General features: G+C 43.1%; 2 protein-coding genes and 1 long non-coding RNA gene across 4 annotated transcripts; 2 read left to right on the forward strand and 1 right to left on the reverse strand.

Moving 5' to 3' along the window:
• Window positions 1-18,969: 18,969 nt before the first annotated feature.
• SLC22A16 (solute carrier family 22 member 16) lies at window positions 18,970-43,467 on the forward strand. Its single transcript, XM_036318051.1, has 8 exons — window positions 18,970-19,022; window positions 22,180-22,659; window positions 27,581-27,698; window positions 30,418-30,949; window positions 34,417-34,544; window positions 40,126-40,235; window positions 41,404-41,503; window positions 42,706-43,467. Exons 1-8 carry the CDS (start codon window positions 18,970-18,972, stop codon window positions 42,889-42,891), a joined length of 1,707 nt encoding a protein of 568 aa, XP_036173944.1. The 3' UTR covers window positions 42,892-43,467.
• On the reverse strand, window positions 42,074-46,016 carry LOC118660519. Of its 2 annotated transcripts, none has more exons than XR_004968969.1 (3): window positions 45,879-46,016; window positions 45,164-45,398; window positions 42,074-42,559 (listed from the first exon to the last, which is right to left on the reverse strand). It is a non-coding gene; the product is annotated as an uncharacterized LOC118660519 (long non-coding RNA). The 2 variants fall into 2 exon arrangements; XR_004968968.1 differs by lacking the exon at window positions 42,074-42,559 and adding an exon at window positions 43,684-44,691.
• A 73-nt stretch (window positions 46,017-46,089) lies between these two features.
• DDO (D-aspartate oxidase) lies at window positions 46,090-58,541 on the forward strand. Its single transcript, XM_036318052.1, has 5 exons — window positions 46,090-46,217; window positions 47,897-48,072; window positions 50,513-50,621; window positions 54,212-54,388; window positions 56,870-58,541. The coding sequence occupies exons 2-5, from the start codon at window positions 47,901-47,903 to the stop codon at window positions 57,435-57,437; spliced, it is 1,026 nt and encodes a 341-aa protein (XP_036173945.1). The 5' UTR covers window positions 46,090-46,217; window positions 47,897-47,900; the 3' UTR covers window positions 57,438-58,541.
• Window positions 58,542-60,948: the final 2,407 nt, after the last annotated feature.

Here is a 60,948-nt window from a genome sequence, read left to right on the forward strand (position 1 = left end):
TCCGGTCAAGGGCATGTACCTGGGTTGCGGGCATATCCCCAGTGGGAGATGTGCAGGAGGCAGCTGATCGATGTTCCTCTCTCATCGATGTTTCTAACTCTCTATCTCTCTCCCTTCCTCTCTGTGAAAAATCAATAAAATATATTTAAAAAAAAAATATCTCTGCTTACATTGCAGCAGCCTCACCTAATCTGTGGTGTCTCTCCCTCTCTCATTCTCTAACAGGTGGGCTTGCACACTTTCCCGCAGGCAGACAAGAGATGACGGGAAAGGGGATGAGAAACAGGGGGAATGCCTGCCCAAGATGGAGGCAGAGCTTTTTACTGGAGGAAAGGCTTCGAGAAGCAGCAGGTACTACTCAGGAAGTAGCTCCCGCCAGGAATGGAACCAGGTTCAGCGGCCGGGCGTGAGAACTGGTTGGAGGGGCAGGAACGAAGCCTTGGGAAGAAAGTCGTTCCAGAGACCAAGCTGTCTTCCCTTGAGTTTCTCATATGGTAACTTGTGACTAATGCATTAGTCACACTGAGCACGAGGAAACTGCACAATATAGGAAACTGCACAATATATACTAGGAAAACACTTTAGGGCTCAAGAATAGCCTCAGAGCCAGGCGGCACTTGAAGTAATTGAGAGTGGGAAGCACATTGTGATCCCTGCTCTCTGACATTCTGAAGCACTAATAACTCAATTGTTTCCTGAATTCCCAGAGAGTCAGGAACACCAGAAAACCCCTCTTTGTCAACTCAACTAAGTGATTGTTAACCTCATATTAAAATCTTTTTTTTTCCCACACAAAAATAGGGTTTCTGGTATGATGCCCAGAAGGGAACTTAAGCATGGCACCCTTCATATTGTTCATATATAATAATTATCTGAAGATTCTTTATTTCTCACTCATTCTTTTTTTTTTTTTTAATATATTTTTATTGAATTCAGAGAGGAAGGGAGAGGGAGAGGGAGAGATAGAAACATCAATGATGAGAGAGAATCATGGATCGGCTGCCTCCTGCACGCCCCACACTGGGGATCAGCCCACAACCAGAGCATGTGCCCTTGACCAGAATCAAATCCGGGACCCTTCAGTTCCCAGGCCAATGCTTTATCCATGGAGCCAAACCGACTAGTGCTCTCACTCATTCTTTTTTTTTTTTTAATATAAACACTTTATTTTTATTTATTTATTTTTAGTTAGATACCCTTTTTTTAAAGTATATTTTATTGATTTTAGAGTGGAAGGGAGAGACATATAGAAACATCAATGATGAGAAAGAATCATTGATTGGCTGCCTCCTGCACGTCCCCTACTGGGGATTGAGGCCGAAACCCAGGCATGTGCCCTTGGCCGGAATCGAACCTGGGACCCTTCAGTTTGCAGGTTGACGCTCTATCCATTGAACCAAACCAGGTAGGGCTCACTCATTCTTAAAAAGAGTTTTGTTGCATATGCCAGTCTCAGTTATTTTCTCTGATCACTTTGAAGATGTAGTTCTACAGTTTTCTGGTTGCTCTATAAGGGTGACGACCTAATTGGTTCTTTGTAGGCAATCTGCCTTTTTTTGGCTTGTGGCCTTTAAGATCTTTTTGAGTTTAGCTACACTTATACTACAACTACAGGCCCGGGGCACAAAATTCGTGCACAGGTGTGGTCCCTAGGCCTGGCCGGCAATTGAAGCACGAGAGTCTGGCGTGGAAGGACAGGTTCCAGCTGACCTCTGGGCCCTGGGCAGCACCTGGGCCCCTGCTCACACCCACCTTAACCTGGCACCACCTGCTCACCTGACCACCATCCCACTGCAGTCCCGCTCTCATTGGGGCCTATCTGGGCCGGCAGTGCCTCCACTGCCACCTGCTGCCAGAGCTGTATCACCAACACCTGCCATGTTCCACGCTGCTACCTGGTGGTCAGCGCATGTCATAGCGAGTGGTCGAACTCCCGGTCGAACGACTGCCCAAGAAGACAATTTGCATATTAGGCTTTTATTATATAGGATGTGTCTGACTGTAGATTTTTAAAAATTTATCCTGCATGGTATATATTATGCTTCTTGTAATTGTGGATTCATATTGCCCACCAGCTCTGGGCTTCTCATTCATTATCTCTCTGAATATTGCCTTTTCACCTATTCTCTCTAGTCCAGGGGTGGGCAAACTTTTTGACTCGAGGGCCACAATGGGTTCTTAAACTGGACCAAAGTAAACATCATTACATAAAAGGGTACGGTCTTTTTTTTTTTTAGTTTTATTCATTTCAAACGGACCAGATCTGGTCCTGACCCAGAGTCAGGACACCCAAGTTTGCCCATGGCTGCTCTAATCTCTTCTGGGGCTCCTATGATCAGTCTAGTAAACCTTCTCATTCAGTCCTCCATGACTCACCCCTCTTCCACACTTTCTACCTTCCTGCCTCTCCCTGTGCTGTATTCTGGATGATCAATTCAGACACACTAGTTAACTGATTCTCTTTCAGCTGTGTCTTATTTACTGTTTAATTCAGCCATTGAGTTCTTATTTCCAACAATTATATTTTTCATTTAATATTGTTACTGGGGTCTTTTTCAAATCTGCCTGGTTATATTTCATAGTCTCTTGGTACGTGCACACACAGATGATTCCATCTTGGATTTCTTTAAACATTTCATATACAGTATTTAAAAATTTTCACTTGATAATTCCAGTTCCAAAGATTATAAATGTATTGTTTATTGTTTCTGCTTTCTCTTATATATGGTGGCTTATATTTTTGCTGTTTGGTGATCTTTGATTCTGAACTCACTTTGCTCCATCTGTGGGAATCCTAAGCGCCTAAACTGGAGTTGTTGACTCCGGAAGAGGTTTTTAATTGCTTCCTTCAGGAACCCTTCAAGAGTCAGGGTTTAAAGTGGGAGACTTAGTTTAGCTTTTGCACCTTGCAATGGGCCCAGAACTTAGTGCTCAGTTTTGTCCTGCACTTACCACCTCCCGCTTGGATTTCAGCTCACTGCTCATTTCTTTGGACTCTGGAGAGGTCCTTGGATCTCTGCTAGCCCAGCAGTACACATTAAAAACCACGTGGTGTTCAGGGTCTAACAGACTGTGGCAGGAGCGCCAGTGGGGAGTCAGCTCTGCCATAATGCTCGGAATGACGTCATGTGCCAGAATACCCAGGCCACACAGACACAGCAGCAAGACAGACACGTGCAGGAGACATAGCCTGCTCTTCAAAATTGTAAGGTAAAACAAAGCTATAATAAATAATTAGAGAACATTTCAAAGCTCTTGCTCTCTCTTTATATATAGGGTGTCCCCCCAAAAATGTATACACACCCTTTGAATAACTATAAAGGCAGTGTCTATTAAAATACATTTCATGTTCAGCTGTAAAAGTGTGTATACAGTTTTTTGGAACATCCTATGTATACATACATATATGCACACACACACACATGCATGCACACACACAACACAGCATATATTTATATACATAATAAAGAAGTTACAGATGGGTGAAGTGCTGAAACCCAAAGTAAGTATAAGATTTCCTTTAGGACAGAAGCTGGTATTCAGGGTGGAGTAAACAGCATTAACAGAGGCACCAAGAGGGAATAAGTAAGGTCTTATCTTTGAGTCTCTGTTTATAAAACAGGCCTCACCTCACTGCTATTTTATCCCTCTGGCTTCATAATTATAAGACTTAGCTAGTAATTTTTCACATGAATATCCCTTTGAAAGTCCCCTATAATTTTCTTCCTTACAGTATGGGTGCTCATGAGAGTGCTGGTCTTCTCGGGTGGCTTTTATGTGTGGACACTGAATGGCTGGCCAGGGCATTTACTCTCCTTAATGATTTTCCAGTTACAGGTGCTGCAATCCAGCAGCAGCATCTCAAAAAAGTGCATCTCGTTCCCTACTTCTGCGTGCGAAGTGAACGCGTTCTCCTTTCAACGGTCACTCATTGAGGGGCTTTGGAGAGCACCGGCTCCTGTTTTTTAACGCTACAATCCCCCCCTGACATGATACACCTTCTCCTTGATGCAGCGAAGTCCTCTGGCTCAGCTCCCATCTCCCTCTGTGGGGCCATACTGCACTTTGTATTTCTATCGTCTTCAGAACAAAATGACCCCAAACAGGGCCCACTTCTGGGTTGGCAATTAGTTGTAGAAAATCTGGGCTCTGAACAAAAACCACATTTGAAAGAGTATGTCTTTCCTTTTATTGGCTTTTGCTCTAAAAAGCAAAGGCTGAAAAACAGCTGTTAGCTGTTTATACAGTATTTTTTATGGAAGTGTTAGACAATAGCTGTTTTCTTCTCCAGTTAGAAAGGCACATTTTTTTCTCGGGCCATTAAGTCCTCTCTCCGTGTGGCCTCAAGTATTGGTATGCACCTCCTCTCTCTCCCTAGGTTTCTGGAGGAGATCAAGGTTTTTGTTTTTCCCCCCTCTTTCTTCAGTTTCTGTTTTTTGTCTTGAAGTCAGACTTTGGTTTCCCAGAATAGCTGGCTGAGTTTGGTACCAGGTCAGAACTCTGCGGGTAGTCTTTTGGGCCAACTTGACACAGGTACTCACACAAGACACTCTAAAGGAAGTTTCTCTTGGGGCCCAGGGCCTATAGGTTTGTGGGTAGGTCACATGAACAGAATTAGTGATGGATTTAGCTACTGTCATCTAGTCTGGAGCCCTGAACACTGATGGCTGCTTTCCTTTATTTGGAATTCAGAAGGCAATTCTTGCCAATCCCCGCTTCCTCAGACTTGCTCCAAGGACACTGTTTTTCATCATCACCCTCACGGTCAAGAGCAAAGCAAGATCAGCAGGACTCATGGACAACTTGTAGATGAGTGGGAAACAGTCCTTACCCTAAAAAGGGCACAGCCAATGCTTTTTCTTGTATGCTCATCTCATGTCCATGTTACCATAGCAATTCTTATTACATAAGACAGCGTAACAACAACCAAGTTACATGTTATTTCAGGTTTTCCTGGGATTTTATTTGCCCACAACCGGCTTCCTTCTAATCAAGTTAGCTTCTTTCAGATCATCACCTTGTATTGATGTGTTTGTGGGGGAAATAGTTTAGTTTATGACTTTTATTTTTATTTAGTCTTTAAAAATATATTTTTATTGATTTCAGAGAGGAAGGGAGAGGGAGAGAGAAACATCAATGATGAGAATCATTGATCGGCTGCCTCCTACAAACCCGCTATTGGGGATTGAGCCTGAAAACCCCGCGTGTGCCCGGACTGGGAATTGAACTGTGACCTCCTGGTTCATAGGTTGAAGCTCAACCACTGAGCTATGCCGTTGAGCTGGCCAATTATTCTTTTGAGCAGGGGCCGATGGGACTACTCAGAGGAGGGTGGTTTCTATTTGTTAATGAAATCTGTGTGGGAATGTATCGCTTATGCCACGCATAGCAGAGACTGCATGTTGTGTCTGGCAACAGGTTTATTCGGTTACATTTATGCCCACATAATGTGCACACTCTTTGCAAGGAGAAAATAAGAAGCTGGAAACTTTTTTACTAATGGTTGCATAACAATCATTAGTTTCATAGCTGAGTAAGTTATGCAGAACAGTGCTTTCAGTTATTTGGTTACCAATCGGCCCCCAGGAGCAAGATGATGCTGATAAAATGTTTATGGGCTAGGAAATTTTTTTCTACTAATTTGCAAGGCTATAATAAAACCCATGAACTTGATGGCCTGCAGGAAACATAATAAGAACTAGTAATTTGGAGCAAAAAGGCCGCTGAAGGCCCTTACAGGAAATGACTCCCAGAAAAAGAGATGAATCACAGTCTTTTAAACAGAGGAGAGTGACGCTAAGTTTGTACTTAACCAGTTACAGCCTGAGAAAAGATTTTCCAGAAGGAAATGGTGGACATTTCTGCTTTCAATTATTCTTGCTTTAAGGAATACAATTAATTCAAGTGCATAAAAACAACATGCGAAGGAAAACAATTACTGGAGTACAATGTATTTTGTTGTGTAATATTAACCTTTAGGATCGTTGATTGTTTCGCATGGTATGAACAGTCACACTGCGCCCTCTTGTGGCAGAAATATTGCAATTAAAATTTAGAAGACACCGTGGCGTATTTTATACAGGAATGGATCAGATGTGTTTTGGGAAAGTTTGTTCAAGGGGCAAGATGGTTTGCAGAAGTTGTTTGGCAAAAAGGGTTGTTGTTGGGGCACCTTAGGAGAGCATGTACATCTGGGTGGGGAGCAGCTGTTGAAAGAAACTCTGATATTTTATTAAATGCAAAGACATATCCATCCCAGAAGGCTGGTATTTTAATTTTATGTTGATTGTTAAAATTTACCCATTTTTTCCCCCACAGATACATAAAATCAATATGTATAAATCTTTTGCTTTTCTATACACTTATAATAAAGTATCAGAAAGAGAAATTAAAAAACAATCCCATTTGCAATTGCATCATAAAAAATAAGTACCTGCCGAAACCGGTTTGGCTCAGTGGATAGAGCGTCGGCCTGCGGACTGAGGGGTCCCAGGTTCGATTCCGGTCAAGGGCATGTGCCTGGGTTGCGGGCACATCCCCAGTGGGAGGTGTGCAGGAGGCAGCTGATCGATGTTTCTCTCTCATCGATGTTTCTGACTCTCTATCTCTCTCCCTTCCTCTCTGTAAAAAATCAATAGAATATATTAAAAAAAAAAAATAAGTACCTAGGAATAAAGTGAAACAAGGAGGTGAAAGCCCTGTACTCTGAAAACTAGAAGACACTGATTAAAGAAATTCAAGAGGACATAAATAAATGGAAAGATATTCCTGTTTTTAGATTGGAAGATTGAGAAGCGTTAAAATGTTCATACTACACAAAGCAATCCACAGATTCAATACAATCCCTAGCAAAATTCCAATGGCATTTTTTAAAGAAATAGAAGATTCCTAAAATTTGTATAGAACCCAGATAGCCAAGCAATCTTAAGAAGAACAAAGCTGGAGGTATCATACTCCCTGATTTCAAACTATATTACAAAGTTATAGTAATCAAAATAGTATGGTATTTGGCATAAAAACAGACACATAGATCAATGGGACAAATAGAAAGGCAAGAAATAAACCCATGCATACATGGTCAATTAATTTATGACAAAGGAGCCAAGAATATACAATAGGGAAAGGACAGACTCTTCTATAAATGATGCTGGAAAAACTGGACAGCAGCATGCAACAGAAATAAACTAGACCACTGTGTTACACCATAGACAAAAAGTAACTCAAAATGAATTAAAGTCTCGAATGTAAGACCTGAAACCATAAAACTTCTAAAAGAAAATAGGCAGTAAGCTCTGTGACATTGATTTTGGTGATGATATTTTTTTGGATTCGACACCAAAGCAGCAGCAACAGCAACAACAACAACAACAAAAAACACAAAAGGAAAAATAAATAAGTGGGACTACATCAAACTAAAAAGCTTCTCAACAAAAGAGATCATCAACAAAATGAAAAGGTAACCTACTGAAAAGGAGAAAATATTTGCAAATCATATATCCAATAAAGAGCTAAAATCCAAAATATATAAAGAACTCACACAACCCAATATTAAACAAACAATCTGATTGAAAAATGAGAAGAGGATCCAAATAGACATTTTCCCAAAGAAGACATACAGATGGCTAGCAGGTACATAAAAAGATGCTCAACATCACTAGTCATCAGGGAAATACATATTAAAACAACAATGAGTTCTCACCTCAGACCTATCACAATAGCTCTTATAAAAAAGATGAGAAATAACTGCTGGAGGGGATGTGGAGGAAAGAAAACCCTCATGCATTATCGGGAGGACTGTGAAGTGGTGCCTTTACTGAGCAATTCAGTTTCCTTTCGTGGCACTGCATTCATTCAGCACACATTGGCTGAGAGCCAGAACCAGGCAAGGAGTTCAAGATGTGACAGTTGATGAAATCCCTCACGGATCATATAACCTGTGGAGGAATACTCTTCTGTAAGAATAAGTCTCAATTTTATAATTGAAGTAATTTGGGGAGAAAAGGATGTTCTTGGGTATCTGGTGAGAAGAGGTGAAGGGAAGATACATTTCGAGAACCGATGAATGAATGTGCAGGAGGAGAGGAGGCATAAATTTTATAACTTGGAACAGCCACAAACAATTCCTCCTTAAGTGTAACTCTCCTTTTTACCTAAGTTATGCAAAGTTAGTTGCTACTCTGTTATGGACTTTATGATCTTCCACCAGTGCCTTAATTTATGTGCAGTGCCCTGGATGAGATGCTCTCCAAGGCTCTGCCATGGAACCACAGAACATATCTTTCCATTTTGAGCAGTAACTGGAGAAGTTGTTTTGTCAAATTGTTGCAAAAAAAAAAAAAAAAAAAGAAAAAAAATCCATCCCACATATTAACTGTGTCTGTAAACCTCTACATCACCCTCCCCCTTTCTCCTTCTACCGTTCTAGGTAAATCCAAGGGCACTACAAAATCAACCACAATTGTAAAAGACATGCGAAAATGTACATGCTTTGCCCTCTCTGCTCTTTAGCTAACAGTATTCAAATCATGAACCCCAGCAGGATTCTGTTCAAAATCTTATCTGCCATTATTGTTTTGGCTCACTTCTTTCATTGTTCCAAACAGAGCCACACTGAGCCCACACACTTTGGAAAGGACCGTTTGTTTCCCCGTACTGCAAAAGGCCGACCAGGGTTTTCTGTCTCAGGGCTCTTGTTTTCCCAGGGCGCATGCATGTCTCACAGCTACATTTCCTCATGCTTGCTGCACGCCCATTTGTTTGCTTCTTTCAAATGCCCTTCCTTAATGGATTCCAAGTAAATGCAGTTTTTAGTCAATTAAACTCTCCCCCACTTTCTCTCCCCATTTTTACCCAGATGGACTATTTCTCTATTTCGCAGGAAACAAAGCAATGGTTAAGTCTGAGCAACCACATTAAAGCAGCCGCGTAACCATTTCCCATTAAGGGTTAATTACTAAATACTTGGTAAAAGCAATAATAATCTTTTTGTTTTATTGTTCTGACCTTTACATGTTTTTATTCTCTCACATATACTTGTGTAGTTCAATTATATTTGTCACACAGTTTGAAAAATTAAGTGGTTCTAAGTTCCTTCTACTATTGGAGGGAATTGATATGTGATTGCACAAATCATTCTATATTTTTCAAGTTAGGCTAAATACTCAAGTGCTTTTTTTCATGAACTAGGGCCCATCTAGTCTTAAAGCTTATTACGAGTTTTCCATATATCTTTGTATGAATTAGTATTCCATGTTGCAAATAACTGGAAGTTCCTTAAACAATGAAGAGAAATATTGGCCTCTGTAACAGAAAAGTCCAGAGGTAGTAGGCTTCAGGTAAGGTTTGATCCAGCAAACAATGTCATGGAGGAGAAAAGGATTAAAGAGTATCAGAGCATTTAGTAATAAAACTATTAGGTTGTTTTTTGTGATTTTTTTTTGGTATTTTTCAACTTTTGAAATTTGTAATGCATTATGATTTTTTCTTATTCTAAATAATTTTGTATTCATAATTTTTAATCCACTAAAGTGGTTTCTGTAAATTGTATAAACTTCAAGTTTCACAAAACCTGGATCTGTCCCTGCTGAAGAGAGGATGAGAAAGTTGCTCCCAGAAGAAAAAGTTTCATGAAAATGAAAGTGAAGGGACATCTAATGATAAAAACAAGATATGACCACTAACTCCTGATTTGAACTTCCTTAGTTTTCAATTCTGTGTAGATGAGTCTGATAAATATTTCTATTGGTAATGAAGCAATTTAATGTTGGGGACAAAAAAAAAAAAAAAAAGGTGGGGTCTAAGTGTTAAATTTCTCTGGTTGTACCTCCAGTGATCAACAAAGTATTTTGTATGTAAAAACATATTGCTTTTCTAATGCTTCTTTCCAGAACTGTGATTCCAAAATGATTATACTCTGTTTTTATTTGATTATACACAAAAATTTCATGGAAGAATCCAAGTTCCATGGAGGGGTTAAATCATAAACTCAAAGGACCCTATATAGAAACACCATTACAACAACAGCAAAACATGTTTATAAACAAAACAATGATCTAAACCATGACTACTTGACCCACTTATTTCAAATGATTATGTATTGGCTATGTCCCTGGTATGAGTTGAAATAGAGCTTTAACTAAAGAAATCTTGCCAGATGTAAGATTGTTATTAATTTAAGAATTATCAAATGTAACTCAGTGCTTTCTAGCATCCTTGAAGAGCATATGTTTATTTTAAAGGTTGATGTAGAAAATGCATTTTATCAAAGAATTGATGTGAAATTCCTTGGGAGGAAAATATTTGACTTAGACTACCCACCTTGACCTTTCCAGGAAAGGTTTGAAATTCATCTTGGTTTTTGAATTTAACTGAAATTCATTCTCAGGGAGAAAACTTGTGAGAATGAACTAGGTCAGGTTTGTCTAGAGCAGGGGTGGGCAACCCCTGGCACGCGTGCCAAACATGGCATGCCAGTAACTTGCTGGCACGCGAAACCCTCTCTTATAATCTTCCATTTACAATTTTTCCCTTAATATCGACTTTTTTATTTTTCAGATAAATTCAGTGTAGGTGCATCTTAGATAAATAAATAATTTTACATAACAAGTTATCTTAAAGACCATAGACATGGATTGACGAGAGAGGGGAAGAGCAATTTCAATAGTGTCGAAAACGAACTATTGAGGACTTGGAATGTGCTGGAAGCCGGACCACCCTTGCTGCTTGACACAGTCGCTACAGGAAAGAAACATCTGCACAGCATATGTTTTAAGGGACCTGGCGTATATAGCATACTGTTCTTAATATGTTTGCTCTCCGTAGCGCTATGTGTTTTAACCAAGGTCACCTCTCCTAGAAAGGTTGTTTCCCCAGGTAGGGATTTTTCCCTGAAGTTAGGGAGGGGATAAAAACCCTTAACTAAGTGCCAGGCGGGTAGTTAATCACTTTAACTACAAACAATCACGCTTAAGCTACATAATCTTTACTCCCTGGAATGGAGATAAGAAACGCCCTAACCTTTGCAATAGAAATTGACAGGATTAAAATCAACTGGTATAAATACAGATGTAACAAGACAATAAACAGCAGAACTTGGCTAGAGATCCTGGCTAGGCTGCTGATCAACTGAACGCTGTCTCCGTGTCAGACAGAAAACACTGTAACTTAACCAGTCTACTGAGAACATTTAGCTTTTAAATTGCTTCCTTTTTTGCTTTCATTATAAACTAGAGGCCCGATGCATGAAATTTGTGCAAGAGTAGGCCTTTCTTTCCCTGGCTGCTGGCACCAGCTTCCCTCTGGGACCCGGCACCCGGGCTTCCCTTGCAGCCCTGGCTTCGTCTGGAAGGTTGTCCAGAAGGATGTCTGGTCTAGTTAGCATATTATGCTTTTATTATTATAGATAAGTAAGGGGTTTTCCCCCTATGAATATTCTCTTCCTATCATTATTTATTTCAAGGCTCAAATTGTACCAGTATTGGCTAGTGGGAACCCCTTTTGTATGACTCCTGCTGACCTTTTCACAAGTCTTCATCAGCCTTGAGCACTTTCTTCCTTACTTTCTGCCCTCACAAGATGTTCAATGTTTACTTTGCAATGTCCTTTCTTTCCCCAGCTCTGGACTCAGTTATTTCTCCAAGGAGTTCCAATTCTTTTTAGTTAGATACTAGGGGCCCAGTGCACAAATTCGTGCACCTTGAAAGGAACTATGGGCCTCAAGGCTGCGGTAGGAACAGTGGCGGGTCTTGGCCCATCCTCCACACCCCTGCCTGGTCTCTCCTGCTGCAGCCCCTGGTCCCCTGTCTGCTGGCAGCCCTGTTCCCACTGCCACTGCTCCTAAGTGCTGACGGGGCCAGCCCTGCTCACACCCGCTGATGGCGCGGAGCAATTGGGGCTGGCATCGTCAGTGGAGTGAGCAGTGGCTGCTGTCCCGATCACCCCTCAGGGGCGATTGGGGCTGGCAGCCGCCACTCACACCCACTGATGGTGCTGAGTGATTGGGACCGGCTCCAGGCACTGGCAGCAGGTGCGAGTGGGGCCGGTGCTGGCAGTGGGTGTGAGCGGCAGCTCTGGCGCAGGCAGCAGGTGCGAGTGCCAGGTGGGATCGTGGCTCACGGAAGCAAAGAATTGTCAGTAACCACCAGAGGCTCGCCCCAGTGACAGTGACCAGTGCCCTGCCTTGGTCTGGTGCCCCTGCTCACCTGCTCCACCATCCTGCCGTGGCCAACGCCCACCATGCTCCGCACATGCCCCCTGGTGGTCAGCACACATCATAGCGACTGGTTGTTCAGTTGCTCCTGTTGTTCTGCCGTTTGTTCTATTTGCATATTCGGTCTATTTTATTATATAGGATAATACTGTATTAAAATTTGCATATACACCTTTGTACATTTCTCTGATTATTTTCTCACTTTAATGATATTTTAATATCCGTATGGTATAAGGGTAATGTATGGTTGTCAAATTTAGAAATAATAAACTTATTTTTATCTGAGGCAGTTGAGACAAGTAGATGTTTGATTAAATAAAAAAGTTGGTAAAGCAAGGAAGCATTAAAAAATAAAGAAACTTTATAAAAGACACAAATGACTACAATACCATTTAAACTTCCAGAACAAAGAAAGAGAATTCAAGTATCCAAATTATTTTATATGAAGCTAACATAACAATATGCAACAATTATTGCTCAAGAAAACCATAGCATGATCTCACATATGACAATTCAGAATATCAATCCAACAATCCATTATAAATATTAGCAATCAGACTTCAGTAGCACATTAAGAGAATAATAACATTAACAATTAGAACTTCACGAATGCAGGGGCTATTCCAAATTAGGAAATCTATTATTATGATAGAAAGTTAATATTATCTTTCTAATAGGTAGTAAGAAGGCATTTGATAAAATTCAATATCCGTCCCTGGAAAATATGCAGTAAGCTGGCAATAGATTACTATTTATTTAGTAACTATGTATTTAGTAACTTGTTGCTGGTTACTGCATATTTATCAGGAAAAAATGAATTATTTAGTCAATGGCATTGGATAAACTGAATGACTCTCTGAAAATAAATTATATTGGATCCATACCTCATACCTTATACTAAAATAAATTTCAGATGGGCCCGAGACTTAAATATAAAAAGTAAAGAGAAGTAGGAAAAAGCAAGGAGATATTTTCATCTTGGAGAGGGGAAAAATTTCTAAGTATGTATGAAACCCAGAAGTCTTAAAAGAAAAGTTTGCTAAATTGGGATATATAAAAATAAAAAAGTTCAGTCTGACAAAAATCACCATAAGGAAAGTTGACAGTCAGACAACAAACTGGGGGGAGTTTGCAATTCTTACCACACAAAGGTTTTATTTTTCTGTTAAAATAAAGGGCACCTATGGAACAATAAGAAAAATACTAACAATCAAAAAAGGAGATAAATTATAGAAGAAATACACAAAAGGCTTTTAAATACATGAAAAAATAATCTCACACATAACAAGAAAATGCAAATAAGGAAAGAAAAGAAAGAAAAACTATAAAGAAGCATTTGACCTGCTAATTTGGCAAATCTCACAAGTTTGCTAACATACTGTGTAGGTGAAACTGAGGGAAAACCAAATACTATTACACATACTAAATGGAGTGTAAATTGGCACAATGACTATGCAGGGAAATTTGGCAATATTTAGCAAGATTATAGTTATGAGTATATATTTACCCAGCAATTCCTTTCTAGGAATTTAGCCAACAAATAGTTCTCATATGTGCAAATGGCTTATGTGCAAAGTTATTCTGTGTAGCTTTATATGTAATCACACAAAAATTGGAGCAATCTAAATATTTAGCAATAGAAGTGTGGCTTTAAGTCCAGCCAGTGTGGCTCAGTGGTTGAGCATCAACCTATGAACCAGGAGGTCACAGTTCGATTCCCGGTCAGGGCATATGCCCAGGTTGTGGGCTCGATCCCCAGTGTGGGGTGTGCAGGAAGCAGTTGATTGATGATTTTCTCTCATCATTTAAGTTTCTATTCTCTCTCCCTCTCTGAAATCAATAAAAATATATATTTTTTTAAAAAAGAAGTTTGGCTTAGATAACAGAAATTTATTTTCTCACAGTTCTGGAGGCTGGAAGCCTGAGATTAGGGTGCCAACATAGTCAGGTTCTGGTGAGAGCTCTCTTTCTGGTTTGTAGAGGGTCACCTTCTCACTGTGTCCTCACATGGTGGAGAAAGAGCAAGCTCTCTGGTGTGTCTACTTATAACAGCGCTAGAGGCCTAGTGCACGAATTCTTGCATCAGTGGGGTCCCTCGGCCTGGCCTGTGGGATGGGGCCAAAACTGGCTCTCTGACCCTGAGGGGTCCCAGATTGCGAGAGGGTGCAGGCGAGGCTGAGGGACCCCACTGGTGAATGATCGGGGCCGGGGAGGCACATGGGAGGTTGGCCAGCCGGGGAGGGACCCGGGGAGGGCACCAGGATGTGTCCAGCCCGTCTTGCTCAGTCCCGATTGGCTGGACCCCAGCAGCAAGCTAACCTACCAGTCGAAGCATCTGCCCCCTGGTGGTCAGTGCACGTCATAGTGAGCGGTTGAGCAGCCTTAGCATATCATTAGCATACTATGCTTTGATTGGTCGAACAGATGACCGGACAACTGGACACTTAGCATATTAGGCTTTTATTATATAGGATTAATCCCATTATGAGGGCCCTAGTCTCATGACCTCATTGGAACCTAATTAACTTCCAAGGTTTCCACTTCTAAATACTATTACAGTGGAGATTAGAGGCTTCAACATATGAATTTTGGGTGGGGATACATTCAGTCCATAGCACCAAGTAATTGGAAATAGCAGTTGCTTCTGGACCAGGAAGGAAAACAGGAGTGAGGCAATAGGACTGTAAAGGGGATTTTTCTTTCTTTTTTTTAATTTTCTTTTTTTTTTTATTTCTTATTTTATTTTTTTTAATTAAATCTTTATTGTTCAGATTATTACATTTGTTCCTCTTTTTTCCCCCCATAACTCCCCTCCTTCTAGTTCCCACCTCTGCCCTCACTCCCCACCCACTGTCCTCATCCATAGGTGCACAATTTTTGTCCAATCTCTTCCCACATCCTCCACACCCCTTTCCCCCCCAAGAATAGTCAGTCCATTCCCTTTCTATGTCCCTGATTCTATTATAATCACCAGATTATTTATTCACTTCATTCTTAGATTCACTTGTTGATAGATGCATATTTGTTGTTCATAATTTGTATCTTTACCTTTTCTTCCTCTTCCTCTTCTTAAAGGATACCTTTCAGCATTTCATATAATACTGGTTTGGTGGTGATGAACTCCTTTAGCTTTTCCTTATCTGTGAAGCTCTTTATCTGACCTTCAATTCTGAATGATAGCTTTGCTGGATAAAGTAATCTTGGCATTCATCACTTTGAATATTTCTTGCCACTCCCTTCTGGCCTGCATAGTTTCTGTTGAGAAATCAGCTGACAGTCGTATGGGTATTCCCTTGTAGGTAACTGGGTTTCTTTCTCTTGCTGTTTTTAAGATTCTCTCTTTGTCTTTTGCTCTTGGCATTTTAATTATGATGTGTCTTGGTGTGGTCCTCTTTGGATTCCTTTTGTTTGGGGTTCTCTGTGCTTCCTGGACTTGTAAGTCTATTTCTTTCACCAGGTGGGGGAAGTTTTCTGTCCTTATTTCTTCAAATAGGTTTTCAATATCTTGCTCTCTCTCATCTTCTGGCACCCCTATAATTCTGATGTTGGTACGCTTGAAGCTGTCCCAGAGGTTCCTTACACTATCTTCTTATTTTCGGATTCTTTTTTCATTTTGCTTTTCCAGTTGGGTGTTTTTTGCTTCTTCGCATTTCAAATCTTTGACTTGATTCTTGCGCTCCTCTGGTCTGCTGTTGGGAGTCTGTATAATATTCTTTATTTCAGTCCGTGTATGCTTAATTTCTAGTTGGGTCTTTATCACAACATTGAGGGTCTCATTAGATTTCTTGTAGATCTCAATAAATTTATTGGCAGCTTCTAGACAGTTCTTGAGAGACCTTAAAAGTGTGGTTCTGAACTCAATATCCTCCACTGACAATTTTGTCCTGTTTCTTTGTCTCCGCAATTTTTATGCTTTCTTGGTGCACCCCCTAGTGGTCTTTGTGCACAGTCTTGTTGTAGTTAAGCCTTGATTGTTGTAGTTAATACTAGGGGGATTTGAACTCCGGGCCAACTGGCTGTGAGAATCAGCTGTGTCTGCAATGGGAAAACTTCTGTCCTCTGGGGAGGTGCAAATCTACCCTTTGCCTGAGGCTATCCGGCAAATGGCTCTGTGCAGGGCTTCGGCGGGGCGGGTACCACTGGATCAACAGGGCGGGTGGAGGGAGCAGTTATGGCTGCTCTCAGTCCCATCCCCAGAGGCTCTGCCTCTCAGTGTCCCAGCAACCGCTGCAAACCTAGGAGAGAAAGCTGCCCTCACGCTCCGACCGATGCCAGACAGTCCCACTTCTCCCGTTTGAGTCTGGGTCCCCAGAGACTCGCCCGGAACTGGAGCTCAGGGCCTGAGCCTCCCTCCCGATTGAAAACAACAACCTCGCCCTCAGCCACCAGCCCGCTCCTCGCGCACCTCTGCACCTTTGTATTTTCCACACTGCGCCTCCTCTGAGTCTCGGTATGCTGTTCTCTCTCCTTCTAGTTGAAGAATTTCCCCTCAGCCAGCCTTCCTGTGGTTCTGGGTGATGTCCGTTCCGTCTCTTAGTTGTATTTTTGAAGTGGTTGTTTGAGGCAGCAAACTCCGGTGTTTACCTATGACGCCATCTTGGTTTCTCTCCAATCTGTAAAGGGGATTTTTCATGGTTTACTCTTTATTCCTCTGTAATTCTTCAATTCTTCAACATCAACTAGTGTCCAAGAAGTTATTCAATTTTGACACTATCTACTTGGAGTAAGCATCAGAACCCACAGTTAAAGGGCTCAGTCCCACAAGACGGCCCTAACTTCAGATGTCACAGGTCCTGGGCACCTGGGCTTCTGACAAGCCAAATTGGGGGTTCCTGCGACTCACTCTTCTGGTTGGATAATTTGCAGGAATGGCTCACAGAACTCAGGAGAACACTTTATTTACATTTAGCAGCCAATACGCAGCCAGGTGAAATGGCTAGAAGGGTCCCGAGTGCAGGAGCTTCTTTGTCTGTGGAGTTGGGTTCCACCCCCTCCTGGCATGTGGATGTGTTCCCCAACCTGGAAGCTCTCCAAACCCTGTTTAGGGATTTTTATGGAGATTTCATTACATAGGCCAATGATTGATCAAATCATTGGCATTGGTTACTGAACTCGATGTCCAGCCCCTCTTCCCTCCCCCTACGTGCCCTGACCAGGAATCGAAGTGAAGACCTTTTGATGACACTCAACCAACTGAGCCACTTCATTTGATTTATGTTGTGGCATTTCTTCCTAGTGTAATTAGAAATAGCGGATGAAAAGTCCAACATTTTCCCAATCTTTTTCAGTTAACTCTCCCTTTGGTACTTTTAAACAATATAGGACCTTTTTTTATTTTTATTTATTTTATATTTTATTATTATTTTTAATTTCTTTATTGATTAAGGTATTACATATGTGTCCTTATCCCCCCATTACCCCCCAACCTCCCCCTCATGCCCTCACCCCCCTAACAATATAGGATCTTGACTGGTCCCTGTGGTCCCCACCTTTCCTCCTAGGTTAGCCTTTGGCAAAACTACTCCTTCCCTCTCTCCTTACCACTTGTACCTCTCCAGCATTTCCCACCATAAGTCTTTCTAGTTAGCAGGAACCAACTTTTAAAAACCCACTCTAAATTATTTATTACTCTTTGATTAGTCAGCCCAGGAGTATGTGCATTTCCAAAGAAAGTGTCTCTGTGACTAGTAGGTGAGGGAGGTACTTTGGGACTGGCCTTTTCTCTCCTTTTCAAATCCTTTCAACTGCAGATTTGTTTTTACTTTTGTGCTTAAGTTTCCACCAAGGGAGTTGCCTTTGCCTTACGGTTAAGGTAACATCTCCGACACAGCCTGCAAGATCCTGCCCGTCTCGAATTCATCAGAATCCATTCTTTTTTATAGATATATATTTTATTGATTTTTTACAGAGAGGAAGGGAGAGACAGAAACATCGATGAGAGAGAAACACCCATCAGCTGCCTCCCGCAAACTCCCTACTGGGGATGTGCCCGCAACCAAGGTACATGCCCTTGACCGGAATCGAACCTGGGACCCCTTGAGTCCGCAGGGCGACGCTCTATCCACTGAGCCAAACCGGCCGGTTAGGGCCAGAATCCATTCTTGATGTTCTCTCTTGCAGACTCCCGTCTTGGAGGTCTAATTGTGGGACTTCTCTGAGAAAACAACATTTGTGACCCAGAGTGGAGTCCAGAAATGTACATACGGGGCCACCTAGCATGCTGACGAGACATGAGGAGCTAAGTCTGAATCCCGGCCTTCCACTTACCTCTGGTGATGCGGGGAGAGCACTGCCGCAGACTGAATCACGGACGTTTGAAAGCCGTGGTGATAGGCAGCCACCCTGCAGATGCCGGGTTCTGGCCGAGCCCGAGCCGCGCCGCATTCCCGCCTTGGGCTGTCGGGCGGACCCTCCACAAACGCCCTGGCTTCCTCCAGAGCGGCGGCCACGCGACCCCGGGGGTGTTCAGGTGTGGACGGCGCTCCGGGACCACGGCGCGCTGGGGAGAGGCCCTGGTGGCGGGGAGAAGCCGAGGCTGCTGGGCGAGGGGCTGGGCGGTGGGCCGGTGCGGGACAGCCGTTGAGCAACAAGGAGGGAGAGCTGGGCCCCGCGCGCGTCCCGATCACTCGGAGCGCGGGGACGCAGAGGGCTGGGGTGGCCCTGGGCACGCGGCCGCGGGGTCGGGGCGGGGCGGGTGGTGACGGCGGCGACCTGGGCGAGTTTGGCGCGTCCGGCTTCGGGGCGCGGTGCGCGGCCGCACCATGGGGCCCAGCAACTTGGAGCTGATTTTTGACCGCGTGGGGCACTTTGGCAGGTAGGGAGTTGGGGGTGCGGCTGGGGGAGGACGGCCCGGGCGATCCGGAGCCGCGTGAGTGGAGGCGTCGGTGGGGTCTGTTTCTGTCCGTTGCAGTGGGGTTTGAGCGCTGCGCTCGCGATCTGCAGACACCTTCACCCCATGTGTCCCGGGAAGTCTGGAGACCCTGGGCCAGACCGACTATGGTGGCAGGACCTTCCCACAGCGAGGAGAAGGGCCTTGGGGTTCGCTTCGGGAATGGGGGTGGCAGGGCCCGCCCGGCGTGCCTGCGGCAGGGCTGGAGGAACTTGGGGCGCACCTTCCTGGGGAGTTGAGGCCGGGAGGCCCAGTGGGAGAGGCCGGGTTACAGGAACAGAGGAGCGCTGGTTTCTCTAATCCTCTAGTTTCCTCTTTCATGTCCCAAGACACTGCTGCCCTGCCCCACCTCGCCCGCCCTCGGGTCTTCTCAGTGCCTGGCAGGCATTGCCTCATGAGCAACCAGTCCTGGGAGTTTGTTGCCATTTATAGGAAGCTAGCATGTGCCAGGCACACTGTGCCAGGTAGCAACGCACAGTGTTTCACTTGATACTGCTTTCCTGGTCCTCACGCACATGGTCAAAGGTAGCTCACAGTGGTGGAAGAAGTGGGGACTAGATTTTGGGAGACAATTCCTAGCCTGCCACAATAATGTATGCAAAACGCTTATCTATAATAATAAAAGCATAATATGCAAATCGTCCGAATGGCCGAACAGTGGAACCACCGTCTGGATGACCAGGCTATGACACCCACTGGCACCAGGCCAGCCAAGGCTGGTGTGATGCGATTGGTGGGGGAGGGGGGGCCCTCCATCACCCCTCAATCACCCTGTAGAGGGTGACCAATCAGGGGGCTCTGCAGAACCAGGGAACTGGGGGTGTGTGGTGGCTGACCAAGGCCAGGCCAAGATGGGTGTGTGTGGCGGGCGGGGCTGCCAAGGCCTACCCTTGCACGAATTTCATGCATTGGGCCTCCAGTAATTCAATAAGTTCTCAATATCATGACTGTTATTGTCACCTGAGCTTCCATCCTGGAAGGGTTGATGGTGAAAGCAGCTTATAAGAAGGAAAGGGGTAACAAATCAAAGCTTACAGCAAAAGGTTTGCAAAAAGTATGACTAATATGGCACCCCATCTTTTCTCTCATATTTTGCTGTAATTGGTCTCTTTATTTATAAATAGGAAGGGAGGCTATTGTGTATTATTAGCCTTCTCTTAAGAAAACCTAGTGAAAGCGTTAAGTAGAGATCTGTGATTACCTTTCACTTCTCATTAGTCATTTCTAAGATAAGGAAGCTCTACCCTAATCACTTTTAAGGGAGGGAAGCAGGACACCTAAGAACTAAAAAGCACCTTCAGGACTTGTTCTAAAATTGTATTGAAGTTCCATAAACTTCATGGCATAAGTCCCGAGTGAGAGGGAATTGAGGACACTGAGATGCAGGCATCTGTGTTGGGAGAATCTAAGAACCTGGGTCCCTGAGTTGTTCTGGGGCCAGGGTAGAGATGCTTTAAAATGTCAGATTTGGACTGTGGAGCCTACATCTATGTATGTGTGTTTTTTCCAAAATATGAACCTTTTTTTTTTTTGCTCTTCTTTTTTGACTTTCCTTTAAGAACATCATAATAGCTAACACATGCACCTACAATGTGCCATAGTGCTCTACATGTATTAAATCTTCGCATTCCCACGACCACCCAGACTAGGAAACTGAGGCATAGCAAAGTTAAGGATCTTGTCCGAAGTCCCATATGGTGACAAAGTCAAGATTCAAGCCTTGACAGTCTGGCTCTGGAGTCCACCCTTTTAGGCACAGTGGGGTGCCACCAGCTATGCTTTTTTAAGGCAGCATGGCATAAATCTGGAACTGGAAGTTTCTTCACCCATCACCCAGATTGCATGGCCCATTTTCAGGGAGTTCTGGCCATTTTTGCTTTCCCTTGTGCCGGGAACCAATTCCAGCATGTCATAATTTCAAGAGTTTCATCAAAAGGTTGATGAAACTTGGGGACTCAACAGGGTTGAGTCACACATGTAGTCACCTGTTGGGAATGGCTAAAGGCATTTCCCCAAACCTGAATAGGAAACTGATTGTGTCTGCCAGACAGTTAAAGAGCATCTTAATCTACATGTTATTGCCTCCTACTGGCCAAACACCTGAACAGCTGTAGGCTAATTCCCCCAAACTGACAACGCTTCTGTACCCTTTGAAACCTTACCCTTTGAAGTGTATTATCTCCTCCTTGCCTTAGGACAAATTGTGTTAATAAAAGCAAGGGTCCTAGACAAGGAGGGAGTCTTCAGTTCCTTTAGCTGAAGGTGCTCTGACCCCCAATGCCTTTCAAAATTATATCTCGTCTCCAGACTCTTTATTAGTCTCTGGATTCCTGTGTCATCTACGCACAGCCCTTTCTCCAGATTCCTGAACCCTTCTTGATGCTGGGACATGAATCCCGGCATCAATGGAGGCCAGAAGTGGGACTTTCTGAACCCTGGAAGCACCAGCACCCTTGCATCTCGGTTTTCTGCCTTTTGTGTCTGTATACTTCTTTTTCATGCGTGTGCCCCTCCACCTGTGTGCACTGTATCTACAGGTATGTTGTCGTAGAGGGGTTTTAGTTTAGGCACGTGGGTGATACGTGATGAATAACAGGCTTTGTAAGGGACAGAGGGATATGTTAGAATACGAGACACCTAAGGAGGTAGGGTTTTGTTTTTTTCAAGAAGTTATCCTTGCTAAAGAGAAAGGAAGGTTTAAATGGAAAGCATGCTCGGGATCTTTTGTATTTTGAGCACTTCCTTACTTTCGGATATTACAAGATGCTCCAGGTTTAGTTTGTATTCTCCCCCTCCTGGTCTCTTTTGCCTGGTTTCCTTTATTGGAGAATGGTATTTAGAAATCAAGATCTGGGCACTGGGTGTGCTTGTTGCTATTGGGGTTTCATTGCTTCTAGGCCCTCTCAACAGAGCTATGCATATATGCATACACACTAACCTGTGCATACGGACATATCTATGATTGTTCTGTATTTATCCATCTGTACATATGTTAAGGTAAACATGATAAAGACTGTTCATATTTGCTTATGTTCTTTTTTTTTAGTCCGTATATAATAACTTGCTTTTCTTCTCTTTTCAGATACCAGGTATTTCTCTATTTCACGGTTGCCTTCCAGAATATCTCTTGTGGCGTCCACTACTTGGCGTCTGTGTTTATGACGGTGCTCCCCAGGTACGCCTGCAGGCCCCCAGGCAATGTGAGCCGGGTTCTTTTCCACAATGTTTCTGATTGGAGGTTGGACAACATCTGGAAGCTGTCTTCCTCAGGCCATGAAGAGCAAGTTGTGGTGCAGCTACAGGACGGTGAGATCTGGGAGCTCAGAAGGTGTAACAGGTTCCGGAGAGATAACTTGTCGAATCTGGACTATAATTACAACGGCCATAAAAGTCGTTTTCCTTGCTTGGATGGCTACATCTATGACACAAGCAAATGGGACAGCACCGTGGTGACTCAGTGGGATCTGGTCTGTAACCGGGAATGGTTTGCCAAGCTGATCCAGCCTACATTCATGGTAGGAGTCCTGCTGGGAGCGCTGATTTTTGGCTACCTTTCTGACAGGTACAATGAAACAATTAGCATTGCTGCTCGGGGTGGGGTTTATTTTCCTATCTGGTTTTCTAAGGGGACAGGGAATTATGTTAAAAGCTTTAGTCATTTTCATGCTTCAAAAAGTAATAGTGGTGAGAGGATGGGCTCTGAAGACAGTCTGCCTGCGGTCAAACCCTGGTTCTGTGGCCTCTGGGCAAAGTGCCTAACCTGTGTTTTAGAGTCTTACTTGTAAGCTGGAGATGAAAACAATAGCATTCACTTCAAAGGGTTATTGTAAAATTAATACAGAAAAAGTACTTTGGGGGAGGGGTCAATCGGGGGAAAAAGGAGACAAATGTAATACTTTAAACAATTAAAAAAATAAATTAAAAAAATGTACCTTGGACATTTAACCACTCAACATATACTGGTTATTACTTTGATTTTTTTTGTTGTTGTTGTTAAATAGACTTGGTCTTTAAGAGATGTACCTAGTTCTGCAGACTTCAAATACTGGAATTACTAGGCATAGATAATTAAGTAACTATGTTTATATTCCTTTTTTTGTTGTTGTTGTTAATTCTCATCAGAGAATATTTTTCCATTGATTTTTAGAGAGAGTAGAAGTTAGTGGGGGAGAGACAGAGAGAGAGAAACATGGATATAAGAGAGACACATCGACTTGTTGCCCCCTGCACACACCCCGACTAGGGCTGGGGATCTAGCCTGCAACCGAGCAAGGCACATGCCCTCGACTGGAATCGAACCCGGGACCCTTAAGTCTGCGGGCCCACATTCTATTCACTGAGCCAAACCAGCCAGGGCTATGTTTATATTCTTAAAGAAATAGAAGACAAATTTTAAAACATTGCTAAAAGTCTGGAAATTGTATTTTAAAATGACATAAAATTGAAGAATACCTACCTAGAACATCTAGAAATTAAAAAATAAAAAGGGACTAACAAAGTTCCTGGGTACTTTTAACAACCTATTATACACAGCTAAAGAAAGAATTAGTAACATGGATGATAGTTGAGAAAAAAAATGATCAATAATAAAACTCAGAAAGACAGAGTTGGAAAATATGAGAAATTGAAATTTACAGAATAAGGTATGGAGCATATTTATTTTAGAAACAAATCAGTGGAAGAGAGCACAATTCTTATCACCAACTCTGTAAACAAGAAGAGCATTTGATAAATTTCAAAATTCATTCATGATAAAACCTAAAAATAGAAGAATGTGCCATGCACATCTTGTGAACTGTTAAAAGCTTTTCCACTGAGATCAGCAACAGACAAGGATATGTGCAACCCCACTTCTGGTACTGGAGATTCTAGCTAGTACCATAAAGCAAAAGAGAGGGAGAAAAAGAAAGAGGGAGGAGGGCGAGGATGGGAGAAAGACATAAGGGGAAAGAGAGAAGAAAAAAGATTTATTATTTGTAGCCATTACAATCCTGCATATCCCTCTGCAGGAATACACTGCAATACATGTGTCTATGATGTGGTTGAAGGATGTTTGGCTTGTTTGCAGTGCCGGCTGTTAGGAACAATACTGTAGGAACATTCTTATGCATGTACCCACGTGGACATGTGCAAGAGCATCTCCAGAGTACATCCCCTAGAACCTGAGGGGGAGGGGGTAGGGGTAGGGGGAGGTCCACATTACCGGCTTCTCTATAGAATGCTAAAGTATTCTTTGGTTTTCCTGATTTGCATTCCCAATTTGCATTCACACCAGCAGGGTGAGAGACCCTATTACTCCATATCCTTGCCAACACTTGGTATTACAAGACTTTTTACTTTTGACAACTGGTCAGAAATAAACAGTATGATTATATGTCATTGACACCTTTTTCATCCTTTTAACCAGATTTCTCTTTTATGAAGTGACTTTAAATATTTTCCCCATTTTGTCTGTTTCCTATCTATATATATAAAAGCCTAAGTGACCATCCAACCATTCTACCATCCGATGGTAGCTATGACACGCAATGACTACCAGGGGACAGACACTCTGACCAGTAGCTATGACGGGCACTGACCACCAGGGGGCAGACGGTGAATGCAGGAGCTGCTGAACTGCAGTGACTTGGTTGGCAGCTACAGTTCTCAGGTGATGCACCCGGAACCAGAGAGGAGGGAGCCTGATTCTAGGGTGTCACCGGAGAACTGCCCTCTCACAATCCAGGGCCCTTTGGGGGATGTTGGAGGGCTGGTTTCGGCCCGATCCCTTCAGGCTAGGCCAAGGGACCCCACCAGTGCACGAATTCAAGAGTCCTTTGACTATTCTGGATCCTTATCCTTTAGTTATATGTAAAACAAATAAATATTTCCCCTCCCTCCCTCCCTGCCTCCCTCCCTCCCTCCCTTCCTCCTTCCAATGTGTCTTCTCTTTGTCTCTTTTTAATATATTTTTATTAATTTCAGAGATGAAGGGAGAGAGAGATAGAAACATCAATGAAGAGAGAGAATCATTGATTGGCTGCCTTCTGCACACCCCACACTGGGGATCGAGCCTGCAATCCGAGCATGTGCCCTGATGGGAATCGAACCATGACCTCCTGGTTCATAGGTCAACACCCAACTAATGAGCCACGCCAGCCAGGAGTGTCTTTCAGATAGACGTGAAGTCAAATGTATTATCCTTTCCTTCCTGGTTAGTGCTTTCTGTATCTTAAAAAAAATGTCTTCCCTTCCTTCATTAGGTTCTGAAGATATTCTCCAATATCATCTTCCTAAAGTTATATGGTTTTGCATTTCACATATGTGCCTTTAATCCTTCTGGGACTGATTTGTATAATGTAAGTTATGAGAAAGGGACTCCGGTTGTATTTTCTTCTATATGGCTAGACAGTTGTCCCAGCATCACTTACTGATTCTTTTTCTGCTAATGTGCAGTGCCTTATTTGTTCCATACTTCTGTCTATGAACGCACTAGTCTGTTTCAGAGTCCTCTAAGGGACCATCAGTCTCTTTCTAATGATATATCTATTTCCCTTAATGATTTGATTCTTGAAGTTTGTCCTTTTCTCTATAGAGCATTTACAAGCTTTTTGTTAGATTTATTCATATATAGTTCACAGCTCTAAGGTATTGCAATGGCATTTAAAAATTTTTATATTTGTTACTGGTATACAGAAATAGAATTAATTTATATATATTGACAATATATCCAGCCACCTCATTAAATGCTCATGAATTCTAATAATTTATCTACTGGTTGGAATCTCGGGACTATATATTTTTTTGCCTTAAAACTATCTGTTAGAGACAACTCACAGGGAGAAAGTATTTGCAAGTCGTATATCTAATAAGAGTCAGTATCAGAATATATAAATAACTCTTACAACTCAACAATAAAAAGAAAATCCAATTTAAAAGTGGACAAAGGACTTGGATAGATATTTCCCTAAAGAACATATATGAAATGCTCACCATTATTAATCACTGGGGGAATGTAAATCAAAATCACAACGAGATACTCCTGCACACTCACTAGGATGGCAGTAATAAAAAGGGCCAATAATAACAAGTGTTGTGGAGCATATGGAGAAATCGGTACCCTCTTATGTTGCTGGTAGGAGTGTAAAAAACAGGGCAGCCACTTTGGGAAAAACTTTGGAAGTTCTTCAAAAAGTTAAAACATAGAGTTATTATAGAACCCAGCAATTTCACTCGTCAGAGTATATCCAAGAGAATTGAAAACATAAGTTCATACAAAATCTTGTTCAGGAATGATGATGGCAGCATTATTTATAATAATCAAAAAGTGAAACAACCCGCTGTCCATCAACTGATGAATAGATAAACAATGTGGCATATCCATACAATTGAATGTTAGTTACTCATCAAGAAGACTGAAGTATTGATACATGCTACGACATGGGTGAATGTTGAAAACATAATGCTAAGTAAATGAAGCCAGACATGCAAGGTAATATATTGTATGGCTGCATTTATATAAAATGTCCTGAAGAGGCAACTCTACAGAGACAGAAAGTAGGTTGGTGGTGGTCAAGGGCTGGAGGGAGCAGAGAATGAGGGATGACAGCTCTGGGGTGCAGAGTTTCTGTCTGCAGTGATGGAAATGTCCTGGAATTAGATCGTGATGACAGTTGCCCAACTCTGTGAACACACTAAAAGCCACTGAATTGTAATCTTTAAAAAGTTGGTTTTTGTGGCATGTAAATTATATCTCAATTAAAATAAAATCTGTCAGGAATAGAATTTGTTTTCATTTATATTTATGTATTTATGTATATATTTATTTTTATTAATTTCAGAGAGGAAGGGAGAGGGAAAGAGAAATCGAAACATCAATGATGAGAGAGAATCATTGATTGGCTGCCTTCTGTACAGCCCCTTACTGGGGGTCAAACCCACAACCCACGCATGTGCTCTGACTGGGAATGGAACTGTGGCCTCCTGGTTCATAGGTTGACACTTAACCACTGAACTACGCAGTCAGGCTGTTATTTGTTTTTAGACAAAGAAATACCCTTCCCCAACTATAAAAATATAGGGCAAGTAAGCATCTTACTTTATGAGCAGAATGTAGCAAGATCTCTATCTATAAGAAAGCTTAGCAAGAGCTGCCTCAGCCTTGGTGGGCAGCACCAGCTCGGTTGAGAAGGTGATCCAACAGATCAGAGACTGGGATCCTGGGAGGGAAGGGACACATGCTCCCTCCTTTTCCCCCAAATCTCAGATTAGTGGATCTCCTGGGGATCACCCAGAGTGATCATATATGTATATTAGCAGCTTAGGTAGAGACCTTGCCACTGAAAGACTGGCCTCTTGAAGAAATAAGTCTTTACTTATGGTTTGCCGAAAACAATAACCAGAAACATAAGCTATTAAAAACATGGGTAACACATCTTTCATGAATTGGGGTGGATGTTTACAACTCTATCCTGCTTCCTCCGCTGTTGATGCTTCTCTTTCAGGATAGGAAGACGACTTGTCTTGTGGTCCACAAGCATTGGCATGTACTTCTTTGGCATAGCAGCGGCATTCACATTGGATTATTACAGCTTCATGCTTGCACGCTTTCTTCTTGCTATTGTGAGTTGTGTTTTTTTTACTTTTTTAATTGGACACAGTGTTTCACATCGAAGCTCAACTCTCTCAGATATGCCAATTTGGAATCTAGGGCGAGAGATCAAGGCTTAACCTTGGTTCACTCCCTTGCCGAAGTTCTTTCTGTGGAACATTAATGCCCTTTGTTTAGAATGGGACTCATTAAAATGAATAATTGTTGCCTACTAGGCAGAAACTTTTTTGTTTGACTCTATGCCTGGCACAGGGTCCACATTCCACAGTTCCTAAGGCATTATTTTATTTCTGAGCAATTAATTATATTGGTCTCATCAGGCCCTGCATGTATGAGCCAAACAGATGGGTAAGGTGTTAAAGAAGTCGTTTGTGTATCGTGCAGTAAGAATGAAAACAGGAAGGCGTTAGGCCTTTATGTTCTGAGGAGCCAGGGGAGCCCTGTGAGAAAGGCATGCGTTTGTCACAGATTGGCTTCTTAGCTGTGTGCCCGTGGGGAACCATGTTATCCTCTTTGAGCCTTAGTTTCTAAACTCTAAGCTGTGGGAAATAATACCTGCTTCTCAGGGCTGTTATCAACATTCAGTGGGATTACAGTAAATATCTGTGGGATAGCACCCCGCAGGGAGGAGGCTCTCTGCAACAGGGACTGTCACTGGAGGTGGGCCAGCGAGTGAGGACGTTGTTTCCACACTTGGAGTGGCTTTCAGACAGCTTCCAAATGACCAAACAGCAGCAGGGATTCTGTATGAAGGTCACTAGTCAAGGATAATGGAGTGACTTTTTTATCTGCAGGAAGAGCTTGTAATCTTGCTGAGCACAGAGAAGGGAACGTATCCCCTCTCACCAAGGGGTCCAGAAATTAACATCCACGCGGGTTTCAAAAGAGTATAATTCGAATATTAAAGAATGAAGAGAAGCCTTTGGGAAAATTGGTGGTGCTCTGGAATAATTTTGCAAAAATTAACTTTATGATTGTGTTGTAAAAGTCAAATATGAAATAATTTTGCAGGAAAGATTCTAATCCTTTCACCGCTCCCCTAAAAAACAATCTTTCATTTGACTCACTTTTTATATTCCAAGAAAGATCACAGCCTACTATTATAATCTAAATATTGTTAAAAATGGGACTATTTTATTTTATTATTTAAAAAGATCTTTATTGTTGAAAGTATTACATATATCCCCTTTTTTCTCTCCCTTGGTCCCCTCCAGCTTGCTGGGCCTATTTTCAAGATAAAGGTTTCTTCCCATTTTTTTTTTGTTGTGGTAAGACACACATCACATAAAATTTACCAACTGAACTGAAGTGTATAGTTCAGTGATGTTAGGTACCTTCACATTGCTGTCCAACCATCACCATCATTCATTTCCAGAATATTTTTCATCTTGCAAAACTGAAACTCTGTACCCATTAAATAATAATTCCCCTTTCTCTCTAGCCCTTTAGCCCTTAGCAAGCATCATTCTATGTTCTCTCTCTAGGCACTCCATATAAATTCAGTCATACAGTATTTGTCTTTTTGTGACTGTCTTATTTCATTTAGCATAGTGTCCTCAAAGTTTACTCACATTGTAGCTTATGTCAGAATATTCTTCCTCCCTCCTTTTCAAGGCTAAATAATATTCCACTGTATGCATACAACACACTTTGCTTATCTGTTCATCTGTTCGTGGATACTTGTGTTGTTTCCACATTTTAGCTACTGTGAATAAGGCTGTTATGAACATGGATGTTCAGATGTCTCTTTGAGACCTTGCTTTCAATTTTTGTGGCTATATAACCAAAGAGGGATTACTGGGTCATATAGCAGCTCTATTTTTAATTTTTGAGGCATTCCCATAAAGCTTGCTTTAGTGGTTGCATCACTTTACATTCCCACTAGCAGTACACAAAGGTTCCAATTTCTTGCATCCTTGCCAACGCTTGTTATTTTCTGTTTTTATTTTTTTTTTATAGCAGCCGTCTTAATGGCTATGAGATGGTATCACATTGGGATTTTGATTTGCATTTCTCTAATGATTAGTGATGTTTTTTGGCCATTCACATCTCTTCCTTTGGAGAAATCCCAGTTCCTTGTTTGCTCATTTTTGAATTAGATTGTTTGTTTGTTGAGTTTTTAGAAGTTCTCTATATATTCTGGATAATTTTCCTTATCATATATGTGTTTTGCAAATGTCTCAATCCTTAGGTTGCCTTTTCACTCCAGTGATAGTGTCCTCGGATGCACAGAAGTTTTAAATTTTCATGATGTCCAATTTATCTGTTTTTTTCCTTTGTTGCTGGTCAAAATAGAGTTTTAGTTAAATCTTTTTTCTTCCCACTACTTACCACAACTTTTTGTCCCTATTTAAAATTTAGGATTTAATAATAAGGACCTCATGCATATATAGATAAATGGATATGTACACTTACAAGGAACTGAGAAATAAATTCACAGTGTAAAGGAATATTTAAATGAAACAGAAAGCCATGTCTTACCTTTATTTATACATTACCTCTCAAGTTTTGCCATGGAGTGTGGAGAATGTGGAGGAAGATGAAAGGACCCCTTTTAAAATGGAAGGATGGATCAGATTAGGTGCCCTTTTATAAATGTGATATGGGTTCCAGAAAACAATTCTTTGGCATTTTCTTTCTTGCCTAAATGTCACTGGCAGAGACAGCAGACCACTTAGGAGTTGTCAATGTGACCTTTAATCTAGACCGCCTTCCCCTTGTGTTTTTCAGGTTTCAAGCGGCTATCTCGTGGTGGTGTTCGTCTATGTGACAGAATTTATCGGCATGAAGGCTCGGACGTGGGCATGCATCCAAGTGCACTCCTTTTTTGCCATTGGAACGATGGTGGTGGCTTTGACAGGCTACTTGGTCAGGACCTGGTGGATCTACCAGATAATCCTCTCTACAGTGACTGCCCCCTTTGTCTTGTTCTGTTGGATGCTCCCGGAGACTCCTTTTTGGCTTCTTTCAGAGGGAAAATATGAAGAAGCACAAACAGTGGTTGATCAGATGGCCAAGTGGAATAGGGCAGGCACCTTTAAGCTGTCAGAACTCTTATCCCTGGATCTATACAGTCCTGCTGATCAACAGTCTCGTTACGCTAATAAGCACAGGCTATTATATCTGTTTTATGACTGCAATATTGGGAAAAGGACACTTATTGTTTGGCTGATTTGGTTCACAGGGTGTTTGGGATACTATTCCTTCTCCTTGAATTCTGTTAATCTAGGAGGCAATGTATATTTAAACCTCTTTCTCATAGGTAAGTAGTTAAATTATATTTATGTGTAACAATGAAATGCAATTTCTGCCATGTTTTTATTGTCTTTTTGTCTTCTAGGAACAATACTGCCAACGACATGATTATTGTCTCATGTAGTGTAATTATACTGTAACACATGTATATATAGGGTGGGCAAAAGTAGGCTTACAGTTGTTCATATGGAAAATAATGCAGTAAATAATAACACAAGAATAAACTGTGTTTTGCGTACTCACAGCTGTAAACACACTTTTGCCCCACCCTGTATTTTCTTTTTTAAGAAGGCAAATAGTTAGAAGAATTTAGTCCTTTTCTGCCTCTTGCTTGCTTTCTTGCTTCCTTCTTTTACGCCCATCCTATCTCAGATCTCTCTTCCAGGGGTAACTGCTGTAATATTTGGCTTTTGCCCTTTCACATCTCTTTCCATGCATATCCATATATTTTTGCAGATAAACGTTTCTTATTTGAACATAAGTGAGATTGCTCTTTGTACGTTGTTTTCCTTTTAAAATGTAATATGTCTTGGAAATCTTCTGGTTTCTTTTCTCCTTTTAATGTCCTTACTTTAGAAATTTTAGTCAGTAAAAGCACTTAAATACATGCGGCTATAATTGATGTTGTGGTTCTTCCATTGTAGCAACAGGTTAACACTGGCTTCAGATAGTGCTGTGATCGTTTGCGGTGTGACTCTTAGGGTAAACCAAATTCGCTCCAAACATGAGAGAAATCGTACAAATCTATCTGCACTTGTTCATCTAGTCTTAACTTCTGGTCCTGTAGGCTGCCTGTGCTTGATATTGTCCTCAGAAAAATCTTGCTTTAACATTTTTATACACAGGAAGCATCCCTTCTCATTAAAGTGCTCCGATGACATCTATTTTTGTTTATTACAGCTCAGTAGGAATTATGAGGGAAGTCATTTTAAGGAAAAAAACTCCACACAAAAACCTTTGTTCTCTTTTTGGGAAAACCATCAAGCTTGTAGAAAGAGCCCATCTTGACTTCATTCCATTCTATACATCAGTTTGAGAAATGAAGCAGTATTCTTAGGACAGAGCAGCAAATGGTAGGAAAATGAGGTGGGGACGGGGGAAGCTTAGGAAAGCTGAAGTTTTAGATCTTTATGATATGGTTTCTTTTAAAAAAAAATCTATCTATCTATCTATCTATTATCTATCTATCTATCTATCTATCTATCTATCTATCTATCTATCTATCAATCATCTATATTTGATTTCAGAGAGGAAGGGAGAGGGAGAGAGGGATAGAAACATCAATGATGAGAAAGAATCATCGATTGGCTGCCTCCTACATGCCTCCTACATGGGGATCGAGCCCAAAACTCGGGCATGTGCCCTGACTGGGAATTGAACTGTGACCTCCTGGTTCATAGGTTCACGCTCAATCACTGAGCCACGCTGGCTGGGCTGATATGGTTTCTTAATTTTGATGGAGATACACATTCTCAAGAAACTGGGTAATTGCATAACTGTAAAAATGTTTCCAAGGCAAATCTACATGGTTTGATAGTCTCTTCTGTCTTGGATTTCTCATATCCGTACCCTTTCCAGTGGTCGTCTTGCAGACAGGCACTTCCATGCTGTGAAAGTTTTGAACAAGCTTTCATTTCCTGAGATGGTTTGGGGCTGGTGGGAACTTCAGCTCTGGTTTTCTGCCACTTGCAGGTGAGAGCCTTTGGGATTAGTGCAGATAGGAGTGGAATAGGGCCCCAGTGATTAGAGAGATATTTTATAAGGTGAAGAAAGTAATGAACCATTGTCCTAATCCCAGAAGATGTGGGCCTCATTCCTGCCCCATTTCTTTCCCAGACATGGCCAAGCCAAAAATCAGATGTAGTGTCAGTACCCTGAAGCAACAACTCAAGGGAAACCAGTGTAGTCCACTTTCACTCTCCCTTTAGTGGTTTCACAGTTGCTGCCCAGCTGTGCTAGACTCTGTTGTCTGTTGTCTTTGCACACAGTGCTGTACAGGGGACAGCTCTGAGCCCACATGCAGGAAGGTAGTGGGGGAGGAAGGCTGCAGGACGGCCCCTTGGCTCACCAAGACCTTGCTTCCACTTCCTGAGCTGGCATTTACTCTTTTGGCTCAAATAATTTACTTTTAATTGTCAAGTAGGGATAACAATCCTAGCTTACTCTCAGGAAGCTCTTTTGAAGACCACTGTCTTATTTGATCGTGAAAAATGCTTGATAAACTCTTTAAAAAAAGGAAAAGAGTAGAGTAATAGGTGTATCTATTGTCCTAGCCTAGAAACATGGAACTGACAGCAGCATCTGTGAAAGGAAGGTGCCTCCTCCAGAGAGAGAAAGAGAGAGAGAGAGAGAGAGAGAGAGAGATAGAGAGAGAGAGAGAGAGAGGCTGTCTCTCAAATGGGACTCAGAATGTCAGAATGTTGTTATTATTTTTTGCTTTTGTCTGAGTCAGTTTTTTTCTGAGCAGCTGCAGCCGAGTTTAATTTCTGATGTGCTACTAATACGTATCTACCCCCTAGGATGTGTCCCCGAACCTGCAGGAGACATTTAGACCCAGATCTGCCTCTCCAGGTGCTTGCAAGCTTCTGTAGATGAAATGACAAATGCTCATCACTCCTAAAAGGCAGTGGTGGGTAGTGTCCTGAGATTAGACTGCTGCAAAGGGAGGAAAGAACAAACTTTGAATTACAAGGAAGATCTGGGCTGGGCTGGCTCCTTTCCCAAAGGAGATTGTTGGCTTGACTCAGTTTTGCTGAGAGATCTTTCTTACTTCCTGTTTGGTTCTGACTGATGGATAAAAAAGCTTTTTTTTTTTTTGGTTGTTGTTCTGGTGCTAGGATTCGAACGTTGGTTCTTCAAGGGAAGGGCTTTTATGTCAATTATGGATTCAGCTCTTTAATTTTTGTTATGGGGGAGTGAAAAGAGGTCCAAAACCACCCCTGTTCTGTAGGTGATTCATATTAGGTTAAAAACGCTTATTGTTAGGTTTAAAATCCACCAAGCAGTTACATTAGTTTATGTACTTGGCTGACATTGGATTTTCTACTTTAGTTTCTAAGTTTGACGTTACTGATACATCCCCCTCCCCAGTTTTGTCAAGCATAAGAAACCAAAGATCAGAAATGATCAATGTTGTCTGTTAATTTTACTTATTTATTCATTCAACAGGCCTGCCCCCAGGCACCTTGCTGTGTCCTGGGGGTGCTTACAGCTTAGTGAATAGGTGAATAGAATACAATAGGTGAGTAGAATAGAATAAGTGCTGGACTGATTACAGTAGCATTTCACAGGAGACATCCTCCAGGGAGTTTAAAGGGGTGGGACTTGTTGCTTCTCAAGTAGCTGACAGTTCTTAGAGGCCCCTGGAAGCAGAAATACTGCTGATCACTCCTTTTGGGGAATGGGTTACAAGGTAAGGTGCCCTTGTACAGCTGGACACCATGGCTTATAGAGGGCCCTTTTGCTCAATGACAGGTGCAGTGGATATTCCTGCCTCCATTGTGTTGTGCTTCGGGATGGACATTCTGGGGAGAAAGAAAGCTCTGATCACCGCCCTTTTCTCAAGTGCAGTTTTCTGTGGTTTGATTATGGTGATTCCCTTGGTGAGTTATTTTATGTTTTATTTAGGGAATGGTTAGTTATATACTATGACAGTTTGATGAGGGAATTTTTAGCTTATTACAGTAAATATGAAGGTCAGTTGAGATATATGGACAGGATGCATGCATAATATTTAACAATATATTTTCTTTTAAAAAAATTCTGTTATATAAGTAGTACATGCTTATTGTTGAAAATTTACAGAAAAAAGAAATATATTTTTAAAAATGCCCATCATCCCATTTCCAAAGATGGCCAGTGTTGTATTTGGTAAACACAGTAATTTTGAGTGAGGAAAGTAGGTACCTCTCAGCGATTATAATCCTAAACATGTATTCATTCATCCAGCATCTATTATGTACCAGGTGCTGTTCTAGGTGCTGAAGATATGTAGTGAATCAAGTTTCTGTAAGTATAACAAAGAAAAAACAGGAAGAGGAATAGAGAATGACTGTGGATGGTGGGGAGTACACCTGTATACTATTTTATTTTATCTAGGCTGATCAAGGACTGGATGCCTCTCAGAGAAGGTGGCATTTGATCAGAAACCTGAAGGAGAGAGGGAGCCATGGAGACATCTGGAGGATATTATTCTATCTAATAAAAGAGTAATATGCAAATTAACCATCACTCTATCACAAAGATGGCCATGGCCACGAAGCTGGAGCGAGCAGGAGGCTTGGGTTGCCTCTGGCGATGGAGGAAGCCAAGCTTCCTGCCTGCCCTGGCCAGCACTGGGCTCTGCTCAAGGCTACAAAGTTTCAGTTATAGAAGATAAATAAATCCCAGATACCTGCTGGGAAAAAAAAGAAATAAAGGAGAGACTGGGAGCTTGGGTCACCAGGGAGCATGGCCAGCCTGAAAATGGCCATCATCCCCTCACCCAGGCTGGCCAGGAACCCCACTAGGGACCCCCACCCTGAAGGGGGTGTGGCCAGCCTGAAAACAACCCTCAGTCCCTCACCCAGGCTGGCCATACCCTCATGGGGTGAGGGTCCCCACTGGGGGGCTTGACCAGCCTGAAAACAGCCCTCAGCTCCTCACCCAGGCTGGCCAGGCACCCCACTGGGACCCTAACCCTGATCTGGGACACCCTTCAGGGCAAACCAGTGGGCCCCCACTGGTGCACCAGCCCTCTATCCTATATAATAAATTGACCCTAACTGCTGAATGACTGGGAACGAATGGTCACTATGACACACACTGACCACCAGGGGGCAGGTGCTCAATGCAGGAGCTGTCCCCTGGTGGTCAGTGCACTCCCACAGAGGGAGCTCTGCTCAGCCACAAGCCAGGCTGCCAGCTGCCAGCACAGCAGTGGTGGCGGGAGCCTCTCCTGCCTCCTCAGCAGTGCTAAGGATGTCCGACTGCAGCTTAGGCCTGCTCCCTGCTGGCAAGTGGACATCCCCCGAGGGCTCCTGGGCTGCCAGAGGGATGTCTGACTGCCAGCTTAGGCCCGATCCCCAGAGGAGCATCCCCCAAGGGGTCCCAGACTGCGAGAAAGCACAGGCGGGGCTGAGGGATCCCTCTGAGTGCACAAATTGTTGTGCACTGGGCCTCTAGTGTCTTATATTCAGGATTGTTCCTATTTAAATAGTCTTGTTTTTCATTGTGGTAGATTAGCATTTAGAAATTTGTAGTGTGCACATGTCCCCTGAGGAGCTTGTTTTTAAAAATGCAGTTTCTTAGTGGGAACCACTGCCATAACCTATTGAAGCAACTTTCACATTCCCATATTTGAGCAAGCTTCATCTCCTAGAACACCTCTTGCATCCAGAGTGCCCCTTCTCTTCCCCCCACAATCTTATCAGAACCTGTATTTTCATTCTGTGTTTGATAAATATGGTCACTGTAACAATGTTTCACAGTACTTTATATAATTTTCCCCAGTGATTATATAATTATTAAGCAATAGTATCGCAACATGTAGCATAAGGCATTTTAGGTTTTGTATATATATATATATATATATATATATATATTTTTTTTTTTTACCAGATAGGTGGTACATTTTATTTTTATTTATTTATTTATTTTATTAAATATTTATTGTTCAGATTATTACAGTTGTTCCTCTTTTGCCCCCCCCATAGCTCCCCTCCACCCAGTTCCCACCCCACCCTCGGCCCTTACCCCCAACCACTGTCCTCATCCATAGGTGCACGATTTTTGTCCAGTCTCTTCCCACACCCCCCACACCCCTTTCCCCCCCAGAGAATAGTCAGTCCACTCCCTTTCTATGCCCCTAATTCTATTATATTCACCAGTTTATTCTGTTCATCAGATTATTTATTCACTTGATTTTTAGATTCACTTGTTGATAGATGTGTATTTGTTGTTCATAATTTGTATCTTTACCTTCTTCTTCTTCTTCCTCTTCTTAAAGAATACCTTTCAGCATTTCATATAATACTGGTTTGGTGGTGATGAACTCCTTTAGCTTTTTCTTATCAGTGAAGCTCTTTATCTGACCTTCAATTCTGAATGATAGCTTTGCTGGGTAAAGTAATCTTGGTTGTAGGTTCTTGCTATTCATCACTTTGAATATTTCTTGCCACTCCCTTCTGGCCTGCATAGTTTCTGTTGAGAAATCAGCTGACAGTCGTATGGGTACTCCCTTGTAAGTAACTGACTGTTTTTTCTCTTGCTGTTTTTAAGATTCTCTCTTTGTCTTTTGCTCTTGGCATTTTAATTATGATGTGTCTTGGTGTGGTCCTCTTTGGATTCCTTTTGTTTGGGGTTCTCTGTGCTTCCTGGACTTGTAAGTCTATTTCTTTCATCAGGTAGGGGAAGTTTTCTGTCATTATTTCTTCAAATAGGTTTTCAATATCTTGCTCTTTCTCTTCTTCTGGCACCCCTATAATTTGGATGTTGGTACGCTTGAAGTTGTCCCAGAGGCTCCTTACACTATCTTCATATTTTTGGATTCTTTTTTCTTTTTGCTCTTCTGGTTGGGTGTTTTTTGCTTCTTCGTATTTCAAATCTTTGATTTGATTCTTGCGATCCTCTAGTCTGCTGTTGGAATTCTTTATAATATTCTTTATTTCAGTCAGTATATGCTTAATTTCTAGTGGTCCTTTTTCATATCCTCGAGGATCTCACTAGATTTCTTGAGGGTCTCACTACATTTATCAGCGGTTTCACTAGACTTATTGAGGGTCTTACTAAATTTATCAGCGGTTTCTAGAAAATTCTTGAAAAACCTTAAAAGTGTGGTTTTGAACTCTATATCCAGTAGTTTGCTTTCCTCCATTTCTGTCATTTGTGACCTGTTTCTTTGTCTCCACATTTTTTATGCTTCCCTGTGTTGATAGAGTAGCTTTCTGTGCTAGGTGTCCTATAGGGCCCAGTGGGTCAGCCTCCCCAATTACTGGAGGTGGACACTCTTGGTGCACCCCCTCGTGGGCTTTGTGCACAGTCTTGTTGTAGTTAAGCCTTGATTGTTGTAGGTATCACTGGGAGGAATTGACCTCCATGCCAATTGTCTGTGAGAATCAGCTGTGTCTGCAGTGGGAGAACTTCTGTGCTGGAGACACCCTTCTGGGGCAAGACTTGCTTCAGTGGGGCTTTGGTGTTCACTGAGTCTGCCCCCTGAGTGTGTCCCTTATGGATCTGAGGAGTTGTAATCTGGATGGTCCCACTCTGACCACTGGGTACACTGGCTCTTGGATTTCTAAGGAAGTGCTAATTTAGCCTCTGCCTGAGGCTACCCAGCAGGAGCCCAGCTGTGAAGCAATGCAAGCTGCTGTGGGGCCTTGGGCCTTCTTTTGGATGTTCTGGGTTTCTCTGATCCAGCTGCAGTTTGTCAGGTAATTTTCAGATTGCAATGGGCCAGGGCATTCATATGCAAAAGCCTCTGTGCACAGCCTGGGTGGGGCGGGGTCTCAGGGGATCAACAGGGCGGAGCAAGCAGCTATGGCTGCTCCTCAGTCCTGCCCTAAGAGGCCCCGCTTCTCAGTGTCCCGGTAATCGCTGCAAGCACCTCTGAGAGAAAGCTGCCCTCGAGTTCCGACCAATGCCAGACAGTCCAGTTTCTCCCCGTATGAGTCTGGGTCCCCAGAGACTCACCAGGAACTGGAGTTCAGAGCAGTCGGGAGCTTGTGACTCCCTCCCGATTGAAAAAGACAACCGTGTCCTCAGTTGCCAGCCCATTCTGCTTGCACCTCCATACCTCTGCACTTTACTTCCGCAGCTCCTCTGAGTCTCAGTGTGCTTTTCTCTTTCCTTCTAGTTGTAGAATTTCCACTTGGCCAGTCTTCCTGTGGTTCTGGATGATGTCTGTTTTGTCTTTTAGTTGTATTTTTGAAGTGTTTGTGCGAGGCAGCAATTTCCGGTGTTTACCTATGCCGCCATCTTGGTTTCTCTCTGGTTTTGTTTATTGTTTGACATTACATTTAAGCTAACCAGTGACTTTCTTTTATGGTGATAATTTACTGAATTATCAGGGTTGGTGACTTGAATGTTTCATGTAACTGAAATTTCCAGGTGGTGATTAATATACAACAGATATGAACACAATAAAACTACTCAGGATGAGGAGGTTTCTGCCAATTTGAGGGAGCTTCATCCATACTTGTTTTTGTTTGTGCTTTTAGGTACTTTGCATTGATATTAGTTGAGTTGATGGCAGCTGCCTTTGAACTGGCAAAATTTCTCCCCAAATGGCAGTGATAACACAATACACATTTTTTAAGTCACAGTAATTTATTCAACAAACATTGTCTACAAGACTGATTAATATGACAAGGTGACACCAGCTGCTTTAATAGAGACATCCCCAAATCTCAGTGACTTCACATAATAGATGCTGATTTCTTGCTCATAGAAAGTCTGATGTGTGTGTACCTGGTTGGTAGCAGTGGGAATGGTGAGGAGAATATGTCTGGCTCCACGGAGTCATTCAGGGACTCAGGTGGACAGAGGCGCTGCCATCCTCAACACATGAACTCCAGGTCGTCTGAGTCTCAACATCCAGCTGGCATATAAGGGGGAAGAGAAGGGATGGACTATGGGAGGTCCTTGTGAGGCACTGCTAGCAGTGGGACGCAGTGGGAAGCGAAACAAAAGGTTTTGCTGATGAATGCATCAGCCAAAGGGCGGGGGGTGGAGGGGTGGAGAGTCTGTACTAATAGTTAAATTATCACTTTCAAATTATTCTCTGAAGATAATTTATAAGCCGTGGGATTATTGCTGCAAAGGGCACAATTTGTTTTTATGGCTCTTTGATTTATTTTGCTGGCTCAGTTCCAGGAGTTGGTCAGTTATTGGTGGAACCGGCATGTCTGGAAGTCTGGATGTTTCTTGTTCCACAGCAATCTCCCCAAGAGATATTCTTTCCTTATTTGGTCATTTGAAATCTCCAAGGCTGAGGAGGAGGCACAAAGTTTTCCCTAAATTTCATAAAGATGGAAAGCTTTTGCAGGCCATGAGTAGAGTTTACAAAATGAATTCAAACAGAAAAATAGAACTCTTCACTGTTGTGAAAAATACTGGAGGATTAAAAAGTTTTAAATAATAATTTTCAAGTTTATATATTTTTCTTTAATTACTTATGACAGTCTTTCTGCTAACGTATTTTTTCAGAAGTACTATTTTTGGACTATGGTGACAACTATGGCTGGAAAATTTGCCATAGGAGCAGCATTTGGCCTCATTTACCTTTACACAGCAGAACTATATCCAACCGTGATAAGGTAAGAGTTACTTATTTTTTGTTGTTGTTTTCCAATTATCTTTCACTTACATATCATTTCCTTATATTTGGCCTTTGGGTATAAATGCTTTACTTTCAAAACCATTACCTGAATTCTAAGATATGGGGAACTTACATGGTGCTCATTCCGAATCTGAAACTTTGTCTATACTTCCATTAGCAAGGGTAGTAAAGAAATTGTTTTGAAATAACACTCTGTTATCTTAAAACCAATTTAAATCTCAAATATAATTGACTTACGCTGACTGTCCATTGAAGCAGGCTAATTTTCTCAGGATGTGTCTCTTGGTGTTCTGATTCAGTTGTGCTAGTTTGCTAGGGCTGCTATAACAAAACCCCAAAGCTGGGAGGTTCAAACAACAGAAATTTATTTTCTCACAGTTCTGGGAACTAGAATTCCAAGATCAATGTGTTTGGCAGGTTTGGTTTCTCCTTGGGTCTCTCTCTTTGGTGTAAGAAAAGATACTCACATGAAAAGCACATTGTTTCCTGTTAGATATTTTATAAGGTTATTTAAATACTTTTAATAAATTCTTTTTTTAATGAGAGAGAGAGAGAGAGAGAGAGAGAGAGAGAGAGAGAGATCAACTGGTTGCTTCCTGTACAAGAGCTGACTGGGGATCAATCCCTCAACCTAGGTATATGCCTGTCTGGGGGTTGAACTTGCAACCTATGGACGATGCTCCAACCAATTGAGCCACCTGGCCTGGGCTAAATACCTTGCAAAGAAAAGCACATTAAGATATCACTTGACTTTTAAAAAATAAAGAAAATGTTCCATAGAGATAAATATCCCAAATTCCCACTTCCTACCCCAAACAAATTCCGGCTCTAGAAATTGATGTTGTCCTCAATATACATGAGGGCCTCATCTGCCTACTGGATGAAGAATAGTTTTTGGGTCTTGAATTATTTGCATGCTTGCACATACCAACGCAGAATGTGGATTTAAATCACGAGTGATTCTTGAAAAATTAAAGTAAAATTATTTCCAAGTATATGAAGCCGAGCTTAAGTTGTATTATTTACCATTTGCTGGAGGGTGGACAGGGGCTTCAGGAAGTTGTTCCATCACTCTCTGTGTCATCTGTGTTCCACTTGTCTTCCATCCTTGCCTGTATCTGTCTTAATTCTCCTCTTGTTTTTAGGACTCAGGCCGTGGGAAGCGGCAGCATGGTGTCCCGTGCGGGAAGCATCGTGGCCCCGTTCTCCGTGAACCTCTCCAGCATTTGGATCTTTATACCCCAGGTGTTTAATCACTTTATAGAAACTTGGTGAGATGGCAGAGCAGCTTCTGTGGGTGGTGGGAGAGGGCCAGGCTGCTGAGGGCCAGGTGGAAGGAGAGCTGAGAGAGGAGGCAGTGACCACTGTGGAGAGGATGGGCCTCTTTTGCTTGTTTTAAAAGATATCATTTATCCACTGCTTACCATGGGCCAGGCACTCTTATAAGTGCCTTGTAGGCATTATTTAATTTAATCCTTTCAACAGTCTTTTGGGACCGGCACTATTAGTATTTCCATTTTACAGATAAGGAAACCGAGGAATAAAAAAGTCAGGTAACTTGCCCAGGACCACACTGGTAGCAAGTTACCGGGCAGAGTGGGTTTGGAGATTATAAGAGGCTTGAGGATTTTTATTTTTACTAGCCGGTGGCAAGGAAAAGGTCATAAATCTGTGAGAGGGAGGGAGGTCTGCAGATGGAGGAAGACCTGGAGAAGGAGGTGAGAGGCAGTGGGACCTGGAGAGGATGAAAGGCTCCGCCCCGTCCAGGGAGGAAGGGGAGGGGAGGGGCGCTGTTGGGATGTTTGTGGGAGGGAGGGAGCTGGCCAGGATGGCAGGGGAATTTTAGAGAGTGGACCACCCCACTCTCTAAAGTAGAAGTTCATTTCCCTTGCCCTTGTTTGGTTTCCCCTTAAACTCTGTAGATTTTGGCTCATTGAAATATTTATTTGTGCATGCATTCATTCATTCCCCATCATTTATTGAATGCCGATAGAGTAATGATCATCAGGGCAAGGACAGGGTTGATTAAGACAGTGCCTGACCATGAAGTCCCAACCCAAGGCTCAGTAGCTGGGTTTCTCCACAAGACTCTGGAGCCTGGGAAAAGGGGACAGGGCCTTTTTTCTCTGTGGAGCAGCTCCTAGGACAGCGCCTGCGGGAGTAGTAATGCAGGCAGCACCTGGGACCGATGGAGTAGGGGCGCCACAGTGGTTCAGGAATGAATTGATGAGTGATCAGATTAAGCCTGGACGATGAGTTCAAGAACTCCCAGTCCAGCCTCAGTCACCAAAGGTCTCGCTGCTAAAAAAAAAAAATGTGAGCTGGTATGTCAGACTCAGTTCTGTGTCCCTCTGAAAAAGGTTCAGAGTTATTATTCGCTGAAGGGTACATTTATTTCTTGATGTGTAATTTATTTCTTCTTTCTTTTCTTTTTTAATTCCTGCTAGTTGCTTGTTGGGTGTTTGGCCTTTGTGAGTGGAATTCTAACATTCCAACTTCCAGAAACCCTCCGGAAGCCTCTGTTAAGTACTTGGGAGGAGGCTACCACACCGGATGCAGAAAAAGAGAGCAGTTCAGGCAAATTGTCTCCCACAACCAGTAACACTGATGCTGGACAAACCAGAAGTGATTAATTCAGGGGGTTCTGGTTTGGCAAATGACTGTGCTATGTGTGCTGTCTAGCACCTGAAAAATTGTTTACTTTACTGCCTTTGTATTAGACGAATACTATTCTCATTTCCTGCATGTCATTTTTGTCTTTTAAAAATTTTTTGTAAGAAAGTTTTAAAACAATGATTTTGTAAAAGAAATAAAAACTAAGATGAGGATGCTCACTTTTTAGGCTGCTTTCTTGTTGCCGTCAAATATTTTTACATGTTTGTTCTTCTGTGTCGTCGTTTCTCAGCCTTTCCCACTCACCACCCGAGGGAATGTCACATACTCCAGTCCCATCAGGCTCCTCTCCTTCCCCCAGCCACTGTCAACTGTGAGAGTGTGTTTCTTTCTTCTTTCTCTTCCATATTATTTTTATTTATTTATTTTTCAATTGCAGTTGACTTTTAACATTATTTTACATTAGTTTCAGGTGTATAGCATCGTGGCTAAACATTTATATAATTTATGAAATATTCTCCCTGATTTTTCTAATATCCACCTGACACCATATCAAGCTATTACAATATTATTGACGATATTCCCTATGCTGTACTTTACATCCCCATGACTATATTGTAACTATCAATTTGTATGTCTTAATCCCTTCACCGTCTTCATCCAGCCCCCCAACCCTCCTCCAATCTGGCAACCCTGTTTGTTCTCTATACCTGTGAGTCTTTTTTCTTAATCTTCACCAGATAATATTTTCCCATTGGTTTTTAGAGAGAATGGAAGAGACAGGGATAGACAGAAATATTGATGTGAGAGAACCACATTGATTGGTTGCCTCCTGCAAGCGTTCCGACCAGGGCCTGGGCCACGGAGAAGCCTGCAACCGAGGTGCGTGCTCTTGACCTGAATCGAACACGGGATCTTTGGTCCACAGTCCATTGCTCTATCCACTGAGCAAAACTGGCTAGGGCTGTGAGACTTTTCTGTTTTATTTGTTTATTTTGTTCTTTAAATTCCATTAAAATGATAGCTATAAAAGAAAAGATATCCTGCTTTCCAGCACTCTGAGCAAAGAGGGCTTCAATGTGTAGTCAAATGTTTTTGTGTTTGGTCCAGTTAAGGGACACACATCTGCTAGGAGCCAGGAGTGAGTATTGTAGTCGGACATTTTACTTCCCCAAATTTAAAGACTTGTCTCTGTAAGTCTAAGAGAGGTGAGTGCCCGCCTCCCCTCCTTCCCTGGACCATCCTGGAGCCACACACAGCGAAATCCTGGTCCTGGGAGACTTTGCTTCCTCAGCGGCCTTCTGAAGAGTTCAAGTCCCATTGGGTTGCGGCCCTTTATTTACTGGCAGACTAACACACCAGCAGGGCCGACACATCCCAAGCCCCTGACAGCCATGCAGAACAGCAGGCGGGGCTGGATGTGCAGGGAGTTCCCTGTCTACTGCACAGGTGAGGTTCTGGGCACCTCCAGAGCTCAAGGTAAACGTGTCTGAAAGATTCCTGGGGTGGAGTGTGACGCTGTGCTCGCCTACCGTCTCCCGGAGATCCTTCAACCCTTTGGACCTTAGCCACACGCCTATAACATGACAACATAAGGTCCCACTGGATGGTCCTTGAGTCCCCTTTTAACTCTCGCCTTCAGTGCGCCCAAATCTGCTGTTGGTTTTCTGAATGACCCCTCATTTAAGTCATATTGCAATAGTTCTGTGCAGCAGCAAATGAACGACCTATTAGCTGTACGTGTGCATAGCTTTCTTTCTTGGTTTCATTACTGAATGTTTTCTTCTTGTCTTCCTTTCAGAGGTAAGTAGAGTCCAGACCTGGGCCGGGAGAAGGAGCCCTCTCAGATATTTTCCGTCGTTCCCATTACTTTTTGGATACAGTCCTCCATCCTAGCCAGACGTATGGCACTTTCTCACTTCACTCACACAAACCTCCCCATGGAGCCACCCATGGTTTCCTCAGCTCTCTCTCAACTTCTTGCCTCTGCGACTTTGCTCCTACCATCCTCCCTCCCAACATTGCCCATCTCCTTTGTCCCTCCTGGACTGGCCACTTGGGCCCACCATGCTCCCTCTCTCCTGAGCAATCACAGCGCTCACTTGTTAGAGGACTGTCTTATTCTCCCTCTTTTCCTCTCTTGAGAGAAAAAACATCATTTTAGGGACCCCTGAGTCTCTCATAGTCCTTGCAACATGCCTTGGACAGAGTGCTCTGTAAATGTTCGTTGGTTGGTTTTATAGTAGGTGCTCAATGAAATATATATACCACCTTACAAAGAATTTTACATACCTCAACTCAGCAGGTGCTCACAACAACTTGTAAGAGAAATCTTAGTTCATTTCCAGTTTTCTTAGTTCATTTCATAAGTGAGATGACTCGCTCAGGGTAAAACGGATCTTCTGTGGCCCCTCCGTATGTGCTTTGGTGAAGACCTTGAGCCTGGGAATCTGACATTCAGACTGGGCTTTCCCATTTAAGAGACCTTGGGCCCTTCCTTATTGTCTTGGAGCCTCGATTTTCTCATCTGTGGATTGGGGATAATAACAGTACCTATCTCATAGGGTGTTTGTGTTAATGGTGTCAGACTCTAGCAGATGGTTAAAGCTAAATATGCATTAGTTACAACATTATTATCATTACTTTGATACATCAAACTGCTTTCCTGTAAACAGACTTGTTGACTATAATTTTATAGTCTGCCACACAGTGGACACTCAGCCAATATTTGAATATGTGGACTAAAGGATCATTTAGTTTTTAACCTAGATTTTTTTCCTAAATAATTTTTCCAACTGCAATCAGGGCATCATCTCAGGGATCAACAACATTATTCTGTCCTTACCGCCCACCCCTCCCATTCCACACTGCCCTCCCCGCCCTCCCCCTCAGACCCAGCGGATGCAGCAGAGCCAGGAACCCGGGGAGATGGCAGCCACATGAGGAAGCCGGGGTTTGCTTCTGGCCGGAACTGGCTGGGAGCTGGACAGCTTTGGCCGTTACTTACCGTGCCCACGAATCAGCTGCCAAAACCCCAGGCTGGTGGCGAGGTGGTTTGTAAACAAGAAAAAGAAGAGCTGCTGAGTAGGCCCACTTCCAGGGCTGGCGGAGCCCCAGCTTCACAGAGGAGGTCCATGGCTCCTTTCTCCAGGGAAGCAAGTGACAGAGACACAGGCGTGTGGGCCAATGGAGAGTCAGGTTAGAGGCAACGTCCTCAGGCATGTCCCCAATGGGAAGCAGTTTTGCTTTCCCTTCGTCTCTCAGGCACTGGACCAACCATTCACTGGGAAAACAAGTGCTGGTGCCAGAGCCTCCTGTGGACTCCAGGCCGCCTTTGCAGAGACAGGTACTGGGATCCTCCTGCTCACGGCTCCGGGCTCACGCTGTACACACTCAGGGAGCGTGGGTGTGTGTCTTAAAGGGATCAGGTGACCTGACTCACAGGTCACGGGGCCAGGCTGTACCCACCTTGCTGGCTCACATTTCTGCTCCCTGGCAGCTGGTTATTCTTAGCCACGGATTACTTTCCTTCTCAATTTATTAGAACTGTTTTGGGAAAGTTGCTGGGCAGGGAGGACGTAGTGAAGCAGGAAAGGCAGTAAGGGAATAGGTGGCTGCCTTCTACCTCTGGGGCACGCGTGCAGGGCCACACTCCTCAAGCTTGCCCCCTCTGCTTGGCTGCCCCTTGCCTGGACCCTCCCCTGCTCCACCCTCTGCCCTGGCAATCCTGCTCTTTCTTAGTTAGCCAGCCCATTGTGGAGCAATCAGACGAACTAATGGCCGAGGAAATGCATATGTAGCTTAAGAAATAGAAATAACACACAGAGAACTTCACTGGAGGACTTGACAGTATCAGCCAGCGTCCGAGGCGGAACAGACCACTGACAGCTGAGCCCCCCCAGTTTGTCCTGCTCACAGCAGAGGGCACTGCCCCGCCTCCTCCTGAGGAAGGTGACGTGCGTGAAGGTGGCCATGGTTTATATCACACGACCTGATGCCCTGGCTACTGCTGATTAGACAGAGAAGGGCCACTGTGCCAAGGGCAGAGGTACAGGTTGGTTTAGCCCAATGAGCTGGCCTGCTGCTAAACATTGATAGGGATGGCAATGATCAACTAGCCAAATTGTATTTTCTCTCTCTGGAGTTTGAGCCTGAGACCTATAGAGACAGAGAGCAAAACCAGAGCTGGACAGACAAGCAGGGAAGGCATGACAGACAGGAAAGCTGACAGTGGAGCAGGGCTCAGTGGCGAGGGGGTGGTAGTGTGTTGAGCCCGCATTAACCCTCTGGTTCCTACACTGGGTGCTGGTCTCAGGCGCCTGCCCAGCCCAGGCTTCTGCATTTCCATATGGACTCTCAGAAAGAGCCCTCTTTATGAGACACACTCTGTGGGTCTCTCTCATTTACCACCCAGAGGAGTTAATAAGGAATTCATATGGCTTGGTTTATAGATGAGGGCGTCCAGGCTAGGAGGCCATGGGTTGCTCCCCAGCTTACAGAAAAGCCTGCTTTCAGAGGGCGGGGTTTCAGGCACAGGGTGAGGGTGAGTGTGGGAGTGCGGAGCTCGGGAAAGCAGTGACAGAGGTAGGGAAGGAGGCGAGAAGAGAGGAGATGCTGAGTTCAGTCGTTCAGACTTTCTGTCAAATGTTGTTATATTTGCTGCTGTGTCTACCTTGCTTACTCCACTCACCTTTCCTAGGTTTTACCCAGAGGGAAAGTAGTTTAGGAAAGGGGGCCGAATGAGTAGAAATATCCCCTCAAAGGCAAACCCACAAAACTGTCATATGTTCCAAGGGCAACTCCAGGCTGGTTTTGCGCTCATGTCTAAAACTCCATCCAGACCTTGCTGCCCATACCCCGATACTTAATGGGAAGAGAACTTACAGGGAGCTCTCCTTATCTCACGAGAAATGCCAACAGGAAAGGTCTTATTGTGAGAGGCTTTGGACCTCGGGCCAAACTTTGTACTGGATGGAATAACCGCTCAAATGAGATTTAGAGCTCACACACCTTCTTTCCTCACAGGCCCATGGATCCAGTCCGGGTTGCCGTGGTGGGGGCAGGTGTGATGGGGCTCTCCACCGCTCTGTGCATTTCCAAATTGGTCCCAGGATGCTCCATCACAGTCATTTCAGACAAGTTCACTCCTGAGACAACGAGTGATGTGGCAGCTGGAATCCTTATTCCCCACGTTTATCCAGGTGAGAGGGATCTTCCTTCCTCTGTCCAACATGGTGGATGTCAGGTAGAATGATGATGCATGGAGTGTCATGTGAGCTTATAGCATCTTATTGGTTCATCTGTTAGCAAGAGCTCAGTTATGCTGTAAGATAGGAACAGCCTCCAAACTGTAGCAGTTTAAGAAGCAAGGGTTTACTTCTTGCTCACGGTATATGTTTGTTGAGCATCAGCAAGGGATCAGCAGGGACCTAAGCTGATGGAGCAGCTGCTGCTTGAATGTCATCAGTATCTGTGTGTGGTGGGGAGAGAGCTCTGGTGGGGAAGGGTCTCACCTCTGCAATTAAAGGCTCTGGCCAAGTGACTTTTATCACTTGTGATGACAGCTCATTGGCCAGCACCGCTCACATGCTCTCACCCCTTAGAGGAGGCCAGGAAGTGCAGTTCTGTAAGGCTCCCAGCAGATGGACAGGCAGAAGTATTTGGTGAACAGCACTAATAACTGCCACAATTGGCAACTCTGTCTTTCCATTGATTCCAGTAATGACCATCAAGTCAGAAACTACCTGTGTGTAAAGGGACCAATATCCTTATCTCTAAGCCAGAATAGAACAACCAGTCAGTATGTGTTCAGGCTGAAAGATGCATTGGGTTTGAGTTTGTTTTTGCTTGTTAATCCTCACCAGGGGATTTTTTTTTTTTTTTTTTTTTTTTTTTTTAGAGAGAGAGTGGAAGGGACGGGGAGAGACACACAGAGAGAAACATCAATGTGAGAGAGACACATAGAGAGAAACATTGACATGAGAGTGACTCATCGATTGGTTGCCTCCCACATGTGCTCCGACCAGGCCCAGTGGTAAATATCTTCTGTGCTCATGAGTATCAACACCATGTGAGGACCATACTGGCCTTGTAGGGTCGTTTGAAAATTCAATGAATTAATATATGTAAAGCACTTAGAACAGTGCCTGGGACACAGCAAGTGCTATATACTTAGTTGCTATTGTTATTACTGCCACTCGGGCTACCGTTTCTTTTTACCAGCATGAGAAGATGAATTAGGTCACCAGGCTTGCTCTACTTGCTGCTGAACTGAGTAGAGCAGTTCTTTTGGGATGATTTCATGTGGATCTCAGCCACTATTTTGTTTTTCAGGTTTTGGGTGGGAACAGGGAATGCATTTTAATACAGCCCCATACACTGGCCTAGATTGTTGGGGTATAATCCTTAGGGGTCTAATTTAGTTTTCTTTGGAGTTTATTATTTATTTCTTCCTGATCTCTACCACGGTGGCACAGTCCACAGTCTTGGAATACAGTGTCGAGTACACAATGGGCACATGCTTAAAGACAGCACATTGTCTCTCCTAACAAGTTTTGAAACCCTGCTACTGAAACGCTCTCATTGACCTGGGGTTTGTCTGGGGAGCAGGGTGACTCCAGGGGCATGTTCACTCTACTGTGAACCAGAGGGACATCTCTCCAAACAGAGCTGACCAGCATCTTTTGTGCCTCAGTTCCCTCCTCTCCTCTGTGCTGCCCCCCGCTGCAGCCTCTCAGAATGACTGTTCCCTGGCCTGGCCCTGGTCTCTCCCTTATGAACCTTCCACAGGAACCAGAGGGCCAAATACTTTACCCACAGTTAGATATATCTGTGCCTGCGTTGGACACTCTTATTTGGGGGCTGCACCCTGACCCTTATTTCTTCCCTGACAGGCCTGCCACCCTTCTAGAAGCTGTGTCCAGGCCCCATCTCCTGGGCTCTGGCAGGGATGCCTGGGGAATAGGGAGCACTGGTCTGCAGGACTCTGACAGAGGCGGTGCTGGTGCGGTCCTGCACGCCCCTGCTGCCCGTGGCATGCTGCTCTAAGCGGCCCGTGATTCATGCAGTGGAACGGATGGAGGGCATGGCAGCCTGGCTGGGGCTGCAGGGAGCCCTTCCTAAGGAGCTCACCTTCATAATTCAGGGCTTGTTTCCTTGTGGCAGCGGGTGAGCTCTCCAGCTTCCCATTGATGTGCATTCCCTTCTCTGTCCTGGCTCACCTGGGCCTCACAGGTCTCCCTTTGTCACCCACCATGTTTTCAGTCCCCAGGAAAGTAGCCCTGATTCTTTCTCCTCTTGTTTTAACTGTATGGCCAGCTGGATGCCTCACCATGAACTGACTTCCGCTCAGGTTGGTTATAGACCCTTCAAGGACCTCTGCCCAAGACCACCTGCCAGCTGGCTCACCAATCAGATAGATCCCCCCTCATTGGTTGGTTCCCCCTTTGTTGATTGTCATTATACAAACAGATGCTGACAGCAGAACTCTGGTCACTGATAAATCCTCCACATGGTGGTACTTGATCTAAATGTTCCTCTTCACCTCTTTATTCTTTTCCCCGGCATCTAGAAGGAGCTCATCTGAAGCATAGTCATTATAATTTCCCTTTCTGTTCCACTTGCTTTTCTCCCTGATTATAGACACACCCATCCACAAGCAAAAGCAGTGGTTCAGAGAGACATTTGACCACCTATCAGCAATCGCCAATTCTGCAGAAGCCGGGGAGGCTGCCGTTCACCTGGTGTCTGGGTAAGAGAGGAGAGCTGAGGTTATTTAGAATTTAGAATGATCTAAACAGACTTCAGAGTTCAACATATATTATTGTCGGGTGTCTGCCGTGCGCAGAATGCGGACCTGGATGTGGGAGGATTTAGAAGAACAGTTTAGACTTTACTCCAAAGAACTCGAGAAAGGCAAGTTACAGTGTTAGACTTTTTAATAATGAACATCCATTACAGTTTCTCAACAAATACTGCTTTGAGTTTCCTTGGGGGTTATGCAGTGATTTGCAAATATGGCCGTAAAAATATGTCAGGTAAGCAGTGAGGTGGGTTATGTGAGGATAATGGGGCTGATGGAAAGCAAACAGGTGTGACACTCGAGTGGGTGCAGAGACCCAAAATATAGGGACATCTTATATACTTAGTGTCCCTGGAGAATGCTACGTTCCAAAAATGTAAATTTTGTGGTCACCAAAGTTACCTTGTGAAGTGCCACTTAGGAAAAAAATATTTCTGAAATGGTTAGCCCACTCCTATTGATTCTTCGTATCTGATTTCAGGAGATGCACAATTAAACAAAAGAGTTTAAAAATAAATCCTATGTAACATTTCTAACACAAACCAGCACTTAAAATATTGCAATATCTTCCTATATGGTCTTAAGTAGAGATCACTAACCATTCTATCACTTTTAACTTAGTGACATAACCTATATGCATCTGTGTTATCCTGTGTTATATAACACAGTCATGCCCGACAGCCTTTGAAAGAGCAGAGGGATGTTTGCCTTTTGCTAAATTCTTAAATCCACTGCACCCTTTGTGCTATTTCTAAAGCAAAACAAACAAACAAACAACCCCCCCCCCCCAACAAAAACCAAAAAACCCTGTCCTCCCTCCTCTTTTGACAATGTCTGCTGACATTTTTTGCTGGTGAACACACCTGCATCAGGCAGATTTCTACCCTTTTCCTTTTCTTGCCCTCCCTCACCATCACAAATACCAAAATATGTTGACATTACTAATTCCTCAAAGTCTTTGTCCAAAGTAGCAACTTTCACTTCTCTACCTTCTGAAGATAGATGGTTCTATAACTGTCTCCAAAACCAGCTGATGAACCATGTAGGCAAATGGTTCTCATTAATGGATGGCCACCCTTCATTTTTGTCAAAACCAATGTGGTCCCGTCTAATTCACAAACTTTGGCTCTACGTAATTTTTAAAAACAGCTGTGTCCACAATTTAAATGACCTTTCAAGAGTAAGACTGCCACCACTGAGGTTACTATAAAGAAGGCACGTTAAGCTATTCCAGAAGAGAGCTCTTCATTTCCCCTCACATGAATGATTCTTATCCCACTTGCTTCCAAAAAGGATTTGGATGAGTCAAGCCAAGACAAGGGCACAATGCTCTGGGCATCTTTGGCTTAAGTATATCACTTTATTAATCTGTTTATTCCTTCAAAACAAGTTTTCAGCATTCATCAGTGTCAGGTACTATCCTAGGTATTAGGGATATATAAATGAGCAATTTAACACATACTGCTTGGCATATAGTAGATGCTCAATAAATATATATGAAGTGATTTTTTAAAGAAGGACAGACATGGTCCTGCCCTCATATAGCTTATGGTAGCTTATGGTATGTGGATAATGTCCTAAGTCTAATGAGACACAAATTACGAAAGCAGTTATCTGGAGAATAAACTTGCTCTGGGATTTTATGAGAAGCCACCAGGAAGAAAGTGATGTGTAGTTTGGTGATGTGTAGAGGTGAAAGGGGCACAGACACGGTCAGGACAGAGGAGGCAGCATTCTGGGTAGAGGGAAGGGCACATGCATAGAACTGAGTCTGGGGTGATTGTGGTGTGTTGGAGGGATTGAAAAATTCCAATGTAATTGGAAGGGTTTTACACAGTGAAGTAACTGATCATAGTTACATTTCAAAAATATTCTGTCTGTAGTGTGGAAGACAGATTTGTGGAACGTGAGATCATGATGGGATAGATTAGCTGTTGATAGTGGGGATAGAGAGTAGATGAATTAAGAAATGCTTAAGAGGAGATTTATTATTATTATTTAAATATTTTTATTGATTTCAGAGAGGAAGGAAGAGGGAGAGAGAGATAGAAACATCCATGATGAGAGAGAATCATGGATTGGCTGCCTCCTGCAAGTCCCCCTCTGGGGATCGAGCCCACAACCCGGGCATGTGCCCGTGACTGGAATCCAACCTGGGACCTTTCAGTTCGCAGGCCGATGCTCTATCCACTGATCCAAAATGGCTAGGGCTATTATTATTACTTTAATTCTCACCTGAGAGAGGGAAGGAGAGAGAGAGAGAGAGAGAAAGAAAGAAAAAGAAACACGGATGTGAGAGAGAAACATCCATTGGTTGCCACCTGTAGGCACCCTGACCAAGGATCTAACCCCCAACTTGGGTATGTGCCCTGACTGGGAATTGAACCCAGTCTTTGGTGTATGGGATGACATTCCAACCAATTGAGTTAGCAGGCCAGGGCTTATGAGGAGATTTGATGGGACCTGATAGTTGATGGCATGCAGGGGTTGAGAGAGTAAAGGGTGATTTTTGGGTTCCTGGCATTAGCACCTGTGTGGATGGGACCCCATTTTCTGAGTTGGATAAGATGGGGAAAGGAGTAGGGGGAGTGTGTGTGTGTTTATTGTATGAGATATGAGGTCGGCATTCAGTGGGGAGTAGGAAACATGATGGGTGTGGATCTGATTTTGGAACTCATGAGAGAGAAGTGGGCTGGAGATGTAGCCTGCTGAGTGTTTGGCCTACAGCTGATGGTGAAGATATGGAAGAGGGCAATCTAGCCCAGAGAGAGCTTGAAGCATGAGCACACATTACAGAGCCCTGAGGCAAACTACTTGGTTATGAATTACTCACATCATTAGTAACCATGTACAGCACTCAAATGATTTTCCTGACTATTTCAGAGCAGCCATGATTTACAACATTTATTTCTATTGATGAAAAACACTTGTAACTTCAACATATGCCTCACAGCTATTGGTAGAATTATTACAGGCTTTTTGTTGTCAATCAATATCATTCCAGCCTCATCCACCCCAACCATGACTTCGCAGGAGCAGGACTTCTCCGGACAACTTCTTTTATCAAGAGCTAAACGAATGACCTACAACTTAAGTCATAATTTGCACCCCAGCCTCCTGGACTCTCACCATTGCTCATTCCAATTTAGATATTTTGTTCAGGAATGAGGCCAACCTTTAAACTTTTGATAGTTTGCTTATAATTTATGTCAAGCATTATGCAAAACAGGAAAAGCTTTCCTCTAATGTGCATAGTCATAAGTAAATAAGAAAATCTAGGCAAGAGCTTTTTGGAAAAAAGAGAATTAAATCCAATCTTTAAAAGATACACTACCTGTTAAATGTCTTATTCCCCTCACTCATGAACATTTTAAATTTAGCTGCTAAGGTATCTGAACCCAAGAGAATGGAAGAATAGGTCTTTTGCTCATGTACAGGAAGTGTGATTTTTCATTGCTTTAGAGAATGTCACATGGGGTTCATAAGAGATGTGTTATTTCACAAAATTTCAGGAAATTTATTCTCCTAATATGCTTCAGTTGGCAGGTATTTCAGAGCATTCCTACTGAAGAAGTGCCATTCTGGGCTGACGTGGTTCTGGGGTTTCGAAAGATGACCGAGGCTGAGCTGAAGAAATTTCCCCAACATGTGTTTGGTCAGGCTTTTACAACGCTGAAATGCGAAGGTTCTGCCTACCTCCCATGGTTGGAGAAAAGGTCAGTTGACATGGCTCTTTGCTGCTTCCTTCATCGGTCATAGCCATAATTAACTTCTTAGCTATTCACAAAATATATACTGAAAATTCCCTGTGGTCCCTCAGAGCTCTTGCATTGTGTCTCGTTGGTCACAGATGGCTAGGGCTTTGAAAACAATTTGAAGACAGTGCTTGAGTCACAGGAGTGAGTCACACCATTCTTTTTGATGAGTGACATGCCCAACTTCTACTTGTAGTGTGCATCTTTTTTTTATTATTATTAAATATATCTTATTGTTTTTTTACAGAGAGGAAGGGAGAGAGATAGAGAGTTAGAAACATCGATGAGAGAGAAACATCGATCAGCCGCCTCCTGCACACCTCCCACTGGGGATGTGCCTGCAACCCAGGTATATGCCCTTGACCGGAATTGAACCTGGGACCTTTCAGTCCACAGGCCGACGCTCTATTCACTGAGCCAAACCGGCCACGGCTGTAGTGTGCATCTTGATGCACAATATGGTTCACCACCACCACCACAACACACCAATAAAACCAACTTATTGAAATAGTATCTTAGTTTCCTGGCCTGTACAATGGAGTTTGGAAAATATGCTTCCAGTTATATAAAATTACTAGTAGATGATTTACTCTAGTTCTTTGAATGAGAGACTCCTATGCTTATTATAAATTATTTTTGAATATTTTTCTCATTGGTGGTAAAGAAACTAGCTTCATTGTTTTCTTTTGTTATAAACAAGAACTCTAAAACTGAGGGTTTATCTAAATTATGTAATTCCTTCCTCACCAAGGTTAGCCCCAAATACCTTCAACTTGCATGTTGGCTTGGTTTTCAGGACTTCCTATTTCAATTAGGATTCCTCTCTCCCACAGCCTGGATTTTAGGCTTAATGAAAATGGACACTTGGATTTTAGGGTGATGATCAGAGGACTTGGGATGAGGCTATGTAATGAGCACAGCTTCTTGACACCCCCCCCCCATCCCCACCCCCATTTCCTCCTGGGTGGTTGGGGCAATGGTATCCTCCCTGCCCAGGGTGAGGTCAGTTGCAGGAAGCTCCAAGAGCAAAGTCACCAAGCTTCTTATACCCCCAACCACGTCACTCGAAACCTCCTGAATAACTACTTCATATGATGGTAAAGGCAGCCATGTAGGTACCTGATTACCTAAAACTTCTAGCTTCCAGGTGCAGTTTCCTCCTACATTTTTGTGCCATCTTAATGCATTGGCCATGGCTATACAATAACGACTGAGTATCACCACATGGTCACATCACAACTGCACAAGGATGACTGGGCACATTCAGTAAGTTTTCTTGTGAGGCATGAGGGCTGGGAGGAACTCAGCACAGCAAGCCTGACAGGGCTTCCCAATACCCTGTGCTCTATGCTAATTTAAGAAGTTTCCAGGTGGAGGATGAACTTTCATCAGTAGCTCAATCAGCAAGGTACCCTTGAAATGGAAAAGAAGGATACTTACATTTATTGAATTCCTACATAATTGTCATAAAAAACCATGAGAGCTCAGCACTCTTGTCTCTAGGTTATAGCTGAAAAAACAAATTTAGTGAGTTTAACTAATTTGCTCAAGTTCCAAGGCTGGTAAATCCTCTTATTTTTCTGAATTAGGAGAATAATTTTGAGTTCTAATTGGGATGGTTGGAACACAGAACATAATGTTTAAATATTAGCCCTCTCCTGCTAACATCCCTGTGGTAGATATAAGGGGAGCATGTCAGCCCTGTTCCAACCATCTAGTTAGGGAGACTAATACAAAGGAACATGCAAGACAAAAATGTCCCAGGCAGTTAATTTAGGTGCTAAGAAATGACATAAAGAAGAAATACTTGGGTATTTAAAATACCCAGATTAATTTGGTACTTATTTGGCATCTAGAATGATATAGAAACTCTACTACACATAGAAAGGACAGCTCGGCTAGTGTGACTCAATGTTTGAGTGTCATGGTTCCATTCTGGTCAGGGCACATGCCCAGGTTGTGGGCTTGATTGCCAGTAGCGGGTGTGCAGGAGGCAGCCATCCATGATTTTCTGTCATCATTTCTATCTCTCTCTCCCTCTCCCTTCTTCTCCGAAATCAGTAAAAAAAAAAATATTAAAAAAAACCCCACATAGGACAAAGAACAGAATTTGTAGCTGTGTGTACTTGAAACAGAGTTTATCTTTGTATTATTATTTATTAAGTATTGTATTGTTTTCCATATGAACAACTGTAAAGCTACTTTTGCCCCACCCTGCATATTATTTACTTGGCTTTGAATTTTTGAAATAGGTTTTTATTTAGGCTCCACTTTTGGAATCCCCAGTTTCCAAGAATATGAAGCAATCGGTGGCTAGAGTTCTGCCTGCTCGGGCCGTGGAAGCGCTTCAGGTGTTTGTTTCCATGTCCCTGCCCATCACTGCCCGTACAGGTTGCGCAGGAAGTTGCCAAGGCTCACCTCCTGGTCTCTTCATCTCCCCAGGGTCAAAGAAAGGGGGGGCATGATACTCACCCGGCGAATAGAAGACCTGTGGGAGCTTCACCCGTCCTTCGACATCGTGGTCAACTGTTCGGGCCTTGGAAGCAGACAGCTTGCTGGAGACTTGGAGATTTTCCCCGTGAGGGGCCAGCTACTTAAAGTTCAGGCTCCCTGGGTGAAGCATTTTATCCGAGATGGGAGTGGACTGACATATATTTACCCCGGTGCATCCAACGTAACCCTGGGTGGAACTAGGCAAAAGGGAGACTGGAATCTGTCCCCAGATGCAGAAATTAGCAGAGATATTCTTTCCCGATGCTGTGCTCTGGAGCCCTCCCTCCACGGAGCCTGGGACATAAAGGAGACGGTGGGCTTGAGGCCCTACAGAGCAGGTGTTCGGCTGCAGAAAGAGATCCTAGCCCGGGATGGCCGGAGGCTGCCTGTGGTCCACCACTATGGCCATGGGAGCGGGGGCTTCTCCATGCATTGGGGGACGGCTCTGGAGGCCACCAGGCTGCTAAAGGAGTGTGTGCAAGCCCTCAGAGCCCCCACTCCCAAGTCAAAGATGTAAGTGACAAAGATGTAAATGACAGCAAATGGCCCAGGAGACTACTGACCAACATAATTTCTGATACAATGTGTACGAGTAGATTTGGAACTAGTACTAATCTAATCTAGTGCTATTCTGGTACTAGATTTACATCTATTACTAATCACCTGGAACATAAAGCTCTATTTCTATTAAAAATAAAGATTTTGATAAAAAAAAGATTTCTTTTAGATCTAGTGTCCAAGAATCTATGTTCATTTACATGGATGCTGGAAGCTGTAGGGATTTCGACATCTTTGGCTCATAAATCCACAGGAGGAGATAAGGCATGGGAGCCACTGAGCTCACTGCCAGTTGCAGAGCTGCCCATGATGCTCCCTGGTTGTAGTCGAATGAGATTAAAGTCCTCGTAAATAAAATTACACGGGGATCACGCGATACAAGTTTATTACAGTTAATGAAAGACAAAGCATGACTCCTGCTAGAAGAATTCCTGGTAGAAGACACAGTGGCATCAACTCCATAGCTGTCTGGGGTCAGCTCCCTGAGGGCCGCACTTTGCATTACCATGGGCAATTGAGAGCTGGCTTGTTGTATGGTGGACTGTGCCCAAGCATTTTTGAAGATTGAATAGAATGTGCAGCCAAAGAGCTAATTTGCTAATTAAGATGGAACAATCCTTCTGAATGAAATATAATCAGAGTTTTTTTGCAAGTTTTAAAAAAAAGTTCTGGGGAGGAGGGGTTGTGTCTCATGATAAAATGAGTTTGGGAATTAAATATATCTAACTGGTTTCTTGACGCGGGCCTACTCAGAGCCTTTCATCTGTTCATGTGTATTATGAATTCTCAGGAGGGTTTGGTTTGAGTGAATGGCAAAGGAGATGCTCTTTGTTGAGATAAGGAAGCTTGGGAGAAACAGGGGTGATTTTTATTTGGGGGGGAAGGTGGCATATGTTTAGAGATGAACTCTACTTTGAATACTCTGAGGGAGATGTGGGGTTGGCAATGAGAATGTGGGGAAGAGAAAGCCTCTAGTACAGTTTTATTTTTGCTGTTTTGTTCACTGAGCTTTTGCATCTGATTTTGTTTGAAGAAAAAATACTGCTGGGAGAGAGAAAGATGTATGGGAGAGGGGTTAGGGAGGGGCTGGGGTGGTGGAGAAAGCAATCCAGCGTGGGTTCTTTTCTATGGATTTCCACCAGGGGGTGGTAGTGCATTAAATTCAGATAAATTGGCAAATCTGAACTTTAGAAATGACTGGAAATAAAAAATGGATAGATACCAGGTGATTTGAGCGAATATGTGATTCTTTTGAGTATATATGCCCCAAATGCCTGTTGTTCTGAATTCTGTGTCAAGTATTTGATAAATGTACAAACTTAGATGAAATACATACAGACACAGGAGCACACACTCTCATTACATGAAACCTATGAGAAATAATGTTATGATCAAATGGCATTTTAAAGAAGGGGGAATACATTTTTAATGGTTAGAAATAAAAGTGAAGAATGCTGCTCAGAACAGGTAGTCTTTCCGTCACTTTCATGATGGTTTGAAGTGTTTTGAACTTGTTGCTTATGGCCCAGTTTCAATAACGCTGCATTTTCATGTCGTGTAGGCAGGCTCACACTCTATGACACGGTCTACTTGCTACTCTCAGAGTTTAGTTTCACTCTGTATTTTATATTTCTAATGCCCAACATTACAAGACTGAAAGATGGGAGGCTTCCTGAGAAAGTGGTCATGGCTGCAGCCCTGCCTCATTTTCACTAGTGGCTAAGAATATGCTCCCAGTATTGCTCAAAGATTTCGGTCACTAGCTGCCAACCGGGCTGCACATTAGAATCCTCTAGGAAGTTTAGGGAAAATATTGATGTCCAGCCCTACTCTATTAAATTAGAATCTTTGGAGGTGGGGTGGGCTGTAATATCGGTATTTGCTCAATACCACTAGCCTTCCCTTCCTTTCTCGCCTTCTCAGGGCATCGTCCTGGGGACATGCTCACATAAGCAGGGATGTCATAGGTACTTCTGGGCAAGGTGGCCAAGCTGTCTCCCAAAGTGGGTCTCTAGAAATGCCGGGAATCACCTCGCTGCCTGTAGACAGCTATCTGTCTTTGTCTGAAAGATGAGAGACAATTTTCAAACGGGCGATGGCCGTTTGTAAAAATAGAACGCTGACCCACAGCTTGCAGCAGCCTGTCCAGGAAACGTTATTTATAATAGCCGGCCCCAGGAGCCAGCCTGCTATAGGTCAGATTTGCAGGAAGCCGGGTTGCTATCTTTAGTAATAATCCAGAAAGCTACACCATCATTTCTGAAACAATTGGCCCCAAATGGCCAGGAACTTGATTAATAACTGACAGGTCCCCTAATTTTTGTTCCATTTCTAATGTAGGACCAACCAGAGAAAGCTCAATATGCTCTCCTAACCAATCACAGTGGACGCCTTGCTTCTTTTTGGCCATCTACAGCTTCCCAGGGTGGCAGCCTCCACTCAGGGCACACCTGCAGTTCCTTTTTTTCACTATTAAGCTTCCAATTCCTCTGCCTGCCTTGAGGTGATGGTGGCTGACTCCTTTGCTAAAGCAAGCCCTGAATATAGCCATTGCTTTTCTCATGTGCCTTTCCTTTCCTTTCCTTTCCTTTCCTTTCCTTTCCTTTCCTTTCCTTTCCTTTCCTTTCCTTTCCTTTCCTTTCCTTTCCTTTCCTTTCCTTTCCTTTCCTTCCCTTCCCTTCCCTTCCCTTCCCTTCCCTTCCCTTCCCTTCCCTTCCCTTCCCTTCCCTTCCCTTCCCTTCCCTTCCCTTCCCTTTCCTTTCCTTTCCTTTTCTTTTCTCTTCATTTCTTTCCTTTTTATTCCACAAAGATTTCCTGAGGTTTCTGGTGATCTGTGCTAAGGCCTGAGAATGGACTACTTTGCTGTTTGTTTTTCCCCCTGTTTTCTATTACAGACCACTAAAAGCTTATTTTCTTCTGAACATGGAGAACAACTGATTTCTTTCTTAAATCCCTGTGTTTGACACAGTGTGTAGCATTTGTGCCTGAGCTCAGACCTGCTGCTCCTGTGACCTAGAGCGACACGGCAGCTGTGAGGGCACCGGTGTTGGAGGCATGGAGCTTCTTCAGCAGAGGCTATGGACACACTTTTAGGGTTTATTCACTTAGGAAGGAAAGAAGCTGTATAGAAAGGCCATAGCCCAGTAGAACACGATAGAAGAAAGGCTATTTTTAAAAATTATAAATGTTATAGTCTTCCTTTTATTGAATAGATTCATTCAAACCAGTTGCGATTGAAACCAATTTTTTTCTCACCCCATTAAGAGCTTTTATAGAAAAGGAGGAAAAAAAATGATGATGGGACCTGTGTCCATTGGGAGTTGTAGTTCTGGGAAACCTGGTCCAGGACTCTCAAGAATGTCAGGTATTTGAAAAGAAAGTAATGTTACCCATCCCAACCCCCTTTTTTTTCTTTTCCCCATAGCATAGCATTTTTTTTCTTGATTCCTCTCATCTTTCTTCTTGGGGTT

This window comes from Myotis myotis, unplaced genomic scaffold, assembly GCF_014108235.1.
Source record: "Myotis myotis isolate mMyoMyo1 unplaced genomic scaffold, mMyoMyo1.p scaffold_m19_p_7, whole genome shotgun sequence".
Lineage (NCBI taxonomy): Eukaryota > Metazoa > Chordata > Mammalia > Chiroptera > Vespertilionidae > Myotis > Myotis myotis.

Coding starts and splice junctions, on each gene's coding strand:
- DDO (XM_036318052.1), top strand. CDS start 47,901: ATGGATCCAGTCCGGGTTGCCGTGGTGGGGGCAGGTGTGATGGGGCTC. Junction 48,073..50,512: donor TATTCCCCACGTTTATCCAG/GTGAGAGGGATC, acceptor CCCTGATTATAG/ACACACCCATCCACAAGCAA. Junction 50,622..54,211: donor GCCGTTCACCTGGTGTCTGG/GTAAGAGAGGAG, acceptor AATATGCTTCAG/TTGGCAGGTATTTCAGAGCA.
- SLC22A16 (XM_036318051.1), top strand. CDS start 18,970: ATGGGGCCCAGCAACTTGGAGCTGATTTTTGACCGCGTGGGGCACTTT. Junction 30,950..34,416: donor TTTAAACCTCTTTCTCATAG/GTAAGTAGTTAA, acceptor GCTCAATGACAG/GTGCAGTGGATATTCCTGCC. Junction 40,236..41,403: donor CTATATCCAACCGTGATAAG/GTAAGAGTTACT, acceptor TCTTGTTTTTAG/GACTCAGGCCGTGGGAAGCG.